Here is a 72,089-nt window from a genome sequence, read left to right on the forward strand (position 1 = left end):
TTTATTTTTCACCCATGAGACTTTTTCCAAAAGACTTCAAAGTACTGTTTTTGCATTACATCACACTTTTTGCTTTATGATCACTGCAAGGTGTGAAGAGGCAGAAAATAACACTCCATACTAATTTTCAGACACTTTGTTCTGCTGTTCCTTTCTGGGCTGTACAGCAAGTGTTGGAGCACTGCTGCTACCTACAGGTCTGCTCTGCACAGCACTCAAAGCCAGGTGCTTGGGAAAAGATCTACACCCTGACAGTAGTGCCTGTTGGCTTTTGTGAAATGTGAGCTGGCAATGTGTAGCCTTCCTGCCTTGTGGCTAAAGCATGTAAGAAAAACCAAACCTACATGGACCCAATTAAACAGAAGGCAGATCCATGCTGCATAACAGTTCAGTTTCTACTTTCATTTCTTTCTGTGAGCAAAGAGGAAATGTTGCATTCCCAGATGTAATGTAAGAGGAAGCATCTGCATGGAGAGGGGAACCCACTCCCACCACAGCCACCAATGCACAAAATATGCAGGAGGACTGGAAAATACCTTATGGTCTGCACTGCTGAAATTCTAAGATAATTTGTGATATAATTAGAACTTGCTAAAATTTAGTTGTGGCTTGTCACTCTTCAGAATTTATGTCATCTCTTTTTTGTCTTTTTCATTTTCTTCCTCTCTTAGTAACATGGGCAACCAAGATAACCTGAAGTGGACTCAGCAGAAGCATTGCTGAAAATAAAACAAGCAGCTTTCAGAACATAAGAACAAAAACAAATATAAGTAAGCTATGGAGACGTCAAATGCTTCTATTTAACTGAAAGTCATAGATTTCAGGATCAAATTACCAGAGAAAATATCAGATCACAGGCTTCAATAAGAGATGGAGGAAAGGAAAAATGCAGGCAGAGCCAGTAAAGAAAGAAAAAAATTATGAAGTTGTCTATAGCCAAATGCTTCACTGACAATATGAATGGTCAAGCAAAGGAAAAGAACATTCTGCAGCCAGGGAGAGCATGATTAGACTAAACTCCAAGTCCAACAGCAGGATAGGCTGATCTGAGATACAGAAAATCCATGTAGCTTTTCCCAATCAGGAGGCTAGAAAAGCTCTTGTAAAGCCAATTCACTGAGAGAATGAGGAGCAGGAGGCTTTTATTGAGCCCGTTCTGAACTAATCTTAGTTCAAATGATTATTTATGAGAAAATAAGTCACGCTTCTGACCTCTTTGAATATCAGTTCTTCTAGAAACAACTTATTTTCAGTGCTGGGTATGCAGTGAAAACTGTAGTGGGTCTGGAAAATAAATAGCACTGTACCTCCCCTTAATTCCCCAAGATGGCCTTCCCCTCCCCCCCAAAGAAGTTTAATGAAAATAAGAATTTGACAGAGCTACAGTAAGTACTGCCACGAAGCATTAGGTAACACTGGCACACAGCACATCTTGTAACCTTCTGGAATATAAGAAAAGGAGCTGACAGTAAGACACTTCTTTCCACAGAGCTCATCCATCATCTAACAACACTTCGTTCCTGGTTACACACGATCTTTTTGGCAAACTTCCACATAACTTTCCTACTGCTGTTTCTAAGAGATTGTCAGCAGGATCTCTCTAAAATTTACGTGGAGAAGAATGGAAATCGCCACAGAAATCAGTTATCACCAACCACGCAGCTACGAGCGTGAAAGAGCTCAGGAAACTGAGCGCGAACCCCTCGCAGCGCGGTAGGATCCCGCACCGAGCTGCCCCCGCCCCGCGGCGAGGCGGCCGCCGAGGGGCCGGCATCCACCCAGAGGCACCGCCCGCGCACTTACCAGCGCCCCGCGGAGGCGGCCGCGGGCAGCCGGTGTCACCCGGCGGGACGATGACCCAGCGCCGGGAGCCGAGCGCCCATCTGGACGAGGAGCTGCGGGCGCTGGGGTAAGAGGCGGCGGCGGCGCGGGGGTCCGCACGCGAGATGGCGGCCCTCTTCCCCTCGACCTGCGCCGGGGGCGGCTGAGGGGCGCGGGGATTCCCGCGCAAAATGGCGGCCGCGGGGTGCGGCGCGGGGCAGCTGGCGCTTAGTTCTGGCTGCGGTCGGAACTCCCGGGGATAAACGAACGGCGGCGAGTTCTAACGAGCGCCCCTCGGGGCGCAGCCGGCTCCCGGTCCTGGGGCGGGACGGGATGCCAAGGATGCTGGCAGATGGCAGATGAGTGTGATGTATCAAGAATTAGAAAAACCAAGAGGGCAGGTAGGTGCTTCAAACATAACCAGGAGGTTATGGCTAGTTCAGGATATGACAGATGTCCCTCTATCAGGGAGACCTTGTGTTTTGTGCTGTTCTCCCTATGCAGGACCAGGGAAAGGAATTCTGGGGGGCTTTAGCCACCTGTTCATCCAGCATCCAAGGGAGCACCTCCAGAGCTGGACCACTTTCTCAGGGTGCCCTCGGCCCTAGCAGGCAGGCTGGCCACCCAGCACCATGCCCCAGGGGCACAGGGCTGCTCCGTGCACCTGTGCTTCAGCTGTAGGCAGTGCCAGATGCCCACCCTCACTACAAAACAAAGCCCAGCAGCAAAAGGAAGGCCACAGGTTGCTGCAGGTCCTGCTCCTTTCCCACCACTGACCAGGTTTGCCCACCTGCCAACTCCACACCAAGAAGGCTAGCAGGAGTTTTCCACAGACAGCATTGCACAGAGGGGAAGGAGTGTGGGGAACAGCACTGCACAGCCAGGGAGGAAAGGGTTTGTGGTAGCAGAGCTCTTCACCTAGTGAAGAGCTTGGGCTGCAAAAAGTTGGAATTGCCATGTCCACACAGCTAATCATTTCCATATTTGGAAGCACCTGTTATTGAAGTGGCTGTTACTGAAGCATCTAACGTACTGACTGAGGTAAAGTCACTTTCATAATGGTAGCCAGAGTGTGCGTTGTTTGCATTCCCTGCATAGCTCATTACTCTCATGAAGATTCATTACTCTCATGAAAAACAAAAATACAGAAAAACTTGACTTGCATCTTCTATGGAAAACAAGGTTCCAGATTGCTAAACTTCTATTCATTTAAATGGCTTGAGTTGATCTAAACCAGCAACCTATGCTCATAGGTTGCTTTGCTTGTTTCAAAGTTCATCCTAACAGATGGACACTTAGGACTGCAGCCCTATATGGTACAAGGAAGAAAAGACAACTCAGTGAGAAAGCTACCCAGATCCATCTTTAAGCTGAAGCTTATTTATTTTATTTCTGTTTCAGGGGAAAATATAAAGTTTTCACCCTACTACAAAGTACCAAACATCCCCTTAACACAGTGCATTTAATTAAATGAACTAAACCTGAATAAGCAATTCCAAGCAAGGACTCTCTTCGGATGACTAAATAAAGCCTTTTTTTCTACTATGAAGTTGATTTTTATTTTCATTTTTTGTTTCCTTCCAACATAGTATCTAGCATAACTGAGTCCTGGTTCCAGTGAGGAATATATATTATTGCCATAGTAAAGACCAACAGAGAAAGGATTCATTCAAACAGGGAGCAGATTTGACATTCATGAATCTTTTGGGGTAAACTGGAGTGGGTTATTTTAGACCTTCTACTTTGCTGTGCAAAATTCAAAGTTGGAGGAGGTTTGAAGAAGTGTGATATGGGAAGCATTTTAAGGGGAAAGATACGGGTGACAGAATAACCTCAGTTTACCAGATCAGCTGGTTATCAGAATGGACAGTTGACAGCCATGCAGATAGGTTTTGTACTGCATACTCATCTGACACTCTGCTAGGCTTAGAGGATCTGGTATTTGCTGGGCTTATCGAGATTAATGCTCCTGTAATTACATTGTAGTTACTACATTGTTGAGCGCAAGGCAGGAAGGAGAAGACAAAGTCGATATATTCAAATCCCCATCTTATTTTGTCTCTGCCAGGAGTATATTATCCATCACAAAAAACTAATCAATGAAAAAAATTAACAATCCAAGTTATCTTCATGAATAATCATAGCCACTGAGAGATCTAGGCATATCTACAGCTGTTTATCAAGTTGTATCACTGCTCTCAAGAGCCTTGGTATTTACAAACATGAACTTTTGGGGCCTTTCCATCATGGCTTTTTTTTTTTTTTTTTTCTCTCTTGTTTTAAACTGTTTCATTCAGTCAGCCAGTCTGAGGGAAGATGGTGGCTTGTTTATTTGGAGCCCTCTACACAATTTGAGAGGTTTAGCGGTCAGATAGTCAAGCTCAAAAGAGAAATCTGGAATACTGTCAGCATCATTGTAAAGGTGTTTATAGGTGGAACCACCACCGAAAAGAAGACCAGAATCAGAACATTTGTTGTTAAAAAACACATTACCTCATTCATTTCTTCCCTAACTGTATGAACACTAAATGGGAGCTTTGAAGCTTTTCAAGAGACACACACACTGATTTAAAGGAAAAAGGAACTGACATGATTCTCTTTATGAGGTCTGCATGGATGACTGGAATCAGCCTTTTTTCCAGTTGCATTTATTGCTAAATATTTTATATTCCACCGTGAACCTCATGTATCTGATCACACATAATGTGAGTTCGGAGAAATCCTCTTTGCATTTCTTGTATTTGTGCAAGAGATGAGAATGTGGACTGTCTGGGCATCTGAGTAATTAGTCTGGTTTGGTAACATACCTTCAGTCTCAACATGGTTGTACTAGTATATTTTTTGTCTTTCAGGAATGAAAAGAAGGAGAGGAAAAGTTTTTGTAGCATTCTTCTCTTTGTAATTTCACTGTTCTTTCTCATCTATTGTAGCACAGCTTTTATGCTTCTCCTGCTCCAGGTTTGACAATACTGCAACAGATGGTATTTATGTGACTGAACAGTACTCTTCGTACTTAGCTTTAGTAAGAAAATAAATTATATCACAGGCCTAAATCAGATTATGTTAAGATTTAGTCCTGTGTTGAGGAACTGATATGAGCAGGACAGGGCAAGTGGTCAGAAGATTTCTTTTTTTTTTTTTTTTTTTTTAAATCTGTATCTCTAATGTAAACAAGAGCAAAATTAAAACAGAAAGTTGGCAAAAGAAGTGGGCAGAACAAAGTCAGTTGAGAGAGTGGAGAGAGAAAATAGAAGTGAAAAGCAGAAGCTGAACTAGAAAAAGCCTGCAAATAGAAGACATGAACGTGAAGGTTGGATGCACTGAAGTCACTTCCTCGTATTTCTATTTTTTAATTATTGTTCCTATGACATGGTGAGAAGTCAGTCCAACAAAGTACTTCACATGGGTGTGTGATTAGGTGTGTCACGTTGAAACATTGAGTTTCAGTGTGACACATGGAAAGGTTCTGTAATATACACCATTTTTGGTTGCCTGCCACCTATAACTCTTCTTGGCATTCCCACCTTTTCTAGTTTTTTGAACTACCATAGAATTATTCGGTTGGAAAAGACCACTAAGACCATGCAGTCCAACTGTCAACCCATCACTAACGTGCCCACTAAACCACGTCACTCAGTGCGATGTATATTGACTTATGTACCATTAAAAACATTGACAAATCATCATTTTTACTGATGTGACATAAAAAGAGCCCTTCCCAATTTTAAGATGATAGGTAATATTTCTAGGGGGGGAAAAAAAAAGAACAAACTTGACACATTTGATATTGGAGTTTCTGAGATTCAGCATGCAGAGACTAGAAAAGCCAGTGAGGCCATTATATGGAGTCATTTTTTGAGTAAAGGCACGTGAAGAGCATCATGTACAGTCAAATGAGATAAAACAAGCAGTACAGCATGCTACTCCTTAAACTAAGAATGGGAATACTTCTTTAAGAATATCATATGGTATATAATTTTGTAAGAAAATTCATCTTGTTATAATAGGGGATACTTTCTATACCTCAAAATGTGCAAAACCTGCCAGTATCTACCATCACCAAAGGAAAAAAAAAAGACTAAATAGCTGTCCTGAAAAACATAGGAATGAAGTCCTATTGAGAACACTTTTAGATCACCTCCACTTGCGGAAGAATGTAACGAAGATCTTTGTTCCCTTTTAGAGGTAAATGAGAAGTGACATATTTTGCTGTGTTTCTGCTTGGCACCTGCAGCCTAGACAGCCACATTGCTATCCACAGGATAACCCAGCTGAACACCAAGAATCTCCTTCCCGTTTCCAAGAAGGAACTTTGAAATCACCTGACTTTTACAGGAGTGTCTAACTCCATCCAGGTTATAAGTCAAATATGTGCCTACTGCTCTTACCTGATAGCGAGGCATACATCAGTTAAGCATTGCTTCAGACATGAAAACAAACAGCAGTCAAAACTTCTTGCTGTGCATACTACTGCTGTTAGATATCTATAGTTCTTATGATGAGGAAAAGGGAGTGCTCCACTGGACGTTCAGCTGTTTGCATACAGAAATGACCAAGAAGAGGGTCAGCCAAGTCCCTCAACGCTTACCTGTAGGTCAGCCATAGGTGAGTTTTTTCTTGTGTACTCCAATACTGTTAAAAAGTTCACCCTCCCGATGCTGGCTATAGTGTCATTCACCAGCCCCTATTTACAGGGGCTGAAAATAAGTGTTTTAGAGGAAATATCTATACATTTCATAGAATCACCAAGATTGGAAAAGACCTCCAAAATCATCCATCCCAACCGTCCACCTATGACCAGTACTTCCCACTAAACCATGTCCCTCAGTACAACATCTGAACACTTCTTGAACATCTCCATGGACAGTGACTCCACCACATCCCAGGACAGTTGCTTTGCCAACAGCTTTACTGAAAAAAGCAGATACCATGCATAAAAACTGATCTGCAGGTGACATAGGAATGAAATTTCTGTAACTTTTTCTTCAATATATTTTGAGTTATTAAAGAATAAATGAACATTTTGAAGAGGGTGTTCTTATCTGAAGAGGAAATTCCCCACTAAAAACACTGCTACAGTGTGCTTCTGATTACCACCACCACATAGAAAGCTCTAGTTACTATGTTAGCTGTAACAGATCTTAAAAAAAAAAAAAAAAAAAAAAAAAAAAGTTGTCATGTCAGCACACCCTTTTCTGGCATTGCAATGAGTGTCATAGCTGCAGTGACACAGACACAGCTTGTGCTGTGGCCACCAGTTTCCCCCTGGTGGGAGTCACACTGGTGCTTAGGTGGGCAAATACTTAGGACCACACTGGGATGTCTTTTGATTCTCTGGGGTACCATCTCTGTTCTCATTCCTCCTCGTCTTGACAGTGGAGCCCTTCCTACACTGTCACTGATACAATCTAATCTGAAAAGTAGTCTGATGTATAGAAATGTGATAGTTTCCAAAGAGAAGCAAAGCTAATCCCAGTAGTGTGACAGGCTTGCCTTAAGATATGCTGTCCATAGGCCTGGAAAATGCTTCCACTCTGAAAAGCAGTAGGAATAGTACAGTTCTTCAGCAGCACACAGTGATTAAAAAATAAGTGCTTTTGAGCATAGGATAGTGAGACTAACATGATTTTGGACAAAGTTAAAGGAACAAGAACTGACACATGACTCTGGCAGCAATTGTATACCCAATCTGAAATCATTTGTCAAACTGACAACAAGGAAACTAAAACAAGGAGTGGTGCATACAGGACTTTTGATCAGAGAAATGAAGTAACTGGAAAAAACCTTCCAGGTACGTATGAGTTTGAGAGAGGACATGCAAAGCCAAGGGCAGCCAGCTGTGAGCTGTGTTATTGCTTCATGTTCACCTTTTAAAGCTGAGAAAGATGACCATAGTAATATCTGAGGGATTTTTGTCTGCAATAGCATATTTGTATAAGAAGAGCAATTTCTTCTCTTTTTCAGCAACTTTTTCAGCAGATTTAAGTATCTGCTTTAAGCCAATGTTATTTTCCCAGGTAGATGGTATGACTTTCTCCTCTCTGCAATGGCAGGATGTCATTAAATCACTCTTGCATGTAAGAGAGCACATGCAAATAGTCCATTTTATGAACCTAACTGACCTCTAGTTCCAATTCTTCATAGAAGACTTGTTGGAAATAAAATAATAGCACACTTATAAGTGACCTTTTTTATGAAAATGACCACTCGCAGATTTTCTGAATGTTTCTTTGTCACAGCAGTAAGAGAAAACACATTATGAGATTGCACTCAAAACACAATGTCATCTTCTCAGCTGTAGAGCCTGCCTAGCCTACGTGCCAATACGATCCTCATCGCATCAGAACAGATCTGACCTTTGACTGTTACTTACTTGGGCAGTTAATCCCAAAGCAGATTTTGGCTGACAGGTGTTTCTGAGAATGACAGTTTGATCTTTAAATACTTATTATTTTATTCTACTTTGTAGATGGTCCACAGAGCACGTTCCAAAGTCAAAGCAGCAACTCTGCCTGTATTGAGTTTCACATGGATCTTGTCTTCCACAGAGTGGAAACAGTCCGAAATCTCTTATAAAGCCATTTATCAACCAGCTGGCCTTTCAGATAGGCAGCCATCTAAATTCAGAGGTAAACATTTGTGAGAGACACCGAGATAAGTGGCAGGTTCTGATGAACAGAAAAGGAAAAAAAGAGTGTATAGTTACATATCATTTCAGTTTGAAGACTGTTGCAATATGAACACCAGAAAGTGCTGTGATCCAATGTCTGCTGTCAGTCAATCTATATTTCAAGAGCTGAAGTAGTAATGAGCTCACCCCAACAGATACAGGCACAAAGTTTTAAAGAAAGGGGATAGGGAAGCAGCACCACTCCCATATGGATGAGGGGAGGGGTATTAGAGGTACTGCATTCTCTCCTTCTCGACCAGAAACTCTGGTGTAAGTATAGTCATCTTTAATTTTTGCCTACAGCTTCTTACAGAGTTAGGGCTTTAGCTTTCTATAGCCACATCCCTTTTTCTGTGACCAGTTTCAAGAATGGTTCTAATGAGATCCTTTTCTACTGAAAGAAATAAGACATTTCTGTTCCAAGTCAGTCTGGACAGAAACAAGGCTGTAAGAAGCATTGTGCAGTCTTCATCACTTTTTTTTTTTTTATTTTCCCCAGAACATTCCATGTGGATTCCTCATGGGATTTCTCATACATAAAAATGTATGAAGTGAATTTTCATTGAAGTTAAATGAAGCAAATGTTCAGTACTTTGTTGCATTGCTCAGATCACATGCAGCCGAGTGACAGTGATGGCGAGTTTCCCAAATTCTCACTTCAGATTCTGCTGGTTTACCTTTTCCTCCCCTTCATTCCCTCCTCCAAAAAGGTTATGCTTCATATGAAAGTATCAGTTTAGGCAAATCTGCTTAATTGCAGATATTAGCAACGCAGATGAACTGAGCTGAGGGAATTAGAGATTGGAAGACGTTTTTCTGTTTTTATACCCAAATGCTCCCTGTTTGCCCCAAAAGAGGAAACGTACTGAAGTGTGTAGATTTATCAGGAAGTAGAGATTCTGAAATTAGACAAAGTGTTCTGCATACCCCCAGAACTGCTTTCACCTTATTAGAGAACGTCTGGGTAATTTCTTGGTACTTATACAGTCAGCTCTTTGTAAATATGGAAGAGCATAATTTCATAGTTACAACAAAGATCATTTTGTAAGCTTGTCAAAAGGAGGCTGCTGAGAAGGGCACAGTTCTTTTCAACCTGTATTTGCCTGTTAGAAGAATAACTCAGTTGTAGCAGAGTTAGTTCCAGTTCTGCTTCTTTCTCTGACTCAGCTCCAAAACTCAGCAGAAACTGTCAGCTAAGAACAGAGCGAATGATGCTTTAAACCCCTTGTGTCTCCCCAGGTGGTATCATTATAACCTTACTCGACATGCAGCAGAAGCCCTGCTTCTTTCCAATGGGAAGGATGGAAGCTATCTCTTGAGGAAGAGTAACGAAAGGGAAGATTTGTATTCCCTCTCTGTAAGGTAGGGTATGAACAGAAACATCTTTCTTATGGTACCTATCTGATGCTACACAGCTGACAATTTAAAGATTTTTCACTTAACTCCCATGTATGTTTGCATCTCACATACTGATACGACCTTCAGATTTCATTCTGGGGCCCAAACTATTGGAAAATACATTCCTAATGATCTAGTCCTGTTGAGCGACTTTAGAATAAGATATGCACTGAATTTGAAAAAGGCTCTTTTTTTTTTTTTCCAAAATATGAGCTAACATTACTGGGAAAAATGTCATTTTGTGATTGGTATAGATATTCTGTCTGTATGGTAAAAATCTGCATGACAGTAATGACAGCTTAAATGCCTGATAGATGTCAAAAATGTTTACAGTGAAGAAATAGTCATAAATAGAAAGAAAATGTAACAGTTAATTGATTGTAACTTTACAGTTTCTGGATCTCTGAAACTGTCATCCAGATAATCCAGTGATTTGCTGGATAGTTTTACTCCTCCAGTGTGAGCTAAGACTTGATTTGTAACCAGTAGTGTACTACTGATTCAGGTAGTATTAGTATTTCCCCAGTTACAGAAATAAGGCTGTTGAAATCATCAGAATTTCAGCAATTTACGTCAGTTCAGGACACAGCCAGTAAAAAGCACACTTAGCCTACCCTGGGTAATTCACTACTGAATCATTTTGAAGGAATCCTTAAAAAGCCAAGAAGCAGAGTAGCCACAATATTTTTGGCAGGCAAAATGAGAGACACATGCATTAGACATACAAAGTAGTTGCGTGTCAGCTGCATTGAGGTAACCAGCCTTAAATACATCCATAACCTTTGGCAATCCATAACTTCTGGCAACTATATGAAATATTAAGTCTCTAGTGAATGTTCAAGCTATTGCATTCATGCTCATTTCTGCCTCATATTGGGTCTCTGAACTACAGCTCTGGTGAATCCTTGCCCAAGGAGGTTGTGGATGCCCCATCCCTGGAGGCATTCAAGGCCAGGCTGGATGTGGCTCTGGGCAGCCTGGTCTGGTTGTTGGCGACCCTGCACACAGCAAGGGGGTTGAAACAAGATGACCATTGTGGTCTTTTTCAACTTATTCTATGAATCACGGCAACTTTTTAAATTAAATTGCTTGGATATACACAGTGATGCTGGTTATTCACAACCCTTGCAGGTAGGAACACAGCATAAGTTGTTCTAATAGGAGATGAAAGCTGAAGTGATAATGAAAATATACTTGCCATTTTACCAAATTCTAGTCTTATGATACCGAGAGAAGTCTACTTGGGCCAATTCCAATCTGCTATTCAGCTCTTGCAGTAAGGATCAAGAGTTGCTCACTGCATCACTGCATGCAGAGCATTCCAGATCTGAGTCTGGAGGTTGGTCTCTTACTGTTACACTGGTTTCATAGTGGTACAGCTCCCTAGAAATACTAATCTTTATTTGAAGATGTTTCATTTATTTATTTTCTGCTGTAAATATAATTCGCTTTTCAAATTTTTTCTATTAAAACTTCATTTTGGAATAAGCAATTCGGTTTCGTTCTGATGCCTTGCAGGAAGAGCCATTTTAGAAATTACAGCTTTCATTTTCTTATCTCCTAAAATTCCTTTACTTCCCTTTTTACCTCTCAAGAAACTTCACCAGTCATCATCATTTGTAAGAGAAAGCCCTTGGGGTTTTAACTCCAGCTGTAAGAAGACAAGCAGAGAGATCATACACTGCCTGAAACCCTATCTCCCAGCTGTATTAGCCAACTTTAAGAAGGAACTGGCATAGAAGGAAATAGAGTAGAAATTGCTCTAATTGCAACATTGTATTTCCTGTGAAATTAAATGAAAAGGTGAAGACCCTGTAATTGCAACAAACCATTGCAGCAGATATTTGTTAGCCAGATAGCCGCACTGGACAGCAGACACTGTCTGAGCTGATGGTAGGGCAAAGCGCAAGAGAGATTATGAGGCATGTTCTACAGTGTCATGTTCTAACTATTGTTCAGAGAGAAATACCAGTTGGAAATTAGAAGCTCCTGTAGAACTGTCAATAAACATCACCAAAAAAAACATTGTGAGACCCCCTTCTCAGCAAAATTTGTTAGTATTTTTGCTACAGGCATGTTTTCTGAGCCAGACTTCTCTCTGGACCACTTTGGATGCTAGTAATATTAACAGAAGTCACTTTTTCACGGAAAAGATGCTTGCTCTAAGCGCTTCACTGACTTCTGAAGTAAAAATAAGTACCCTTCCAGGAAGTGAAGCCTTGCATACTTCTCTAAATATCACCGGCTTGCATAAACAAATTATGTTACTTCTCTGACAGTAAAAGGACCCTGATTCTTGTTTGACAGCACCCAATACAGTGCAACCATGAGGACAGAGACAGAGCAGACAAATTGTAAAGCCTTCATTGTTCAATCAAAGCAGAGAGTGAGACTGCGGTGACACCTGAAGAATAAAGCAAGTACTTCAAATAGTAGAGGCAGACCATCAGAACTGGGGCTGGGTAAAAGATAATCATCAACCTGCTTAGACAGAAACCTAAAGATCATGTTTATAAGTCTTATTGATTTGTGACAAGATTGACTATCTTGATCTTTTGTGGCTTTTGCTATCCTCATCTGTAAAGCAGCAAGTATGTTTTCTTCATGAATACGATTTTCAGATGTATTGACTATAAGTGAGGGACGGTAACAGCAACAGTATTACTGCTAAGATTGATTTTGTGCTAGATTTCCTGTGGTAGTAGCTACTGTTTAAGGATTTTACATGCCAAGTGTCCTTTACCAGTCCTCTACAAGATTTCCTTTTCTGTTGCAGGGGAAAGGATTCTGTGAAACATTTTCATGTTGAATATACAGGAACCTCACTCAAATTCGGATTTAATGAATTTTCCAGCTTGAAGGAATTAGTCATGCATTTTGCAAATCAACCTTTAATTGGAAGTGAAACAGGTAAGTAGAGCTCTGCATTTTCACAAACATGCCTGTAGTCACGCTTCATACAGATCTGAGTAAAAGGAGTTTTTGATGTGTTATACGGTAGAAATGTTGTTAAAGTGTTCCTCTTCAAAAATCCCTGAGTTATTAAGATATCCCTCTTCAAAAAAACTTTCAAGTACGCTGTAGACATAGTACATGCAGCCTGAGTTTTTGCTAGCTATGGACATAGTGTGCTTTCTCTCTGAGAACCCAAAGAAGCTCTTGAAAATATGCGTTAATGGATGGAGCAGAACCTTCTTAACAAGGACAAAACCAAAGCAGAATGCTTACCTAGTGAGAAAAATACATATTTGTGTATAAAATTGAAATCTTCCAAAAAGAATTGGTAGAAAAGGACCTGAAAATTTTGCTCTACTCTTCTTCAGTCAAGCAAGTGATATCCTCCACTTTCCTGTAGGAAACATCCCCTGTGTTATCTCTTCCTCTTTCTGTTCACAGCAGGTCAGCCTGCTGATCCCATCCCACCATCACATGGATTTGTGTTGCTTTAAAAAAAAACGAATAGAAAAGCGCAGGTTTCATGGGCAGCCAGCATGCTACCTGAGTTAAGTGTCAAAACATTAAACTCCATTCCTACAAGTGACTTGAACATGACACTATCAGACTGGGATCCCACAAGTAGATGCGTATTAGCCCAGAAGTGCCAGATTTACATTTAGCTTCAAAGGTAAAAGCTGACAATAAGTCAATACAAGTTAGTGCCAAAAACTTTAGTATCCCATGGAAAAAGCATGTGCAAATAAGTCATACATTATGAGCAGCACTGTGAAAGTGGCCAGCTAAATGCTGGTTGTCACATGCAATAGCTGGGGTATGTCACACAGTGAATAAGCACCAGCACCCTTCTAACACAGTGGATCAGAAGCATTAAATTTGAAGGTTGCTTTATAAAATATTTCACAAACATAATGCAGTGCTACACTCAATATTGTGCTTGTGTCTTCCAGAGCATTCTCTTAAGTTGTTTTTAAGTATGCTTAGAACAGTTTGTATTTGTACCCTTTGCACCAATTAGAAATGCTTCCTGCAAAATCAGACATGCACCTGCAGGCCTAACTCTGCAGAGATTCCAGATGACGAGGCTGTACTTCCCCATTCTATCACTGCATGTATTACAGAGACTAGTAAATGAGGCTTGGGTGTTACACAGTCTCTATGGACAGGATCAATACTGCTGAATGAAGGGCTCACTTGCCACTTTAAAGCTCCTAACTGGATTCTGCTAGCTCTGTGAAATCTCTAAGGTATTTAAGTTGAACATACTATATAGCAGGAAAAGGGCATTTGAAGATCACATCAAGAACTCCTCTACCTTCACTTGTTAGGGATAACAGTAGAGAGGAAGGAAATGACAACACAGTGTGGGGTGATAACTGATGTGTGCTAAGAAGGGGGCAGGGGCTCATTAGAGCCCATTCTCAGCCAAGCATCATCATGGCTGACTGACCAGTACAACACAGAGACATACAGCAGGCTTGCCAAAGAGCCAGCAGAAGCCTAATTTCTTAGGCCACGCTTCCTTTCAGCGAAAGGAAGCTTTCACTGTGCAAGTCAGCTTTATCTCAAGCAAGAGCAGAAAGTAGTTGGACCAGTTTTTCTTAACCATTGTTATCCTTACAAACAATTTTATAGAGAAGGGACTGAGCAAGATAACATGAATACTTTTCATTCCCACCTTTCTTATGGACAGGATTTGATAAGACAGCAACAGTGAGGTAGAATATGTAAGAATTTTCACTATCTTCAATTCACCTTTTGTCTCACTGCAGCTAATTGTGTATCTGAAGGCATACACCAGGCTCTTTGGTCAGCTCTTAAACTTTAAACTGGCTCATGGAGCACAGCAGTTCTTTTGTACTGGGACAGCTGCAGGATTGTGCTTCCAGGCCCACAAACTTCATTTTACTACAGCTTTGTTTGCTACTCCAGATTGCTACACTGACTAACATTCTTTTCTGCATGTACTTCCTCCTGAACTACAGATAATTAAAAGGAAATTGAGACTGCTATGTTTTATTTCTTGGACTGACAAGCTGAATCTGTTCACTAACAATCTTAAAACAATTTGGTGTTGTGTTTCTGTGTTTCAGTTTTTATTCAGAGCGAAAGGTCAGAAGGCTGTTTGCTTTGTTTACCCATTCTCCTCAAGTTATTTTCAAAACATAGAAGCTTTGACTTGTAACTCAGAAGAAAAAACAAAAGTCTTGCTAACATGTGGTTAGTAACTTTCTTCTTAGAAATAGATACATGCACAAACAGCAAGAATCTGTTACTATTGTTATACCATCACCAAATGATTCTGTACAAGTATCTTTCATGGAGAGCTTAATAGAAAGCACATACAGTATAAGATGTTGAACTAGTCCAGCCAGTTTAGCAGCATGGATCTTTGCCTACAATGTATGTACAATAACAGTCTGTGCAACAGATGAAGAGTAGTTTTTATAGACTGGTGTTGGGATGTGTCTCTGTTTTCTTCCTGATGCTAAAGCATTTTTTTCCCTACAAGGCCAGAGAGAATTAAACCAGTTTTCACTTTTGACCTATTGCAAGCTGAACATAGGTGCATATACATGTGCCTGTGAACAAGGTATCAGTTGGTTAGTAAAAGAGAAAAATCATGCTTTCATTTCCCTTTGTTGTCCTTATTACAAAATATGATTAAGACTTTATTTCATATTTAAGTTACTCAAATCACCTACAAGTTTTCAAATCCAAAGGGTAGATAACAGCAGGACAAGGGGAAATGGTTTTAAGCCGAAGGAGGGAAGATTTAGGTTGGACGTCAGGGGAGGTTCTTTACTTTGAGAGTGGTGAGGTGCTGGAACAGGCTGCCCAGGGAGGTTGTGGATGCCCTGTGCCTAGAGGTCAAGGCCAGATTGGATGGGGCCCTGGGCAGCCTGGTCTAGTATTAAATGATGGCCCTACATGTGGCAGGGGGGGTTGGAGCTTCATGATCCTTCAGGTCCCTTCCAACCTGAGGCATTCTGTGATTCTGTGAAACTAATTCATTCTACAAGCAAGCAGCTACTTCCAATTACTTTCTAAGACTGTCTTGACATATTACTCACTCCTGCTCTTTTTCTCTCCAGGAACCTTAATTGTACTGAAGCATCCCTACCCACATGAGGTGGAGGAGCCATCTATTTATGAGTCTGTCAGAGTTCACACAGCAATGCAGACAGGAAGGACAGAAAATGATCTTGTTCCAAATGCTCCCTCAGTAAGTTGCTCTTTGGCAAGAAAGGTGTTTGAGTTGGCTTGAGTTTAATGTGATTGCTAGAGTGAGCTATGGAATAATGCTGATAATTCACTACTGTACGTGTTCTGAAATACAAGACGACTTCACCAAATAAGGCAAAGCAGACTTGCTAAAAACAGACAAATAAAGCCTCTCATAGCCATTGCCTCTGAGACTGCCAGTGCTGTCTACAGCAGGCCAAGGAGAGTCTGACCATCAAACAAAGTATATATAAAAGGTTTTAGATCTCCTGTGTTATCTTCCCTTTAAGATGCAGTCTTACCAGTAATATTATCAGGAATTAAAAAACAAATTCTAAAGACCAGATTGAGAAGTATTATGCTTTTCTGACAGCACTGGTCAGGCTGCATGCAACAATACCTATGTCAGGTTGCACAGCAAACCCTTGTTTTGGCAAGCTTCTAGCAGTATACAGGCTGGAATGAAGGAGATAGCACCTCTGAATCCCTACATCAGTTAAAAATTGAGCTTTTGAAAAAAAAAAAAAAAAATATTCAAAAATATTCAGAGACAAATAGGGACATATTTGGAAAGGGAAACCCCAAACCAAGTGTGCTACAACTGAGTAAGTGTATCTGTATTCTGGTAGGCACATTACATTTGATTTTTTGTTGTTGTTTTTAGCATTTTCTTATTTGGACTTATTACCTTATAATCATCTCATCTTAAAGCTGAAAGATGGCTTGCTATATTCTAACACAGACTTGCACCCAAAATAGACTTAAGAGCCTCTCAGCCCTAGTAAAAAGCAGTGTCATGTTAGAAGCTATGGCTTCCTGGTGTGAGAAACAAGAGAACATCTTCATATCCATTTGAGCCATCTGTTCTGATATCTGTGACTCACTTGGACAGTAATTAGAGACTTTAAATCCCTAACTCCTATTTAAGTGAAACAGGTGGTTTGTACAGAACAGTATGGCTCAGAGCACAGAGGAGAGTATTCTAATAACTTACTAACTTTTTGAAGTTAAAGAGGAAGAGTTACATTAATACAGGCTAACAAAGTCCATACAAGACACACTTTGTATCCCACATCCACCCATTCACAGCTGAGTTCCACTTAAACCGCTAAAGGAACTTAACTTTCCTATGCAGCCACTAAAAGGCTTTCCATCCTCCACCCCACGCTCCCTCCAGTAGTGGCAGTAATTCACTGAAAAACTCCAGGTACTTCTGGCTATAGCATGCAGAGGCAGACAACCAACTTTTCTAAATAAAGATCAACCATAATTGCATATATTTTACTTCATTTAATGGACAAGATGCAGGCCAGAAGCTTGAATAGAGAGGTGGAAGAGTTTGTCTCTGGAGTCAGCAAAAGTTGGTGTTTATCCAAGTGGTGAGGAGCAGGGACTCAACAACAAGGACAAGAGCAAGTGGTTACAGGAAGCTGCCTGAGAACAGATTGCTCTTCCATCTATGGTTACAGGCAGAAGGGGATGTGGGAAACAGAAACAGAGCTGATTCTCTAACCCCAGTTCTTTTCCTTATTATTTCACAGCTTGGTACTAAAGAAGGATATTTGATAAAACAAGGCAAAATTGTCAAGGTAAGAAAACCTCTTATTCCTTGCTTTTACTCTGTAATTGCCCACAGAAGCTAGGGAGAATGCTGAACTTGGCCTGAATTTCCCTTTGGGGAGGAATAATTTGTCTTCTAAACAACAGCAAAGCGTGACTGTAAAGCAGAGCAAGTCAATACATTTAAAGGTTTTTCTTTCCCAAGAAGTGCTACATTAAAATTCTCACAAGACAATTACCATCTGTTCTTGATCTTTCAGAACTGGAAGACAAGGTGGTTTACACTGCATAGGAATGAACTTAAATATTTCAAAGACCAGACAGTAAGTAGCAAGCACCAGTTCTATTCTCTAAACACGTACAGGGGCAGCCACAACATTCTCCTATTTCTGGCTTCTTGCATACGTATCACAGCTTACCAAGTTACAGCTTCCCATGCTGTCAGAAGGACTTCCAGGTATCATACTTTCAGAAGGACTTTCAAAGTCAGAGTCTTGCTGATGACCTTAACAAGTAAGTCAATAAGTTCTGCAGCTAGAAACCATCTCCTGTGCTCCTACAGGTCAAAATTGCTCTTTAAAAATGCATTCTTTTTGTTTGTTCAGTGGATTTCAAGCTATCAGCACAGCTTTCGCTGGTAGCTTTAACAGACAGAGAACAGTACTATTGAAGTATTTCTGCAAGTACTAGAAGTGTATTTTGCATTCCTTGATTTCATCCTTTTAGTTCAAGTGGTTGTGTAGTTTACACAAACAACTGCAATTAAAGGAAATTCTTATCAATCTGCCTAGCACAAAGACTTACCTATTGCATCTGGGAAAGAGTTTGTCTTTACAGTTGTGTTCCACTTTTAACTTAAATGGAATAACAGTAAGAGTAAGAAATACCTTTAGGGTCCCTCCACCCTTACAGTACCTCCACAGCAAGTTCCTGCACAAATGCAGCCAAACCATTGGCCACTGCCCGAGCCTCTTTCAAGCATCTTGCAGATTTTAACGCAACAGCATACACCTGCCCTCTCATCCCAAACATTCCCATCAGCTATGTAGTACTTACAGAGCTTGCCATTAGTGCTCATTTCAGTTAAAACTACCTGGAATTAAACTTCCAGTGTAACATTTTTAAGGGCAGCACTCATGAATTGAAAAAGTCTGAATTGCCTTTGTGACTTACCAGGCAAGAACACATCTTGGTCAGAAATGCAGATTCCTCCCACAGCTCCAGTAGCCATTGATGCCTCTGTTGTTGCTGTACAGTTCACTGCTAGCTGCAGGCTGGCACTTATCAGTTCATCTCAGCACGTGCGGCTTTCTCATAACATAGTGCACAACTATCAGCTATTGAAACAGAGAAAGATGTAGGGAAAGGTGAGAAAATGCTCCATATGCCTCATGAAGGAGCATAGGAATTAGTGAGAGTGTTTAGATAGAGCAAGCAGCTCTTTCATTTCAGGCACCTCTTCTGAGGTACTCAACATGGTGAGAAAAATAAATCAAAAGGACTCTCACACCTGAATAGAATGAAACTCCCAAGGGAAGTACATACCTGCTCCCAAATGCTTCTAGACCTGTCCCCAAAAAGCCACACGCACACTACTTCAGCTCTCCTGTTGCCTTTTTCCTTACTTAGCTTCAACCTTTTAAAGCTTTTAGGAATTAATTAAATCTCCAGCAGCTGGTTAGAACTGATAAGATGTGTAACTATCTTTTTTTTTGTCTCTGTGAGCCTTAGCTGGATACTAGTTATGTTATAATGAATGACCCAAACCTTTAGCAGTTTGTATCTAGCTCTGGCTTCCTGCAGTAGTGGTGTCCTCTATTGTTTGTCCAGAGCTGAACCTACTGTACTTTCTTACATTTTCTTACATTAGGCTCAATTCCTCCCACTACAGCGCTGATGTTGTTTAGCTGGTTTAGGTTCACAGTGCTTGTAGCTTTCATACCTATACTCAGAGAGACCCAGAGCACCCATAAAGGTCCAAGTGCACTGGAGATGAACAAAAGTAGCCTTATTTTCATGTGTTCCCATTATAAAATTCTTTTATTTTAAAGGCCACAGAACCAATTCGGGCACTCGACTTAACTGAATGCTCGGCAGTGCAGTTTGACTATTCCCAAGAAAGAGTCAACTGTTTCTGGTAAGTTGCATTCTACACTGTGCTGGGAAGGTCAGAGTAGCCAGGAGTTTCAAATGGAGCCACTGGGTGCTTTTGAAAGCTCCCTATATTCTGAAGCCAGCCCTGATCTTAACAAATCTTAACAGCCTCTGTCAGTTCTGCGTGGCTTTGCCAGACTACTGCAGGTAGAAGATTTTATTTCATGATGGTGAGCAAGAGGGCAGGCTCATATTTTGTGGGCACTTCTTTTTCTAATCCTGAAAATGCATATATATAATCATTATTGAGGCATATGGTACTTAGTGAGGTGATCCAGCTGGCACTTGGATCCCAATGGGCTCCCTAGGAACATGTCCCTGAGCTGTAGACTGTGAATGCTGCCTGTCAACCTTTCCCGTACAGAAGAAAAGCCTTGCTGCCCTGCTCTCTCTGCCAGTGGTGGTGCAACCAGTTGGCTTCAGTTTTAGGAGGAACTACTGCTTTGCTCTAGCAACTTAAGAAACAGCTCTAATTGTTTATTTACAGCTTAGTGTTCCCACTAAGAACATACTACCTGTGTGCAAAAACTGGAATAGAAGCAGATGAGTGGATTAAAATACTGCGATGGAAACTGGTAAGATGGTGTGTGTTGTTAAAAGGCAGTATGCCTTGTGATATGATAAACTCCCAGTGCTAGAGCACACCAATGCTGCAGGTCTCACTATCTGCATGGAGAGAGTGCTGCTCTGGCTTCCAGGCCAACTAGACTAGAATGTGGAGTTTTCATGAAATGCATGAGCCTGGCAGCCCACTTTACTACTTTTGGGATGCCTTTTTGATATTTAGGCTTGTTATGAAGAAGCAATGAATTAACATCATTAAAGTCATTGCCCTGTAGATGGTGAACAGTATTGAACTGCACAGATTGCACACGTTGGTCCTGAAGGAAACAGGAAGACTTAAAAACGTTACTTCCTTAAAAAAAATGAGTATTTAGCTTGGTTTTACTCATCCACATCCACATGCAGGTAGACAAATGATAACGGCTTGTTTCTCTGTTCTAGTCACAAATACGGAAACAAGTGGAGCAGCGCAATGCCCCCAGTTCCCAGTTGCACCCCTAATCCTTCCATTCCACGGGCAGGAATTGCCTCTCAACCACAGGGAAGGCATCTGACCACAGGAAGATGGTTCCACATCTCCACTACTTGCCCACACGCAGACATTTGCATCCAGCTCTGCATACAGAGGATCTATACAGCTTTCAGGACTGCTTTCAGGCTGCTGAGTCATGTGTGGAGACCATTGCAAAATCACAGCGTCAGTTTGATGTGTGTGGTTTATGTCTTCAAGGCTCAATCATTCAGGCACCCATTAACTAAACACAGAAGCAGTCACTTCAGAACTTCTGTGGTTATCCAGAGCCATCTTGAGAACTTACTGCACGCTCCATCACAGCTACTGTTAGCAGCCACAGACTGTAACACTCAGCCTGTTATTTAAAATTAGGCCTTTCTGGAAACATTAAATATTACTTTTGTGTGGCCTGTCTGGATCTAGGCCAAAAGAGGAATGACATTTGGCCAAAAGAGCCAATTACATTTTTGTAAGTACTATCTACATTAACACCCGCAGAATTAAACCTAGTATTTCAAGATTTTTGAAGGTAATGGATGAGTAATACTTCTGGTCAAGTATATTTTTGTACATTTTAGATTTATACCACAGTTATGGCTTTGAATGAACATTTATTTTAAATGGCACGTACAGGATATGGTAAGCAGCGACAGAAACGCATTTGTTTACAAACCTAGGCTATGAAAAACAGGCAGCTAGTTCTCAGCACGTGTGTGCTGCTACAGGACCCTGAGGATGGATGACAGAGCTCTGCAGAAAGCTTTGCTGGTGGCAACCACCAACGTTTTAGCAGCATTGATTGCATCACATGCTCCCCTTTGAAAATGAGCTGGATTTTGTATTTTTTTTCCCCTCAAGCAGACAACTTGGTTTATAAAACGAGATTTCATCCACAACTGCATTCAAGAATTAAGCACTGCTTGCTTTACACTGAACAAGAAGAGCAACAGGAAAGCACAATATACACTAAAAAACATACACGTGTGCACGTGTGTTTGAAAGAGTATATCTTCTACATAATGGATGAAAATTTCCATATGCATTTTGGAAGACTCAAGCACACCTAAGTGTTGTGGCTCACCAGAGTTCGGAAGCAGAAGCCTTGTGCTTTGGTGCTACAATGAAAAAAAAGAGGTGTTAAGTTTTGAAAGCAGGTTTTGACACTGGAGGGTCTCAAGGCCAGCCTGGTCTGATCTCCCATCTGACTGCTCCTCTGGGAGACGTGGGGTGAGCAGGGAGATCCCTCTCTCTGTAATGGTCACATTTCTGACGAACCGCTGCATGCATGCAAACCTTTTCCCTGGACAATGTGCAGCTCAGTGTTCAGTAGATGCCTTTACTGTGAGAAAGTTGAAGAGAAAAAGGAGCAGAAACGTACTAGAAGAACATACGAGAAGGAAAATCCAGCTTTGGACAGGAATAGCATTTTATTTCAACTTATACATTCAAAACATTTGTAAATATGTTTATATACTGTTTTCTGAATAAAAAGTCATTATAAAACTACCAAAGGTCTTCTGTCATTCTGCACTGTATCATTAAAGCTTTGCAAAATAAATTAGTCCTTCTTTCTGCCTTAAGAGTCAATATAACAACTTGCACCTCCAACTTAGTTAAAAAGCACTGATGATTTGGCACACAATAAAGGTGGTGTCAGGAGAAGAAAGATCAGATGTTCTCCCATACCATTGCTCTCCTGTGCAAACAGCTTGGGAACGAAGCTCCAAGTGCAACCACAGAAGCAACCTTCCTCTTCACATGTTACAAAACATCTGAAGCAAGCTCAGTACAGGATGCCACAGACAGAAGCCAGCAAATCAGCACTCGGTTGGCTGGGGAAGCATTTAGGGCAAGGGCACCAGATGGGTTGAGCAGGGAACAACAGCAAGAGATTCTCCCTGGATGGAACAGGAATGATTTTTGCCACAAGCACCCACACAGATGCCTTGGGGCCCAGTTACCCAGAGCCGTCTCTATGATTAGAGCTACAGAAAGCTTGAGCTAGGAGCTCAGTTTAAATGGGAAAGGGTTGACTGACAATTTTTAATCTGTGAGAGCTGAGCAAAGAACTGCCAGCCCTCACTCCTGGCATAGAGATGGGCAAGGTGTAAGCATGATGTCAGAGACTTGCTAAGAAAGCTCAGTTACACCAACAGTTTTAGATTTGACTGTGTGCACTAGTGTCACAGAGAGACTGAGGGAGAAAAGAGGTGAGGCAGAGGGCATGGGCTGGAACCCTTGTGATCTTATAAATAGGAAGCCAGTCAGCTACTAATTTCTCCATCTACATATTGGATGTATTGGATGGATCATACAGGATGCAACATCCACTCAGCCCCATTGAGATGCACACTGGTTAGCTGCCAGCTTGTAAGCTCCTGGCTTTTGTAAGCTTACAAGTGATTAAAAAACCCATTCTCTGCACAGAAATGGTACTATATTGCGGTACAACAGAAGAGTGGACCAGGGTCTGTCATTTAAAAATACATTTTATTTATATTTATTTACTTAGGAAAACCTAGGGGTAAATGAGCTGAGTGTCACCCATGATGAAATCCACACAAAAACTACAAGGCATGAGAACTTCACAACTGTGTTACACAAAAACCCCACAAAGTGAAACATGGTCCATGTGCTTTCCTGTGGGCGTTAGGAAAACCCCTAAAGCAACAGCCTTCATAGAAAAAGCATTCTCAGTGAAAGCAGGATGCAGCCAACACCCAGATTAGTCAGATTCTTTGACCAAAGCATCACCAACAGGATGGGATACTGATTGATTGTACTGATACATCACTGCTAGCAAACAGGCTCTCACAACACTCCTTCAGCCACATCTTTGGTAACACCAATCCATCTGTTACCCAGTAAGCTGTGGTAGCTAATCTGAGGATAAACTCCACTGAATGCCTGGTGCCCCATAAAGCAAAAGGTCTGTGGGTTGCTCAACTGAGCCAAGAGCACTGTGCTCATGTGGCTAAGTTGGCTGAGCTAAACTCCATGGGAGCTATTTGGTGGTCTCCAGCACTGCACAATACAAGAAGCGTGGTCTAAAGTAACATCTGCCTACAACACACCCGTAGATCATTTCAGATTCAGTACTATGTACAATTTGCTTAGTGTACAAAGGAGCTGTGAAATCTTCTGAGACATGTTACTGGACTGAGGATTATTGAGTCTTCCTGTCCATTGGGCTGAGATGGACGCTGCACTCCGACTGTAGCATGAGGTTAAGAAACTTCAACAACCTGCCTTAGTTCTTCGAACAGGGGCGTGAGCTCCTTCTCTAAACTTACGATCAGCCCTAGGAAGAGACAAGAGATGGAACATTCATTGAACAACATACCGGAGAACCACTTTTCCAAAACCTGCAGCTTCCAGTCACAAGAATGGTTTTCTATAGCACTCACTCATTCTCACCAGGCAGCGCTCTAAGGCACAAAGCATACAGACCCAGGCCCTGACTGTACAGCACAACTCACTTGCTGCACAGCCAAGTGGCTGCACAAGAATTAAATCCCTTTGGCTCACAGCAACCACCACCAAAACCCTCACGCACCAGCCCAGGTGCCTTGCTGGAGGACTGCCCAGTTCTGCAGAACTGAGGAGATGACACCACACATCTTACTGCAGAACGTAACTTGGAGCAGATGGAGAGACCAGACAGCTGGTTTGTGCTGTGCAGTCATTGCCTGTGCAGTAAACACTCTTCACATAGTAAAGATAAGGTTAAACACAATAGAAATGAGGTGTTTCTAATGTAATCATAACCTCAGCAGGTCACCTAGAATCTATGGGTCTTTACCCATGCATCTCCCTTCTCTTCACAGTATTCTGACACAATTCACAGCAGGAGAAAAAAGAAAAAAGTTAATACACCTTGAAGAAAACTGGTAATTTACTTTCAAATATTTAAGACATCTGAGGCTTAAAATACTGTAAACATTTAAAATCATCTGAAGACGTACCAGTATTAGCATTGCTGCTAGCAATGAAGCTCACTACCAAAGGTAAGCGATTGAACTGCACCACCTGCAAGACAGAGAACACTGTTTACCTGGCAGCTAACGCACACTGGATGTCACAGATAAATGTGCTAAGCAAGCTGGTAGCACAGTGCAGGAAGCTGTATTTGGAAAGCCTGCCATCTTCCCTCTAGTGTTCTGTTGCGTTATTCACCCAACATCCAACTCAGCATAAAGAGCTGCAGTGTACTCTGTGGAAGCTCCTTTCTAAGAGGGCAGGCAGGCTTATTATTCTAAGATATGCTTCAGCATATAGCAGTATTTCTTCCTCTAACAGGATGCTTCAGCTTTAAGCACGTAAACCAGTAACATCAAGACTCAAAGCAACCTACTCCTGTATGTAAATTAATTCACCCATGTATTTTAGAAACAAAACAAAAGTACTGCAGGCTAAGCAGTATGCTGGTTTAATGCAGCTAAAATGAAAAGCTCTTAAGACCATGTGAGCTTGAGAAGGAGCAGACATTTGGTAGGTAACAAAAGATTTCAGGACAAAAATATCCAGTTTGTAAGAACTGTAAGTAGATATTTCAGTGTTTTCTTACCTTGAAATCCTTCTTACAGCAATATTAACTTCTAAATGAGCTGCACGTGCTTGTGTAACTGTATTTGTTTATTACTGACACTCTTTGCAAAAAGAACATAAACCTTTCACAGCGCTCTGAAGACCACATCAACAGCACCACCTACTGGTGCTTGTTGGCTAGCTGCTCAGAAAACTCGACCATCTTCAACCCGTCAGTCTTCTCAGTTTTGAGAAACATTTAAGAGTTTAATAAATTGCAAGAGTGTAGCTTAGCCAGCTTTAATTGAGAAATAAAGCACAAAGAAGAGCCAAGTGGAAATCTAGCAGAGTTTACACCATGTTCTCTCCCCCATTATGCTCAGGGTAACACACAAGGAGCTCCAGCCCCAGGCTGCATTCACTCACCTGGTATGTGTTGTAGTAACAGATGATACTTTTGTTCTTGGAGAGTCCCAACTTACTGCCCTGATCAGTTGCAAGGGCAAACGTGGACAGAAAGCCAGGTCGCAGGGCATGTTCTGGGGCGTTATCATTGGCAACTGGAATAGAACAAGAAAGTTTTTTCTTTAACGCGGTATCTGTGACTGCATCATAAGCCCTTGTGTTTCTCACTCAGTGCTGTGCAAAAAGCAGACGTGGTGCCAGGAACACATAAGACATCACCTACACTGTCACAAGTACAGGAACACATAATACATCACCTACACTGTCACAAGTACAGTCTTCAAGGACAGCAGATTGTTTAATGCCTTGCAAGTGACCTGTAACCATGGCACAGCACGCTTCCAGATCCCTAGCAGCTGGTACTGGTGGCACTTCAGTTCACGTCCCACATACAGTATTGTGGAACCACTTCAGGAACTGACTGCTGGCAAACAGCCACCAGAAGGGAGGCGGATGGAGATGTGCATGTTCAGCTAGCTGCTTAAGTACTCTGGGACACTAAGAAACCCCACCGAATAGCAACACTGAATCTTTCTATTCTTAAACCACCTCACCTGCGCTGCAAAAGTATCCTAAAGGAGGACTGCTGAGATAGGGTAAAAATCACAGTACCCAAACACAGGAAGAATCAGACAGTACACGTGGAAGCTGGATGCAGTCAGTTCTGAGCACAGCCTGGCCAGGGCCCCCCAGTGTGAGGAACTGTCGCTGCTGCCCTGCAACAACTGAGGGCACAGGACCCCACACCCTTCCTACCCTGCACAGCCATGGTGCAAAAGAGGAAAGTTCCTGCAGCCTGTGATTGCTGGGGACAGATTTCTCAATTTAGTGAGAAGCTACTGAAGTGAGAGCCTCCTCTAATCCCTCGGTCACGGCACTGGGCACAGGAGGCTGCCGCACACTCCCCACTTGCCACAGGGTCAGGGCTGCAGCACGGCTGCCATTACCTTTGATGACAGGCACTCCATCTCTGTCTGACACCACAATAGCGTGGAGACCTTCGACGCTGCAGAAGATAAGGAAAAAATATTTTCAAACGGAACAGTTGCTAGCATACTTATTTATCGCTTTTCCCCTCCCCCAGAACAGACGCGCAAGGGGCAGGCACAGGAGAGAAAGCAGTGCGGTGTTACTGGAGGGCGGCCTCAGGGCAGGGAGGGAGAGCGGCGCGCACAACGCGGAGGGGGAGGCGCGGATGGAGCTCCTCGTTACCTCGGCAGCTTCTTGTAGAGGAACCTCTTCAGATCCTGCGGGGACAGACAACGCCGTGACGCGACCTGCTCCCCGCCCGACGGAGCACGGCCGCAGCGCCTCGCGGCCCCCGCAGCCCCCGGTCCCGCCCAACCGCCCCGCCCGGCTGAGCCGCGCTTACGTCGGCCATGGCTGGAGGCCTCGCGGCGCTGCTGCCCCTTCGGCGGCCCTGCGGGACAAGAATGTGTCCTGTCAGCGGCGGCGGCCCACGGAGGGCAGGGCAGGGGAGGGGAGGGCAGCGGAGGGAGAGCTCCCGCCCGGCCGTCTCCTCCCGCCCCGCCACGGGAAGGGAGCGGAGCCGGGGCGAGACCTCCGCACCCCGAAGGACGCGCGCCGCAGCCGCCCTCCCGCTACCTGTCCGCGCCCCGTGCTGCGCTCCCGTCCGCGCGGCCCGCACTTCCCTTTAAGCCCCCGTCAGCTGACGGGACTCGGAAACTCCTCCTCACCCGCGGAGCGGCAGATCGGTCCCGGCGGCGGCCGTCGAGCATGCGCGGCTAGGGGGCGGTGGCGGCGGGGCCGGAAGGGCGGCGGGCCGATGCGGCTCCGCTCGGGGCCGGGAGAGAGCGCCGCCGGCGGGCGGGAGGTCCGCTGCTTCCCGTAGCGCAGCCGGCCCGGCCCGTGCTCCGGCGGCCGGTTCGCAGAGCAGCGACGGGAGGGCGCTGAGCAGCACGGAGGCGCGCGCAGTTACGGCACGCTCCTGCACGAGGGACGCGGCGGCAGCACGGCTGGGCCCGCCGGCAGGAGCGGCCGCTGCGCCGAGCGTCACCGGGCGGCGGTGGCTGAGTGCGCCCGGCTGAGGCTGTTTCACTTACGGCGTCCGGATTCGGCGCGTTAAATGCGGTTGGTATGCCGAAATGTTCGGCTTTGCCACTGCGCTTCCCCTCCGCTCAATTTGACAGAAGATGGAAACTGTTGAGGGGGTGACACCGAATGCATGGAGCAAACAACCTTTAAAAACACAATCTTGCCCTCCTTTTACAGCACTCACTATAAAATTACATTAAAAACATATATAATAGCCGCCTTTAAAATACATCTGTTAGATATTAGTGAAGATAATTTTCTATTTTAAAAGCTTCCAAGAAAAGGTAGAGACTGCTTTAAAAAAAAAACCAAAAAAACAAAAAAACTGCTCCCGCTGTAAGTGCTTCAGTGAGGGGAGAGCTTGCAGGGAAGCGCTGGTGGGATGGGAGCACAGAATGCAACCGCTGGTCAGAAGGGCACACAGAACTCGCTGGTGCCTCAGGTGCACAGATCCCGCTGCTGATCTCAGCAGGTGCAGATTACCGCCCCTCTGCGTTATGGCACGCCGGTGTCACAGTCAAACATTTCTGCTTTTTGTGGGGCTTTCCTGCTGGCTCTTTCAAAGGAGAAATCAACTCACGCTGTCTTATATCTGGGATGAAACACGGGTCAGAACTGAATAAGAAAGGAGTTAACCCTAAGCAGCCGAAGTTGAGGGATTTTTTAGTCAGGCCACTCAAAAGCACATTTTTATTTTCTCCCTTTCTTTCCAATCTCTTCTATAATTTAATGAGAACGTTACCTTCTGAGAAAAGGTCAGCTGAAAGATTCCAGGACTACACATTCTTCAATTAGCATCTTACTCTTAGGAAAATATGCTCTGAACTTTCCAGCACATTTCATTTAACAAAACCAGGGAAGATAATGACATTTCTGAGGAGAAGGACCTTCAGGCTTCAGAGAAAAAAGGAACAATCACAAGGAGAGATACACCCACTGGAAATATTAAAGGAATGTTTGCAGACCACGTTTAGAGCAGATTCATCTTTATGCTACTGAAAATAATAGCACCGTTCCGCATATTTCAGTGTGTGCAAGTTTTCAACCTGTTAAATCTGCTAAAGTATAAACACATGAAGTTTCCTTTTCTTCTTTCAAATGGCAATTACAAACAGATTATCTGATGAAATGTAGCGAGCGACTCAGGTCTCACTTCCAAACCAGTGGGACGCTGGCACTGCCATGGGACACAGGCACTGCATGATCCCAGTTTGCTGAGATACCAACAGCAACCTAACCAAGGTACCATGCAGCTCAGCCGCCATGCACTTCCCTGCTGCAGGGCAGACGTAACCCATCAGAATATTACAAGAAGTCCTGCGAGGAACATCTATCAACTCTGACTTACTTCACTGTTCAAATATTTAACAAATGCGCTATGCATCCCTTTTCCTCTGTGAACTGAAAGATCACCTGCGTGCTCAGACATTTCTTAATCAGAAGGTCTAAGTAGTTACTAAAGTCTATGCAACTATTTTCTGCTGTTAAGATGACACAGGAGTACCAGCGCGTACTTTGAAAGGGTTTTTTTTTTTCACTAGTACAATTATAATACATTCTGAGCAGTTGCACAATCAGGGAATTTGTTTTCTCCATACATTTTTATTGCAAACTTCAAAGATTCTGGTGTCCTTCTATTTCTTCTCCTTTTCACATCATCTTGTTAAGGACATCCAGTACAGCATTTATTTCTGCGTTGCACCTCCAGCTTTGATGCCTCCCCTGAATGATGGTTTAGCTGCTTAGTTACACGTCTGCAGCTCACATTCTGTCTGTTCCACCCAACTAATCCAACAGAATTCCAGTGGGACAGTTTAGAAAAGGTACACATGCAAACTGATTTTTGGATCACGAAGAGCGATGGCATGTAGTGAAGTTGAATACTGCTCTCAACTGACAAGCCTTGATATGAAGGAGTTCCAGTGTGGTCAGGCAAGTATTTCAGCTTTCAATTCAGGAGGTGAATTTGGCTCCACATAAACCAAGTACATTGTTCAAAGATGGCAGTTTTCTTCAGCAAAAAATAATGCCCTTACAACGAGCCATCTCGCATTCTCAAACACAGGAAAACATTCTCCTGCATAGCACTTTTAAAATGTAAAACCAAAAACACACCAACATTTTCAACTCACTTTCAACAGGCTTTAAGTACACTGTACATAACTGCTTCAACAGACCTCTGTTTGCATTATGAGGTCTGGCTACACATATCTTCCATGCAGCAGGCACTGAGTTACGTGATGCTGGATGTAGGAGCCAGACAGTATGTTTGCTCATTTCTAGGAAATCAATCCAGCCACATTAAGGTCCAAAGAAACGCATACCTACCTCCTCTACTTCCAGGTCTGAACAAGTGATATGGCTCTGACCACAGGAGCACACCACAGGCCAGTAAGCAATTAAATGACTGGCCAAAGAGTTGAAAGACACAAAGCTTGTCCTTAGCAGTATTTCTCTGCTCCGCTTGTGGTGCCCATTCACAAATCACTGTTAGGATCTAGCTTGAAATAAAAACATAGTAAGAAAATGGAAGTTTCCCAGGAAAAAAAAAAAAAAAAAGATTGCTTTTTTTTTTTTCCCTTCATGTTTTCTTCTGTCTTTCCAGTGAAAGTTAAGGAAGCTATATGCATGTTAGCCATATGTATGGATTTACTACTATTGGAATACCAAATGATGGAGCTGCTGTAAACTGCTGCAAGTGCTAAAAGCAATGCTTACAATGGTCGGTACAGAATTTGCAAATTATAGAATATTTACTTGGAAAAGAGATTAGTGTAGTTCTTAGGTTTTCTCAGCATTGCTTAGAAACACTAAAAAAACTACAACAACTGACTGCTACTCTACACCAGGTCAATGCACCCCAACAGATAATTAGGAATATATGCCATTATATTTAAAAATACCAAGTTCCTCTAAGCTGGCAGGCCCAGAAGATTTCACACAGAGTTAGAGATAAAATATTAAAAATTCTCGTTTCAACTCCACACACTTGACATCTGGATAGGAGTGATGTAATCATACTATTTATTCCATTAGTGAGACAAAATGTTGTATGGAACTAAATTTCTGAGATTTTAAATAGAAAGTCATTTAACTCGTATATACACAAAATGTTCTTTCCACAGATATTTACATGGCAAATATGTTAGAGGAGAACCACTATGACTAAGTTTCTACAAGTATAGCATCCTTTCTAAGCTATTCTCTCTGCTGAAAGAATTCACAGAAGCTTCGAAGTAAAATCTAGACAATTAAAGTTACCTATATTTCACAGTAGGTAAAGAAGCCATTACATGATATTTCAGCTTAAGGTTTCTGGAAACAGCTACACAGTAGAGTTTTACATCCACCCCTCTTTTCCAGCATTCATGGTGAAACTAAATCTCTTCTTAATTTACAAGAGAGATAATGGCATACGAAAGATGTATAACTGTAGGTCATCCTCCTCGATAGAGGCTGGTCAAACGTTCTAGTTCTTTGCAGTTTTCCATGGACATGGAGTCTGCTTTCTTTCGGAGACGATCATCTCGATAAACTTTTGATGCATGAAGTAAATCTGTTTCTTCATGAAAAAAAAAAAGAGAAAACATTTTTCAGGTTTAAAACTGAATGCTTTGCACGTGCTTTGCACTCCTTCTCAGAGAGTTCAGAACAACACAGGTTTAATCCTCACCCTTTTCTCTTTCTCTCTATTCTAACTACCCACAGAAACCATCTAAACAGCAGTGCTACAGGTTTCCCTTCACCGTGTCTTCACAAGCATTTCATCTTTCCTAGCAGTCACAGTAGTAACAACCTCCCAGCACCCTCATATTTCATACAGCAGTACCTGATTACAAAACAAAAAATGACCACCTGCATCATGCTGCATGTTACCGAAAGCTCTAGCATCTTGTCTGTGCCTCACAATTCATTCTGAATGCTAAGCCTATTACTTCAATAGATGCTGCTTCAGATTGCCAGCATTCATAGGTATTGTTAAGAGCTCTCTGTATTATACTCATGTTCAACAGCTTGACACTGCAAGCATTTTAATTCACTCTGGAGCACCAGTCAACACTGGAAAGAAGATTATAACTGTCAAAAAAATTCAAAACACAGTAAGTATTTTAAATCTGTAAAAACATGTCAGTTGTTTCTACAAATAGAGAAAATCTATTGGGGTCACTTTCTTATACATCAGTTTGGGTAATTATCCCAGTCTGATAAATTGCAAATGGCAAACAATGTGACAGTCACCACTTTCAGGCAGTTGTTCTTTACAAAGAAGTCAGATGCTTCTCCAGTCATTAAATCTCCCATTATGTATTTACATATGGAAAGATAGGGTTCTTTGCATTGACAAGGACTTTACTCATAGTCAAAGTAAGCAACTCAAGACCAAATGATGAAAAATGGGAAAGGTATTTTTCCCTCCTCAGTGGAAATGGCATATCAGCTAAACATTTACCTTTTCAAAGATATCTGGACAGAAAATATAGGAGACATAAGAGAGGAAACACAAATAACATATACCAGTAAAATCTCTGTATAATAACTAGGTCACTAAACGTAAACTTTCCTTCTTTGTCCACACTGTGCTGAAAAAAATACACAAAGAATATGTCCTCCTCCTTTTATCGTGCTGGTTTGTGTCTTGTGTTCCATTTTTTTTGTTAGTAAACACCTCTCATTTTTGAAAAACCTTTCATTACATATGGCTATCAATCATTCATTTAGCAACCACCTGTAGATGAAAAATGAGGCATTCATTTTTTGAAGAGTGACAATATTCAAACATTTCAAGATGATCAAAAGACGATCTAGTTGGAAATATCTTATGCATAAGCAGCATGTACTCATGAGTAAGAGCATAATGCCTGTGGGAAGCAGTGGGTCTGCTGTGCATGGGCAAAGTTCATATTTGTATCTAGGCAGGTCAATTGTAATGAATGAACGCAGCCCTGTCCAGGCATGTGACTAGCTCTAAGTATCTGTCTTTCACAACTGGGAGAAGCTAAGGTGGTGCTCCCTGAGCTGACAGGTTTGGCATTTCTGGTTGCAAAAATTAAAGTTATGCAGCTTTAATTTCATATAAAGCCATACACACAATTTCACTCAGAGAATGAGTGAAATTTGCAGTCGGTCAGCGACCGACAGTTCATGAATCATTTTTTTCCCAGTAAGGTAATACTGAAATAATACATAATAGTTCAGACCACTTGGTCACAGACGATAGAGTAACAGGTTAAAATTGCTGATAATTTAGAGATGGTGGATGCTATTCAGTATTCTTATGCTTTAATATCAAATTCCAGGCTGCCTCTCCTGCAAGAAAATAGCCACTCATATATTAAACTAGAATGGCACCACAGCTGATAAGCTAAAAGACTGTTTTCAAAGATGATACAGCTAAGGACCCATGCAGCGCTGTCAAAAGATAAAGCACTGATTTTTAGGTTGCAATGTTTTACATATTGGGTGTCCTTGGTTGCTTGGAAAAATAACTGTTTATTTGTACCGCTGTCCAAGGCAGATTATCTTCTCCCTCTCTGGAAGTATCTGTGTGAGCTTTCATTTTATTTATCTTAAAGCACCCAGGGATGTACACAATACTAAAGATACCAGTGTGATAAAATAATGTGAAAGAATTCTAAACTCTCATCCTTAACTTAAAGCAATTTATTTCTCATTATCATTTCACTGCAGTTGTTAGTTTTCTAAGAAACCATCACAGATAACAGGTTAAAATAGCTGATGACTTGCAGATGGTTGTTTGATCACTGAATAAATGACAGCAAAATTAGGTGACACTAGCTGGGACATCTCAAGAAGTGAGAAACAGTAGGGAACCTTTCCCTTGTTTTCTTGTCCAGATATATGAATAATACAAGTACTCCACTCTTGCCTGAGACAATCTTTTTGTTCTTTTTAAATGTGTAATTATGCATTATTTCATGAAATTACCAGACTTACTTTGCTGCCTCTCCTTCCAGCAGTTATTACGAATGTTGGACACATAATCCTCTTCCACACTCTTTTCCACCTTCTGTAATGATGCTCCTTTATATTCATTTCGAAAGTCCTTGTTGACATAATAAACAACACCCAGATTTTCTGTCTGCATTTTAATAGTCTGCCTTGTACTTCTGCCAAGAAAGGAGGTAGGGAGAGACTAGATATTTGATTTTTTATACCACATATTCACTTTTAAAACATATTGCTATTACAGAAGAACACCAGCACATTGCTGAATTCGCCATTGCGAGATAAATACTGAAATGAATGGCTGTATAATCTTCCAGAGAAGAAAACTACTTCCCTTACTAGAACATTAAAATTTTGGTGCTTTCATCCTTGATCTTGAAAAAAACAATTTAGTAAGATTCCATACCCCTTTAGCCACATGTAAGCTTTGATAACAGAAAATTTCATTCCAACTCAACAGAAAAAGAAGCCAACAAAAAACACATGACAACCCAATATAGGTTGTCTGTCAATATAGGTGTCTCCATTTCAATGTGTCTACTGCAATCCATGACAAATCCATTTTCCTGCTGGCATTCTGAGAATTAGAAATCAAGGACTGCCCATAAACATTCTGGCAGGTAAGTGTTAATATGCATCATAATAGCTTAGATGCAGAAGAGAGAACATCATATTCTGGAAATAAAGAACTACGAAAAATAACAAAGGCGAAAAGCAGCCTTTTATTGTGGGGATGAGAACTCTAGAAGGAACTGAGGACCATTAAAACAGTTGTGTGTGGACTGAGTCTGCTAGCTAACTGCGTTCTTCTTATCTTCACAAGTTACTTTCTTTAAGATAAAAACACACATATCCTTCTGTACAAAAGAGTTAAATTTCACTATCAGAATCCTTTGAGAGAAAACAGAGATGTACTATTTTATCATCATCTGGAACAGACAGTTTCCCTAGCCCTTATCTAGTTCAAAACTTGAACAAGAATGCGAAAGTTTTCTTCAAGCACTTTGCTTGCTACAAGCCTAGATGACTCCTAAAAGAATAATGAGCCTTAGCAGTTTTTAGGATTTGATTAAGTACACAGGAAATGCAAACACCTTTGCCTCATACTAAAAGATGTGCTAAACTCAGGCACTGCTGACCTCTTTTCTCTGCTACATTTGCACAGCATGTTCTTACCACTAACCTCAAAAGTTTAGTTTTGCTTCAGCTCAGCTTCATCTACACTTTCTCTTTGTTCCCTCACTGTAGGAAACAGAGGACCAACTACTGGAAGACTCCCTAAAATGCTTCTAACTGGGAAAGCATGGTTACAATGTCCTTCCCTGTTTAAAATGAAGGTAATTGAACATTACTTACGATCTTGGGTATAAGGCATAAGGAGGGTTAGATACCATCAGCTGGCTCAACAAGGAGACAAGGATCAGCACTATAACAGGCATCAATTGAATGAACATAGAAAAACCTCCCTGAGGAAAAAAAACCAACAGATTCAGATATCTCATAAACCAGTATCAAGCAAACAGGTACGTTTGATAAAAATTAATTCTAAGCATGACTTTCTGCTTTCAGTATCAAGGGCTGTTATAAAACATCAACTAAAAAGCTGCAAACAGTTAAGTGCTATCTTAATTTCCAGTGCATACAGAATATCCATAGGGTGTGATGCTGCCAGAATTCATTGATTAACATGTAGCCACAAGCAAGTACTAAATTAATATCTTAATTCAGTCACAAGTACTTGATGTTTTGGTCTCACTGATACAGTTCTATAATAACTATACAAGTCTCTATACAATTCATAAGCACCATTCTTACTTCAGCCCAAATCAACTTTTAAATGCAAGCAAAGATTACTGGCCGGTCTCTAGCCCAATAGTGGTACACGACAGATTTACAAAAATATGCTACTATCTTCTCAAAGCTGTGTCTATTTACCACATCAGCTGACTGCCAACTTGCCAACACTTTCAAATATGTAACTGTAATTTTCCTCTATAGTACAGAGCTGCTACACAATCTCATTACTAAACGTGACTACAAGCAAATATCACAACACACAGTTTAGAGTCAATGGTGCTTAAACATACATCACCCCTCTCTTCCTCCCTCTCGTGTCCACTCTGACGGTGCTGATTAGGATGACTGTAGCCAGCACGGCCATTGGAAAATGAGTGCACACTACCTATGGAAAGAAATATCCATATTTGAAATGTAAAAGAAACTATTTAAGAGGTCAATATAGGAGCGACAACATAGTTTAATGTCACTGCATGATGATACATAAAATAAACCAGCTTTAAGACATCTTATAATTCCAAAGTAGTTTAAGTATTTCAAGCTCTAAAATAAGTGATTTACTATTTCACTACAGAAACTCTAAAGAGCTCAACTGCATTCTGGGAATTTATCAATACCTTGGGGAAAAACAAACTGATGCAGATAAGAGTTGGAGATGCAAGGGGGTGTGGAGTAATTGTACTGTTTTGGAATGTCTAAAACTCCAGTGCCACTGAGCAATACCACTATATCTCCATTATTATGCTGATGAACAGAAATACCTGTTGGAAATGCCCCTCCAAAAAACATGTTGAACAAATCTTCTGGAGTAATATCAGCCTCACAGCCTCTGTGAAAGTTGAATCTACCATTGCTAGGGTGACTGCACGTTTGCTCTTCATTGCCTGTAAGGTCGTACTGCTTTCGTTTTTCTGGATTACTCAGCACAGCATATGCATTTCCTATTTCTGAAGCAAAGAAGAAATACAGTTTCAAAGTCAAGAACAGGTGGAGCCTGATGTCCCTTACTGTATGTTACTAATCACCTATAATACAAGAGCATTCAGAGACATCTCTTGCTTTCTGTAGCATAGCTTCTACTGGGTTTCCCACCAACACTATTCAAAAGACCTTTCATGCTGCTGAACTAGGCAGAAGGTAGGGCAGTTTTGTTCCTTTTTCTAGAGGAATACCTACTTCTGCGGAAATTTTCTCTCTCACTGCAACTGAGAAAAAAAAAATCAAGCTTTATAAGGAAACTTTTGAAATCAGGTAACTGCAAAGTTCCATTTCCTATAGCAACTTCAAAGCATCATAGACTCAACGGGTTTCTCTGGTTTCATTTGTAAGTGGCAACTTCTTTGAATATGTCAGCCTTACATTCGCACACTACTACAGATATTTTATGGAGTACATTAATAACAGAAAGTTTTGCATGATGGAACATGAAGAGTACAATATGAATGCATTACAAGAACCTGTACATTTCTGAGATTGTTGATACAGCCTTAATGGTTTGAGAGTCTGGCCAGAATGTTTGTCTCCAATCATTCTACATTATCACAAACAACCAACCTCAATTTTGATAGCAGAAAGGGACAAACTCAGTCAGTGTGAAAAGACCACAAAGGTCTGTTGTCCTTCCAAGCTTTGACCCCAACTCCTGTCCGCAGGCATAAAGCTCTTGCAGATTTAAGGAAATCTTCTGTTGACACTCAATGAATAATCTTCAATTGGATGTATGTTCACTAAGACCTTTCTGCTTTCCTCCAGATCTCTCCAAAAAAAAGAGACTTTGCACCCCATCAACACAAGGCAGAGGGACAATGTTTTCTGCTTGAAAAACCTTCAGTCATTAAAAGTCTGTTAAAGGTGCAGCATTATCACCTCAACACAGGCAAATAAAACTATGGCTTTGCATAATTAATGCTTTCAACATTATTCAATCTAAAAAAAATAATAATTAATGAGTCCTAGCCTTGTGCCTTTTAAGATGCCCTTAGAAAGGGTCATTAATAATTTTGTAAAATAGAGAAGAAAACCCAAAGAAATGAAACCTGAGAGCACGTAAGATGTACTAACAACACCAAGTATTGCTGCAAGGTTGATGTGCTAATGAGTAAAGGATACAATTGGCAATAAAAAACCAAGATTTTTTCAACAGTTAAAAATTTTTGAAATGTTTATCGGGTGAGAAATAAAGTGAAGAGACCATACTGTCACAGTACAGTCAGCACACTTTTCTATTTGCTTTTGATTATTTGATGCTAACTCCAAACTTCCAAAATTCCAAGATTTGATTTCAATATAAAGGACTTCAAGACAAAAGAGATTGAAAAAGATTAAAAGTGATTATTTCCACACAAATTTCTTAATCCAAAATAAGACCTCAAAGAAGATTCTGTAATACAACAGTAATTCTGGACAGCATCACACAAAGTACTTACTTAGGCCTTAACACTAAACTCAATTCTATTTTCTAATGTGATCTTTCCTTACAATAATAACATTTGAGGAAAAAACACGTTATGAAACCTCTTCTTAGGCTGGATGTTAGAAACTCATCTGGCACCTTCAAAGGCAAACTAAATGACACATTTATACAGCCATACAATAAGATGACAGTAATATCAATGCAAGAGAAGTGCTAGCATTTATTAATTTTTAATCAGCAAACTCTTCTGTTCAGGCACTCATCCAGTTAAGAACCAAAAAGTGAAACCAAGTCCAAGAAAACAAATGTGACCAAAGTACTGATGTTAAATAAAAGCTAAAACAGTAAGATACCAACTTCTAAGATTTCAATTATTTAAAACGATACTAATAAGGGAGAACTATTTAATTTCTAATGCTGGAGACAGTCTTATAAGAATAACATATCCTTTAAACTAAAGTAATCACACAGCATATAAAAATCATCATTACTGAGAAACTTCCCTAATATAACATACCTGGAACTGTTAACATGCTACTATAGTAATTACCCTTTACGTCTGTATCAGAAGTTTTGCTTGGGATTTTTCTTTTCCTTTTTTTTTTTTCTTTTTTTTACCCTCATACCCCTCCCTCCCAATGTAGGAGTTTTACTCCATTGAGTTTTTCAAATGTCTGTATATAGACTTCACAAAGGAAAAATATACAGAAGTACCACTGTCAGATTGTCTCTTTAGGCAAGACCTTTTCCCACAGATATTTTTCTTCACCTGTATTTGACTTGAAGCCTGTTTTCTTCAAAAGGCTTTTCTTGCACAATTCTCCTTGCACAGGGCAGAGCTTGGCAACCTTATGGTCTGACTATCGGATTGTAAATCTCGACCAAAGAAACAGTTAAGGGGAGCTACTCATGGGCATGTCTGAATAAGTGTTTCTGTGTGGAAGATGAAAGAAAGCTACTCACAAGGAATTCTACACAAAAGGAATTCTAAGGAAAAGAAGGTAACTTAGAATGGCACACGATTCAGTAAAAACTGCCTTTTGCAAGCGAACGTTACCTCGGTGTTTTCTTTGTGCTCAAATATCAATGTCATAGATTTAACTGTGTACCTAGTAAAATTATATTCATTTCAGCAATATTAAACTAAATATGTCCATGGCCATTTTGTATATTCAGTCAGGATATTTTGACAGGCTATCATCAATGCTTACACTAGAAATCAGTTTCACAACACAAAATGATTTACTACAAGCTCCATATCCAGTTAAAGCAACACAGCAACCACTTACTTTGAAGTGTACTACTATCTCTCTGAAAAATAACAATGCATTGTCAATGACTGACATTTACTCCACATAACTACTACTCTTCACCCAAACAGCCATTCTTGATGCAAGTACTGCAGAAGCCAAAGTAATGGCAAATGCTATAATCCCCCAAATCACCTCAATAAATATACCATATGTACTGATATTGAACCAACTTAAACTGACAGTAAAAATCAACTGATTACATTTAGTGCAAATGAATGACAGCAAAAAAACGCAACGGGGTTTCACAAATCAAGTTTTAGTATCCTTTCCCTGTACCTGAAAATCACAGTCAATCCTCCGAAACCAAACTCAACTCCATTTCAAATCCTATGCATGTACTAAGATAATAGAGGTCAAACATTTCCTTGGATAAAACGTCTGTTTAATATTAGCTACAAAACACTACACGGGCAGTTTTATATAGAAGGACAATCTACCAGTGCAGATGAATTCCTTTTAAATTGACAGAGTTCAATCGTAAAACAAAGTTTAAGTAAACATGATATTTTACTTTTAAATGCCTCTGTAGCTCCAGGTGCATGGTTTTTGTCTGGGTGAAATTTCAAAGCAAGTTTGCGATAAGCTTTCTTCAGGTCTTCTTCACCTGCATCCTTTGATACCCCAAGGACTTCGTAATAATTTTTATACTTCTTCATACTGCAAAGGAAAATGAAATAAAAGAGAGTAACCAAAAAGATGCAAAAGGAGTATGTTAGAACACTCACAAATGAGGCAATACATTGCACTGATGCAGTACTGTAAAATTCTCACTCACAATATAAAATACACAAAAAATTCCCGTAAGTAATAAAGATGAATGCCATTTTTCACAATAAGCTCAACCCTGAAGACAATTAAGTATTGTACTCAAAATTTCTTAATGCATACACTTAATTTATTGTACTGTGCAGCTACCAAAGTTGTAAGAAAAGGCTTCTGTCTGCAATTACTGTAGAAGTTCTTTATCTTCAATTACATGAATACTGCTGTTAATAATGCATAAAATGAAGATTCTAAGTTTATTTTGCAAAACTAGCAGATAGGAAGGCCGTTTTCAGTCTCAACAGTAAATGCACAATACAAATAGAACCAAACAACATCACCTCTTCTCCAAACAAATGTCAAGTGATAGCATCATTCAGTCACTTTTGAGGGAAATAAGGCATGTGAGAACACACCTAAGAAGGCACCTGAATCTTAGCAAGCTGCTTACAGATTAAAGCAACAAGAAAAAAGCAAGACCAGATCCTGTATTTAGGTTTAATTCATCTTAAATATTCAACGCAGCACTTTTTTAAACTCTTAAAAACCTACCATTGATATGCTTTACAATACTCAGAAGAGAGCAACTGCAGCTACTGGGGAAGAGAGGGCATTAACAGTATGTAGGTAGGAAGAACTGACCGAAGAATAAATACATCTTAAAATCAACCTTGTTAAGTTTTGATTTAAAGAAAAAAAAAAAAAAAAAGATATAATCTGGGGAGAAGTTCAGAAACTCAGGAAAAAAAGGCTGTACCACAGTACTGCACTACAGAAATGAGGCACATGCTAACATTTGGCAAAGAACAAAAGAAAAGAGCTGGTCTGAGCAAGAAATTATTTTCAGAACTACCTAAAAAGCTGGCATGAGCCTCTTTACGTGGCTGTAAGTGTGTCCACATTCTTTTAAATGCATACATTTCTACATAAATATGAGTTTAGTGTTACAGAGACTATACACATAGAAGCCAAGTGGAAAAAAAGGGGGTAAGCAAGCATTTGGCAGCTTCATGAAAGAATGAAGACTGTAATTAAGGGAATGCATCAGAAGTACAACCACACCATCGTGTGTGGTCCTTTAAAGTTCATGGACTGAGCACATCAAGCTTCATTTGAGGGATCCCTTTTTCAAGCAAACAACATGAGCTTTTACAGCAATCTCCATGTAATGCTCACAAGCGCTCTGAAGAAAACATATGCAGGCAGCTGCCAACATGAACATCCTGTGAAATAAATACAGCTCATTATCTTCAAGTAACATTTAATAAGCTCCTGTTAGGATGCTGATAATGCTAATTAAAAATAACACAGCAAATCCATCATCAAGAAGGAGTGGAAAGGAAAGCAAATATATTAAATTACACTCTGAGTACTGGAAACCTTTGTTTATTAATTTGTACAGTAAGCAAAAACTTTGGTACTATCCACAAATCCATTCATCTTTAGCTTCAAGAGCTGGGTTACTTATGAAACTTACCAAGAACAAAGAACTTTATTTAGAAGTCAAATCAAGCTTTTATTTCATGAAATTGCTGCATCAGCATCTGATCTAAATTCTTCTCTTCAGTAATTCAGAATCTGAACTATCAACAGCTCCTTTCCCCCAGAGAGAGGTCATTTCACATGGAAGCAACTAACATGGAAAAAATAATACCATGAAAGTTTACTTCTGAACAGACTTGGTATTCACTTCTTTTACAGCTGTCTGAGAAGCAGCCAGCAGAAAAAACAGGAGGGGAAAAAAACTTGAACAACCCAAGAAATGTCAAGCAGTTCTTCTAATCCTCAAAAACTTCCCCCATTCACGGTCAGTGGAAGTCCCACGGTGAACAATCCTCATGAGGAAAGCTGGAACAGTTACTATTGACCAGAAGATGCACAGGTCAGGATCTGCCCGTGTTCTTCTTAGAGCCAGTGTGTCAAACCAGAGCTGTGGCTTCAGGAGAAAGTGCAGGCACGAACCTGCTTTGGGGTCACACAGCACTCGCCCTCAGAAGAGAATATAACCACAGTCCACGCAACAGCTAGCCTGGCCCATAAATGAACTGTTATTTAACAATAAACAAACGTTTGTCAAGCAAAAAAACATCTGCACATACACAAACATCTCCATTCCAACATTCCCAATTCTGTATGAAGCTAGGATTTAACATTTCAAGCACATCTTCTATCTGCTCGCCCTCCTAACTTAAACAACCAGACTAACCTAACCTAAACAACCAGACGCCTTGGTGAATTTGTGCTGACTTCTGACTTTTACTGTCCCTTGCATATTCCCCTCAGGACAGTCATGTTTACAGCAACAGTGCCTGCAGCACTACCCTCCTTTTTATTGCAAAGGAGAGTTTTGTATGATACCTTTGACACGACAACGAAAAACACCTGGACCCCAAGTAGCTGGTACCTAGTCTTATCAACACAGTTTCCTACAGGGAGAGAGTTAGCAACAGCCGCCAGCACTTCTCTTGCTGAGCAGAACTCAGGGCAATCATTTCATGCTAATGGCTCAGTTCTTACCCAGGCTTACTCCAGCACGGCTGGAGCATTCAGCCCAGCCCACTGAGGCCTGTCTTCATCTCCTTTCATTTTAAAGAGATGGAGACCATGGATGTGGCAAAGACTCTCCAAGGCTTCAGTCCTCTTCCCACACACTGCCACCATCCTCATGAAAAATTTCTCTCCAGCTGCTTGGAGCTGATGGAAAACCATGCCCAATTTCTGAGCCTTGATCTTTACTGGACACATCCCTCACCACTATCTCTAAGCTAACTGATGCTATAGACTGAAGTATGATTCTCCATTCTGCCAGAATCCCCCTGCAATTCTTCCCCCTCCCACTTGTATCCTACTCCCAGCCACACATCATAGGCCTGCAGAAGCTGGGAGAACTTAAAGGAAAATCAGTAAATGTTTTGGAAAAGGCTGATAACTGATGTCACTTGTGTTTTTTATCTGCATCTAAAACCTCTCTCCTGCAGCACGAACGACTTGCTTTCCAAAGGTACATTTCAAACTACTGTTTCTATTTGGTCTCACTATTCTTAAGGCTATTCTCACTGCTTATTTTCTTGCATATGTAAACCCCACACAGATGTTTCATTTTAAAACTGTAATTTACACATCACTTGACAGGAACCGCCGCCCCCTTTTGTATTGAACTGTTGTTGTCGTCGTTGTTTATTTCTGGACTATTTTGAGGTTGCTGCTTTGTGTTAATTTGTTTTATTATGGGGAATTGTGTTTCTTCTGATTTTGATTTCTGGTTGGATTACTTCTGTTCCAAATCACTCTCAGATTACTTACGTTGTTTAGCTGATTTCCATCCTTGCTGAATTGCTACCCCCCTGGTAATGTTCTCCTGATTAATGGATTTTCTGGCTGTTTTAGGAGAGCACAGTGCTTGATGTTCCTGAAAAACGACCTGACTTTTTCAAAGTGGACTTCTCAGAACACAGCACAAGTGATGGCCTACTTTCATCCATAGCCTGTTGACAGAGATGTCTCAGCACAACCTCCACCATTCCATTTTGCAGTTGACAAGCCACCTGTGACCAGCCCACTTCCAAGTGTTGGAACAGCCATCTCTGTCTGCACCTGCACTCCTCTCCAAGCTCTGAACGCAGAGAAAATCCCAAAATGTTTGTTTTCACCTACAGAAATTCTGGGTCTACCAGCACCGGTTCTCCTGTGCCTACAAAACGATGTGATCCGATTGCTCTGCTTCTTGTTTCGCTTTTCAAATCTACAATTCAGATTAGGTCAGAATCAGCAGCTTTTATCAGGTTAACCAAACCTGCTTACATTTCCATATCAAATAGCCGCAACGATCAGGAACTACAAAATTTTGTCTACCAGAATTACTATGTATTTCAAAGGGCCTTTTGAAACTTCTGTGCACGTGCATAGGGATAGCTCAAATGACAGATATTTTTACTACAATCTCCAAAAACTCCTGATTGGAGTCAGTTATTTATCCTAATAATCCTCATCTAAACTCAGCAGCAGTGAGCAGCAGTGTGAATACTAGCAATGAGGAAAGGTACAAAAGGAAACTACACTGACTGACTTCTGATCCCACCAGTAAGCAGAAAAAGACAGTAAAACACAAAACAATTTCTGCATAGGCTCAAGTTTCCAGCAAGCCTGATGCAAATAGCATCCTGCAGCTGAACTGGAAATGTGCCAATCATAGTTTGGATGGCAGAAATGTAGTCTGAAAATGATGCTTCTAAACTGCAAAGAGAAGGGTCATCACAGAGTTGATGAGGAACTCAAGCTGGTACCAACATACCCCTACTATGCCCCAGCAGTTTAAGATCTCTATTTTACACACAGATTCAACAATACATGAAGGTAATAGTCTTGGCACTTTCTTCTTGAGATACCCAACCACACTGTTTCTCCTGTGTTTATTACATGAAATATCCAGGTCTGTGTTTACATCAGCATACTTTTCACTACATTTAAAATTCTTAGCTGTAAAAGGTGCAGCTTAACTATTAAAAGTGCAAATTGAGGCATTCTGTATCTTCTGTGCATTCCATGACAGACCTTGTGACAGTGATTTATATCATGACTTTCTTAACCATTCAGCTGGATACATCATTAATTCCAAGTAGTTCTAGCAGCCCAACTAAAGGTGTGTCCTGATTCCTCTGCTTTGTGTGGTGTGTTTTTTGATGTTGTTTTCATTTCAAGAACAGCTGATTGAACCTATTATTTCATTTTAATTACCTTCTTGACTTCATGTTAAAAAGGTAACAATATATTTATTTGTGATGAACTTGCAGAAGTCTGCAGAAGGTCTGCATTGTTTTCTTGTCAGTCACACAGCCTGCATTCCTTACAGTTTGATCCATGAAACGTGTGGAGGGATGTTTTTGTTTTGTTTACGCAAGGAATTCCTATCAAGTTGCTCATTATTCTTGACCATTACAGGATGAAATTTAACCCTGCCTTGCAAGGTTCGTACAGAACCTATTCCTATATTAGTTTGTTTTCATTCTAGCTCAAAGATCCAAATACAAGCGTCTCATTCCTGCGCTGTTCCAAGGGGCAGGCATCAGCAATGCAGGAAAAGCAATATTCCAGCTTTCACAAGAAAACAGTTCAACTATAACATATTACTAGTAATGGCAGTTATTTTACATCCATCAAAAAATAATATGGAAGTATGTGCTATAGTTCATTTTCTAAAAAGCAGCACTGGACATCACATGATCTTTCAGATCATTTAAAGGGACGTGTATAAAGCACACAACCTATCTACAGCTCCAAAACTTTTTTTTCCCCCTCAAACCATGCAGATAACAGATAACACAAATTTGAAAGCATAAAAATACATGATAAAGATTAAAAAAAAAAAAAAATCAATTGCCTGCTGTTTATTATTTTTTATTTTTAATTTCATGCTAGTCCACAAAGCCTTTCCAAAGTCTCTGCATGGTTGGTATGAGAAGGCAGATACTATAAATAAGAACTCCTTGACAACTGTAATCCTAATCAGCACTTCTGCAGTTAACCAGAAGAAAAAAGTTTACATTTTCTTTCTTACACAGAGGTTTCATTTCTTTATCTCAGCAAAAAATGCCATCAACCCATATTGAATATTTAAGGAAGTACTTTAAGTAAGAGACTACAGAAGCCAAAAGCAAGTTTTCTGGTTTTTGTCATGCCTGTGATTCTCATGCACTTAAGCCAACATTGCTCAGACAGGATTTGTTTAGAGACTAGAGCGCTTGCTCTAAAAAGACATTAAGTCTACTGCCGCTCCTAACATATTTCTGCATATCTCTGATCTGCAGCTCACCTAAAGTGTTTAGGCTACTTGATCCAGCTTTTGGAGAAAAAATGCATTTAAGAAAAAGATACATACATGTAGATGGTATTTTCAAAGCATTTCATTAAGAGACAAAAAAAAAGTGCTTTTGAATAACTCAACCTTTAAACTGTCAGACCGAAATAGTGAGCTCATTTCCTACAAGGCTCTTATGCAACCAGTAGAAAGGTATTGCATCTCACACTTCTCCCTGCCGAGTAACTTGTTTGCAAGCTCATGCAATGCCCAATGTGTTGCAGCAGCTTGCTAGTGATCAGTGTCCCCTGTGTATGTGGAAAAGAAGTAAGAACAGCACTCGGGTGCTTGTTTGTACTCATACTTATCTGCATTACTAGAGTAACCCTGAAAAGTAAGGCAGATTAATTAGTTACATCACTCCAAGCGTGTCTTCACTACACTTCTTAAATCTCCTTTGACAAGCAAACATAAGATTGCTGGCCAACTCCAGGTAACCAAACCAAGCCAGAGAGCTCCCAGGCTGTTTCGCTGTCCTAGAGCTCACAAGTGTTTGTAAAAAAGGGTTGTGTATAACGTGTAGTTACATCTCCAGTGCTTTCTCTCAGTCTATACTCAATTACTAACGAAACAAAAAATTTCTAGAGAGACATCTGAGGTTAATGACCGTCTTTCAAATTCTAAGCATACAAAACAACAGTTTAACAGGGTCACATTAATGTCTTTCGACTAAGAACTAATAAACAATTTAAGACTTCTTAACTTGCTAACAGGCACAAAACCCAATTTAAATCTACCTTTCTCACACTGCAGTTCTGTAACCAATTCAAAAGTCTGAAAATTTTTCATCTATGGTACAGCAGAAGCAAACAGTGGTGACAAGCTTGGCACTGAAGAATATCCTCCCCAAAGGGACATGTTTCATTTAATTGGAAAAGCCTGGGGTCTGATGAAGCAAAAACATATGCAGACTGTCATGTTTCCAACTAAAAAGCCCATTCTCACTGCAGTTTAAATATGAGCTTCCCTTAGCCATCATTACTGAATGCGTTACATTTCTCTATGGAGATTTAGCCCACTGGTTCTGCTTAATCCTGTTCTCCTTGGCAAGGAACACACATTCTTTATCTTCTTCAGCACCAATTCATTAAGTGGCATGTTGATGTTGCTGACAGAAATCAAGACAAACTCTTCAAGACTTCCAACAAGACTAGCGACTTTCTCTGCTCATTACTGCACATCTGCACCGCAAGTCTGCCTCTCTCCAAACATTCATGAACTGCTATACTACAGAACAGCTAGTATCTGGCTAAGGTCAAGACAATGTTTTAATAACCGATTTCATAAGTTGTATATAAAATACAATCATGGGTTGCTCTGCAAACTATTGCAATTACTTCTTCGCAAAAATCTGCACAGATTTTAAAAACACAGATTTTATATTCACAAAATATATTGTTGCAATAACCACTAAGAACCAACACTGCATGAACATTACCCTCAATATATAACTTCCAAGAATATCTCTGGTTTTGATCTCCTTAAGGTAGGTTGATTTTATCTGGTATATTGTAAGCCCCTTACAGGAACCAATATCATGGAAGGAAATAACGTGGAGGAAAGCTGGCTCTGTAGCATTGTTTTAGACAAGGCATAATGGAGAACATTTCTGGTTTCTGGTAAAATAAACAAACAAGCAAACAAAATCCAGAACTTGCAGGGAGCCTGATGTCAAAGCAGACTGTAGCTCAGAATGGCATGTCATGGGTGAATGAATACTGGCAGTAATACAGCAGCCATAATTGTAGCAGCTTTCTGAAAACGTGCCTACATGTCTTAATTTACACAAAGCCTCATTTTACAGAAGGACTTCTTGCTGGATATTCCACCCCACATGTCCACATGCACATCTGCATGCACACAGATTGCAGCCAATATTTCAGTGGTCAAAAATTAACACTCTTACTCAGGTTTTACTTAAATATACCATGAAGGTCAACAATATCAATGAAGCAAAGATAAGACAGTAAATGAAAATTTTACTAAACAGCCACACAAACAACTGTAATCATTCCAGACACTGTTCTCTTTCTGACCGAATGCACTGCTGCTTTGTCAACAAAGAAAGGCAACTTTTTCCTTACTCACTGAACATCAGGAAAAGATCCCAAGATAGTAACAACAGCAACATACATGTCACTTCAAAAAATTACCACACAAATGTCCGTTCTGCACAATAGGTCATCCAATCTACACATAGTAGGAAACAGCAACCTTTGGATTTCTCTCCTTTGAACTCTTTTGAAAATATTTAGGCTGTGTTCATCTGAAAGTAGCGGTAAGTTTTGAGGTGTGCAGTTCGAAAGTGGCTAGATCAATATTTCATTAGCAAAAACCAAAGCACACCCCAAAACAATGTTTTTCTCACTCCTATGGAGAAGTGTGGAATTTTAACACGACTTAAGAGCTATTTGCCTCAAAAGGACATTTCTACTGACCTTTACTTCTTTTCTTGCATCCTTCTTTTCTGCTGTTGTCCCTTCTTAATACCGTAATGCTGCATGAAGTCCAGACAGTTTATAAATGCACCTCAGACTATGTGCTTCAGTGCTTCTCAGAAGAAGCACTGTACTTCCAGAACAAAACAGTTTTAACACTGGTCTAAGATCAGCCTGAACAGCAAGATTAGCTTTGCAAGTGAGCACACCGTGCAAAATTAAATAGCTGAGTATAAAAATAATTAATAGTAACACTGTTCCACAAGTTTTACTATAGACTTCTCATCACAACATCTATTTACCATGAAATCTACTTAATTATTTTCAGTACGTTTTATAAATCATCCACATTACTTCACATAGCTAAGTATCATCTTGTTTTTATTGTGTCTGAACACAGTAACACTTTCTTGTAACTACAGTTCCAAACAAGTAACCACTCCCCGCTAAGCTTCTATTTTCTGTTGCTTCTTCAGATGCATAGGTACGTAACACACAGAATGAAAAGCAGTGATGTATTAAGCGAGGCCATACCTGAATACTCCTTCCATTTGGTCTTTGGTGTAGCCTTTTCCACTTTCACCTGCAGCAGATGCATTGCCCTCCTTCGTGCCACTGGGCTTACTTTGATCATTGCTACTGGCTGGTTTTCGGCAGTAAGCGCCTCCCCCAGCAGTACTTCCATTCTTCGTAATAGCTTCCAACAAAACTATAAAACAACAGTATATCATAGCATCATTATAGGCATTAGTGATTAAGTCAGGGCTCTCACATATCTTAAATGTGAGCACCTCATTGTAAGACACTAGCTGCTGCATTCTCCACTCTTGTTGACCATCACTTTGTATCACCATACACCAATCTGCAGTCTGCCAGTCGGCATCCTTTGCAAAACTATGGAAAAAGTTTCAAAATTCATGACTGGACTTCTCTCCACCTCTGACAAGGTAACACTGGAGAGATCATGTCCAGGTTCTTCAGCTCCACATGCTTTTAAAAGGGATACCAAACCCATTATTTGCAGCGAAAACATCTAAGTATCTGAGTAAACAGTTGTAAGCTGAACCTGAGAGTTGCTTCACACTGAGACCTAAACTAGCACTACAGAATCTGAGAATTACTGCACACAGAGACCAATGTGTCCCCTGGTACATAGGCAAACACATCCTTGCAACAAATTTACTGATATTTATGACACAGTAAGATTTAGTGAGATTTGTCTGGTTAACAGATCAGGAAAACAAGAGTTACGAACTTCCCAACAGAACTGATAATCCATTCTCAGTGTTACTTTAAAAAAAAAAAAAAAAAAAAAAAGATTTGGACCATTTCACCAATGGGTTTCTATGCCTTGCTAATACCAAATAAGAAGATGACACTAGAGAAATGTTTCTCCAATAGCAGACTAGAACTCAGTGCTGTATCTCAGTGTTGTAACAAACACTCTTTGGCCCATAACTTACTCTGGTAACCTTAAAAAGGGTGACAGAAGAAAACAGCATGCTCTTTTGCAGCTCATCACCCTCCCAAGCCTTCGTAATGAATAGACAAGCAACATATGCTGTTCCAGGAAAAAGGCTGCAGCATCTAATCAAAACTCAGGGAATCATTTGCATGAGTTATATGCTTCCATAGGCAGCTGCTAAGAACAGGAGTATTCAACTCCTTATCTTTCCCAACAAGCAGCCTTGGGGTTGCCTCAGTATCCATAGCTAAGGTAATAAACAAAAGATGTCTTGATTAAATTCAAACATGACAAAACATGTATATGCTTATAGGAAATGGAACATAGATAACAAGACTGCGGCATCACCCTGCCTGTGGAACAACAGTAGACATTATGGGAACAGCAGTGATCCTGGATTAAAAAAAAAACGACAGCCTGCTTTTTTATATTACTGTTAAAGCTTTCAAACAGTGCAAAGACAGCATCCCATTTTCCAACCCATGAAGAACAGCCTAGATCATGGGCTCAGTCCCTGAGCTGCAGAATGAACCGCTTGACTCATGTCACAACCTATCCCATGCTCATCTGGGAAACAGAATGAGTACCACTATGTCTCAGAAAAGCATTGATAATGTAGTCACGATTGGAATGATAAGAATCAGAAAGATGAAGACACACATTTGTCAGACTGGAAAATTGCAATGCACCCTACCAGAGGTTTCTTCGAAGCAGCACGTCAGTTGCTACATTATACAGATATTTGCAACTTGAGCTATTGGTGGCCATGAACTGATGCTCTATATCCTTTTCAGGCAGCACTAAGCTGAAATTCAAGCTATTGCTTGCCCCAGGAAACCCAGATGAGACAACTATACCCAGTTTTTGACTCCTGAATTTTTAAAGTCAGCATGCTTTGCTAGATCTTTAAATCTTCTTCCCTTCTGTGATCCAAGAGATCTCAGACAGAGCATCTTTAATAAACCATCAGACAGGAGTTGTCTTTTTATTTATGTTACGTGGATATAAACCTGCGTTCTGGAGGCATCCACCTCACCAATACATTTCAATCTATACCATTCTAACCTAACGGACTGCACAAGAAACATAATATAGGATAAAAGATTAATAAATATGGAAGAGAGAGCCTTTTGGAACAAGATGGCAAACAACAGCAAACTAGGCTGTACTTCATAACCAACTAAGAGTTAGTCCTTAAAACCCTCACTGTTTGCTTCTATTTAATACCTTCCTTACTACTCACTGGCCACAGCAGCCTGATGACAAACAAATAGCTACACATGGCCTGAACAGGGAAGTTGGCTGATTTCAATGTTGTTCTTGAGTTCATGCCTGCCTCAGCAAGATGCATCCATTGATCAGATCAGACTTTTTACTGCTAAAATAGAGAACAGGTGGGCATTTAGATGCTGGATTGTACACTGAGAGGAAGTCTGCACTACAAAGAAAAGATGCTTCTTGAAAACAGGAAAGCCGTAGTTACCTTACTTCAGTTTAAACTGAAGCACAGAGCAAAATATTTGCAAGTTCCTTCTGCTACCACCTGAGGTCAATAAAGTAATAACAAATCAAGACCAAAGATATGGACAGCGCCCTCAAAGTGAAGCATTTTCAGTCCAGATTTGCCCCAGATAAGCAATAATTGAAAACACTCAGCCTACACCATGCTTTCAACACTACTACTACCCCGCAAACTTCTCAGACCTCCCACCCCCATAATGGAGCCACACTGCTTAGATGACAATTTAGGACACTCACAGAAAGGATGAGATCTCTAGGAGTTCACTTCCTAAGTTAGCCAGACACAGCACATACAAACATGTTACTGCTCTGTGTTTGAAAAGAAAATCCCATAAAGGGTCTACGTATGTTGTTTTCAAGATTCACTTCGTATACACAGAAACAGTTCTGCCTCTTCCACAGACTGCTGGTGGTAAAATCAGTCGTTAGAACAGCAGTATCAGCAGTCTTGGAGAAAACATTCAGTGTGCAAATAAGTATTTTAGAACAGGACATACAAGGAATCAATGATTTATTTTTTAGCGAGTAAGACGATGAATCTCACATCCCAGTGTACAAAGGCTCTCTCATGTCTTCTGTTACTCACTTCTGAATGAAAGGTGCTTGAATCATCTGATTCCACGACTCCTTCTGTCACTAACAAAAAGAATTCTATTGAATTCTGAACTCATACTAATGCAACACCCTAAAAAATGAAGCCTGCATACTCACGAAAACAAAAGTTTGCACCTAAAGGCATCATCAGAAGTGGTGCAAGCAATCCTGAGAAGTGCTGAAAAAATCAAATTGTCCTTAATGTCACCTGCTGCCTGCAGCTCCAAGCAGAACAGAGCACATCTTTGAAAAGGAGAACATCTTTGTTATATTTAAATCCACTCTCAAAACTTTTCCAGACAAGTAATTAGTTTCCATGCAGTTGCAGGATGAATCGCTAACAGAAATCATAATTAAACTTCGTATTTTGACTGTACATCTGAATTTCAAATCCATTTTCTACCAAAGAGTGACGTCACCATCACCACTGCTCCTGTGAAGTCATTAGCTAAGTATTACTGAACAAGCACTCATCTTACATTTCACACTAGTAAAGCCTTAAAATAGCATTGCTGCAGTCAGTGGATTTCAGGCTTTGTTTAGCAAAACTGAACTTCATTGATGACCAAACTATAGTGCTGAATGCACTTTAAATGCAGATGTTGCTAAAACCAAACTGCGTGTAGTGCCAGTTTAGAGACAGTGGTTAAAGCCGCCCTTCTGTAATCAACTCTAGTGTGTGAAGAAGAAAGCTCCCATCAGTAAAAAACCTCAGCACTACTATTCTAATTGCTTTTTATCGTGGACAGAACATCGTTTGTGAAAAGGTGGGCAACTGTTCCCAAAATTATAAGAAAAGTAACCCTGTAGTGAACTTGTGACTTGAGTGAGAAACTGGAAAAGAGTCCTTTCTAATACATGGGAGTGCACAATGACAACTGGAGCTGCTCCATATTGTCCTCTCTCCATTAAAATCAACCTATTAGGACAGCAAAGTAAGAAATTGTGCTAGAATTAAGACTGCTCACAAAGTCTTCACTGTTTGTTTCTTCCGGGTATGCTCTCTGACAATTTTTAATTATCTAATAAAGCAATGTGTTGTGTTCTTTTTTCCAAGTGGACCCCTGACTTCAATTTGAAAGATGACAATAAGATAATGAAGTGGTCATTTCATTTATTCTTTGTCACCATAAAATTCCCATTTGAATTTAATGCACAACTTCCAGTTCCTGTCCAGATAACACAATACTCTGTATGCTTGCAGCTTACTGCACTCATAACAGGTCTGTTTAAGGGCTTCACAAACTTAACTAAATTAAATGAGTTGGTGTTATTTTGGAAGGAAATTTAATAAACCGAAAAGAATTACCAATCTCCACAGCTAGAAAGCTGAAGCACAGTGACACTGCACGTTTACAGAGTCCCCTAACTCCTAAGCACCTAGATCAAATGAGGCCTGGGGCCTGATTCCTGCAGGGGTACTAGGGCAGCTGCAACTCTCAGTAGCTTCAGACAGAGTTTGAAGTGCCACTAGTTCCACAAGCCAGGCCCTTGTTTCAAGCAGAATACTTGAAAAACGAAGCACAATTAGCCATCACTGATGGAAACTGAGTGAAGTGACTTATCTAAGATCACAGAAAAATCCAGTGAAGAATTTTGCATCAGTGCACAACTGCCCAGGTTACAGTCTGCTACTGTAACCACAAGACCATCTTTTTTTCACCAGATCCGTACCTTATTTGTGACATACTTTGCTCATTTCCACAGTGAATAAAGCAAGTGTCCTACAGACAATAGCCTAATTAGCCATCTATTTCCTGCACTGCATACTTTACAATGATGGTTACATAGTAGGAGCCCTGCTTTAAATAAAATTTTAAAAAAAAAATGAACAAACACAAACATTGACAACAAACAACAAGAACTCAAAATTAATCACTTGGAGACACTTTATTTTACTTTCCCAAGAATAACTGTAATTCTTACTTTGGAGGAGAAAAATGGCAAATAAAATGTGTGAAGCAGATAAATTAGTTACCCTCTTAACTGGAAGAAGCAGAATTGAAATCTTCAGCCTTTCAGCCTCCTGATCAGCACAGCTTCCAAAAAGCTAAACGTGTTTTCATGTGTCATATTCTAAAACTATAGAAATTGAAGGGATACAATAAGTTCTTGCTAGCTTCTTTTTTCAGCAAAGCATGATGCCACGTGACTCGAAAAATAAATGTGCCACATGCTTGATATAAGCAAAGTAGCAGTTTCTTTCAAGTGATGAACCAGCAACATCCATCCTGTCTTTCAGGGAAAACAAAATAACCCTCTATGTTACTTAGCTTATTGCCTGTATTTGAAAAGGAGTTGGAAGACAAGAGAGGATGGAAAACATTCAGCGAATCTCTTCATCTGACATCAAATGAAGAAACAGGCCTCATAGTTCTGGAACACTGCTTCACTGGAAACTGCAACTGGAAGTTTTCCAAGCTGTATGTTATCCTGTAGGAAAGCCCTCAGGTCAGTACAGAGCACCAAAGTGTTCCCTGTTCCTTTGGTGGCACAGACAACCCACAGAGGGAATGAAAGGAAGGCAACAAGTCACCGCGCCCAGAGGTTCTGACAACACAGAGACACCAGGACAAGGGAGCACTCTGCATGGCGTGCACCGAAATCTCAGCACTGCTCCTTCTAAGAACCATTTCTCATCTAGAAATAGCCAGAAAGATGGTAACTTTTTGGAATCGTGGCAAAGAAGTGTCTGAAAGGCCCGTTATATTGTGAAGGAACAAGGTATCCCGTTTTCCCGAGAAAGGCTGAACGTGTGCCTACCTCCTACTTAGCTAGAGCACAGCCAAACGGGAAACGCCAAGAAAACCCCAAGCAACGTATGGAAGGGAAGCGCCGCCTGCCTGGAGCAGCAGCTCTCACCGCAAGCCGTTAGTGCAGGGCTCGCTGGCGGCGGCAGCACTCAGCCCGGCCCAGAGCCGAGGCGCGCCGCCGCTAACCGGGGCCGCGCAGATTCGAGCTCCGCTATAACGGCTCGGCACGGGCTCAGACCGACCAGGAACGCACGCCCACCCCACTCCTCCCGCCTGCCGGGCACCAGCCCCCAACGGGCCGAGCGCACGCGGCAGGCATCGGGCGGAGCAGGCCGCGCCGGGGCCCCCCTCGCATCGGCACCGCCGCGCGCCGCCCGACGGCCGGCCCCCGACGTGGCCCCGCGACCCCCCGGGACAGCCCCCGCCCCCCACAGGGAGCTTCACCTCGGGCTGTCTCGGTGGGATAGAGCTTCTGGGCCTTGCCGAGGAAGCGGAGGGCGCGGTCGCGATTGCCGGCCTCCAGCGCCTCGCGCGCGATGCCGATGCACTTCTCCGCCTCGTCCCGGTTCCCCTCCATCAGCTTCTCCTTCCGCCGCCTCCGCCCGCCGCAGCGCAGAGAGAAGGGACCCGAAGCCAGAGCGGAGCCGGGCGGGGCGGAGCGAGGAGCGGAGCGGGCGGGAGGGCGGCCCGGGGCTCCCGTCACTCCGCCAGGCTCATCCCGCCGCCTCGCCCCGCGCCGCCGGACCCGCAGCCCCAACGCGGCTCGGCCCAGCAGCCGGCCCGGCCCACTGCCTCCTTCCGGGGCGCCGCCGCGCATGCGCCGCCAGCCGGCCCGGGGGCGGCCTGCGGCGGCTCCGGCATCGGCCCGAGGGACCCCGCCGCGCACAGCGCCGCCGTCCGGCCGGCCCCTGAGCGAGCCGCCGTGGAAAAGTACCGCTGCACTGCGGGCCCGGAGCGCCGCATCAACCTCCGCGGGCCCGTTCCTGGGATGAAGCGCAAGATCTAGGTCAACACCTTCCCGCGGCCCCGCTGCAGAAGACGTCGGGAGTAAAGGAGCCTTCTCCACACGGCAGTGCTGGTAGAAGCAATCCACTGCTGGTGTAGGCATGGAACTTACTCCCCTTGCTGCTGAAATGAGACCACTGCAAAGGAGGAGCATCTTCATGACAGTGATGTGGGCCTTCTCTAAGTAATGAGCTTTAAGAGAGCTAAAGGAGGTGCAATAAAAATCCCTTTAATCCACTTCTCTTGAGGATGTACCACTGTACAATATACAAGCCCTCATTTTTAAAAAAAAGCAGATGTTGCTCAGCACCCAAACACCAGGCTAAAGAAAGCAAGTGCTTTGCAACTTTGAAGAAAAACAGTAGGCTGAAGTAGCCCATTTCCCAGTATCCAGTCAGCATACCCCCTTCTTCCTTGACAGATAGCCCCTCCTCTCTCCACAAGAGCTGCCACCAAGCTGCGCTATCCTCCAACAGGAGAGGCCTTACAGCCAAAGAATGGACACACTGAGTCCCAGGCTTTTTTCTGATAACTTTAACTAAAGCAATTTTTGCTCAAAAGATGCACTTTTGACATTTACCAAGGGCAGTATTTGTCTAGGAGCATATTTCCAGATATTTCAAATACAACTTTCAGGACTGCACAGTCCTAAGTTCTTGGAACTGCTCTTTAAGAGCTGCATAACTGAGATGAACTACTTTTCAGTTAGTGGGCAAGACACAATCAGTATTCATATACCATTTATTGAATATTTCCACTCTAGTGGATGAAAAGTCTGTACAAAACCAAACATTTCATTTACTTAGTCAAATTCCATTTACTTACTTAGTCAAACCAATCTAAAAACAGTCATCTCAATCAAAACCCACTGCAAATACAATAGCTTCTTTGAAGCCATGGTAACACTTAAATATGGTTAAGACTTCAATGCAGAAATTTGGTTTCTTGAGAAAGCTCAAGTGAGCCTCAGCTTCTTAAAGTTACAAAAAGGCAAAACTGTGTTTCACAGATACAGTCCACTGGAATCACCAACACTGGACAATAAGTACTTAGAGTCCTGAGATAACAAGGGAACCTGGTATCCTTTAGACTGTTTTTTGTTGTCCTTTCTTTCCAATGAGAGATTTGTGGATATGTGGTATTACACCTAAGAAAAAAATAATTAAAACAATGTTATTTCTGTTCAGTTTTGCTAACTTCCACACTTCAAAAGTCATAGATTAAGCTACCTACATATCTGTCAGACTTACTGCCACAAACAAGCATTTTACGTACCACCACCAGCAATTGTTGCCTTAATGAGAGAGTCCAATTCTTCATCTCCTCTAATCGCAAGCTGCAAGTGACGGGGAGTGATACGCTTCACCTTCAAGTCTTTGGATGCATTTCCAGCCAACTCAAGAACCTGAAGACAAAGATATTTTTGAAGCAAGTTACACATATCAAATGAGATTGTGTGCACAGCCTTAGTCATTCCCTACCCAAATGCTCTTGATTTAGTTCTAAGAACTGTGCTTTACAGCAGATATGTAGTGCTGCAACTGCACATTAAATACTTCACACCTCCATGCGTGTTTTAAATTGCTGAATTTTTTACCCTGTATTTCATGCAGGTAAAATGTACTTCATTGTCTTCTGAGGAAGTGCACACAGACCTGCTCAAAATGTGTGAAGAGCTCACAGTTCAGCCACAGCCTGTGAATAGTGAACTCTCGTCATTGTGCCATTCTGGAATTATTATCCTGCACGCATCCCTCCCAGGGGCTTTACCTCAGCCGTCAAGTACTCCAGGATGGCAGCACTGTACACAGCAGCTGTTGCTCCAACACGTCCATGGCTGGTAGTCCTGGACTTCAGGTGCCTGTGGATTCGGCCTACAGGGAACTGCAAAAATAACATGAGAAGAGCAGGTTTGACCAAGTGGAAAGAAATCCAGTGCTCCAAAGCATGTGCCAGAAACGCCCCACTACAGAACGCTATTTCAGTACTTGGCACCTCACCCTTACAGCTGGATCCCAACTTCACCACCCTGCCCCCGTGCAAGGGGACAAAAGCATAGAGACCATTCTCTTACCCCAGCCACACAAGTACACAATAGATCTAAAAGAACGGGATCAAGCTGCACAGTTCCTTATGCTCCTTCAGATAACAGCAACACTGCAGGATTCACACAGCACACCCAGAGACACAAGGCTAACCCGAATTCCCTCTGCTCACCTGCAAACCAGCTCGTTGAGAACGGGACACCGCTTTTGTCTTGGTCTTTCCGGAATCCTTCCCAGCCTTGCCACCAGCCTGATGAGAACAGACGCGTGAGGCCCGGCGCTTTACCCGCCACCCCCCCTCCCCAGCGGCGCAGAGTCCGGGCGCAGCAGCAGTACCGCCGTACTCCGCATGCGCTAAACCCCATCCCAACTCCCCCCCCCCCCCGCCTTGCGAGACGGCGGGGCATGCGCACTGCCCGCTATACTTAGTAGCACGGCCGCTCCCTGTGCGCATGCGCGGCCACCACTCCCTTTCCCCGGCGGCGCCAGTGCGCTTGCGGCTCGCCGCCCCGCCACCCTCCTTCCCCCTCCCCCCCAGCTCCCGCCAACCCCCCTTTCCGCCGCCTACCGGCAAGTAACACACCCGCGGCGCGCGCTGCCCGCCCGCCCGTGCTCCCCTCCCCCTTCACCTAACGGTCACTGTCCCTCAGCCTCCGCCATCGCGGCCTCCACCCGGCCCAGCAACTTCCCCACCCCGCAACTCCTCACCATCGCGAACCGGACAGCCGCGCAGAGATAGATAGGAAGAAGACAACGTCCCGCAAGCACCGAGCCCGGACGACGACACCGACCAGCCCCGACCCGCCGCGATTCAAACTGCACCCGCTCCCGCCTTCCCCCGGCGCTTTATAACCGCCGAGCCGCCTGCATCCGGGAACCCCGGCCTCGCCGCCAGCCAATGGCTGCGGGCGGAGGCATGGCGCTCTGCCCCAGCGACAACCAATGGCGGCACGGGGCGGTGCCGGCCGCGCGCAGTGGCGCAGAGAGGGAGGCCCCGCCCCTATTTAAAGGGGCAGGCTCCGCGGGCGCGGAAAGGGGTGCCGCAGTGGCGGGACAGGGAGCCATCCCGGGTGCGGGGGACCCGGCTGTGGTGGCCGTAGCCTGCTTAGGACTCAGCGTCAGCTGGCACGGACGTGCAGTTGCTTCTTCAGGCACGTGTGATGTCACACTCTCGCGGCTGGCAGCCACCCTTTGTGTGTCAAATCCAGTTGCTGTAGGGGCCGAGGGGTGAGGGGGGGAAGACGTGCCGTCATGACAACGACACGCACATGCTCTGGGTTTTAATTTTACCTCTGTCTTACGTAAGAGGCACGTGTTATCGAGGGCAACCCTGCCTCAGACCTCCTCTCCTGTTCCATTAACCAAAGTTAGGCCAAATTCAGGTCTCTTCTTGACTGTAACAATGCAGTGCATCAACAGGGCACTCATGTCATGTTTCCCTGACAAGATGTCTCGTCCCCATTTTATTTCAGATACCATTTACACTACACTGTCATCATTTTTCACTTCAGAAAAAGGCGACCTGTCCATTCAGCCACAGAGCTCATTCACAGGGGCTCTAGGTTGATCTGTCTCCTGCAGCTCTGCAGTACTGACCATTATCTGTGCCATCCCACTATACCACAGATCTTAGGGATACACAATTCACCTGCAAGCATCTCAGAGAAATCCTTGTATTTTCTCTCAGAGAAAGCCAGTTGTCTCCTTGGAGGTTCACTCTGCCATGACCTTACCAATCTATTCACAAAACCACCACTCTACCTCAGTATTCATAGAATCATATTATAGAAACGTAGAATGGCTTGAGTTGGAAGGCTCCTCAAAGATGACATAGTTCCAACCCCTGCCACGGGCAGGATTCCCAGCCACTAAATCAGACACTAGATCACTCTGCCCTGGGACACACTGAACCTGGCCTTGAACACCTTCAGAGATGGGACATACACAGCTTCTGTGGTCAGCCTGTTCCAGCACCCCACCACCCTCTCATTGAAAAATTTCCCTGATGCCTGATTTAAATCTCCCATCTCTTAGTTTAAAACCATTCCCCCTTGTCCTTTCACTATCTACCCATGTAAAAAGTTGACTTCTCTCCTGCTTATAAGCTCCTTTTAAGTATTGGAAGGCTGCATGAAGTCTCCCCTGAGCCCTCTCTAGGATGAACAAGCCCCTCATCCTCAACCTGCCTTCATAGGAGAAGTGTTGCAGTCCTCTGATCATCTTTGTGACCTCCTCTGGGCCTATTCCAACAGCTCTACAAGGAAGATTCGCAAACACAAGGATCTCTCCAGCAGACAGACATTTATGGGAAATGATAGAGCTGACAACACAAACTGGGGCTACTCTTCCTGACACAACTTTCTATTTTCTTTCAGTCATGTTTGAGCTCTGTGCAGCCTGAGGCCTCAGCTGTGTCTTCACCATCTGTTGTGGCTCAGGCATTTTGTGATAACTAATGCTGCTGCAGGTATTAGGTAGAGACCTAAGTCCAGGCAGAGCAGCAGAGCACAAAGAGGCAGAGCCAAACTGAGAGATGGCACTCCTACATACATACAGGATCTGACATTTTATTTTTATGTAACTGTCTGGTGACTCTATTTGAAGCGTTAGTTGTTTATGCTGTCCTTCAGCAAGCAAGAAGAGAAGAGGTTTTTGGTTTTTTGAAATGTACAAATAAAAAATATGATTTTACAGAAGCCTGCAGAAGTTAAGATTCCTTTCCACTTGCTGTTTTACAAATGGATTCTGTCCCAAACCCTTTAGCAAGGATTGATTTACCCTTTTCCTTAAGGGGAAGGGAGGCTAAGTTCATAGCCATACAACCCTCTGGTAACAGATGTAGGAGGAAAGGACTGATTTTCTCCATGGTTACTGTCAGCAATTTGCTAGAAAGGAGAAAGAGGACACTGTCTCCTACCAGGTGGAGGTGATCCTGACCACAGACCTCCATCCCTAAAAGCTTGCTGTGGTTACACACTGTCAGCCACTCCAGGCAGCTTGGACTGCATGGGAAAGGAAGCAAAACAACAGAGGGGTTGCTCTGCCTGAGTTTGCTGATAGTAAATGTGACTCATTTTAGCACGCACCTAAGATCAGGGAAGGTATTATTAAGCTAACATAATGGTACTGAATGCAGTTTATAGCAATTTATAGGGTTAGGGAACTGTCAAGTACTTGAAACTCACCTCAGATAACTTCACTCCAGCCCCACAGTCTAATCTCACTCTTTATATTTAAAAAGAGAGAAATTAAAACTAACTCAGATACCCCAGCATAATCCCAAAGCAACTTAGGTGCAGTTATGAATGCAAATAACTCCCACTTCGATTCCACATGCACGAAGGAAGCTCTTATCACCTCCACCTTCCTAGTGAAGACACTGCCCCACACGTTATCCAGCTTTCATAACGTAACCTTCTGGTGGTGGGAAGATGTACGTCTCGAGTGGATTAGAGTCTGGTCTTTATTGGTCCTATTCATTTTGCTAGGTTTCTCAGATCAGCTTGGACCACTTGCAGGATTAATTTTCCTCTATTTGCAAAGTACACGGTAGACATAGTTTTTGCTTATCACATGAATTTACAGTTCTGTTTTCTGGCATTTCTAGTTGGTAGCATCTGGCTAGAGCACACCAGGAAGTGTTTCTTTATTTTGGCATTGTCTGAATACTTCATAAGGCTGTGACCTCCAGGCAAAACTAGTTGCCAGTTTTAAATGGATGAACAATCAGCACCAGTACCCATGGCTGTATTTCAAAGGACAGTTTCCCTTAGGTCTCCCCACTGGCAGGCCACTGTCTGCATGCTGGTAGCACTGTCATGCTGTTCATGATGATCAATGGGGGCAGTTGTTTGTTTTAACAGATACATTTATTAATCTGGTATCTGGAAATGGCTTCATATGACTCTATAACAGATCTGCAGACAACATGTGCATGCTGATTACTGGAGAGATGTGAGCTCCTGCTTGTGCTCATTGTACACTCTTGTATATGCTATTAATAGTACTGTGATGACTGGTCTGAATAAATTTTTATCTTGTTCATACTTAGCTAACTGTGAAAGGAAGCTCCAGAGATTTAGAGCCTGCCAGAGACAGTGCCAGCTACAAGTCCTTGCCCGTTCCTCCTATTGCCCTGTGCAGAAGGCCTCATTGCTGTGTGCTTCACACCTCCCTGCAGTGGGAGGACTGATCCTCCCCACTTCCTGCATTTGAGCTCCATCCAGCAGGATAACAGAGATAAGTAATATTTATACTGTATTTTGCTATAAAGCCATATGTGAGCGCAGCTCTAAGTGTTCTAGTTGGTGAACTCTCAGGGTGAATCCAATTTGTCCTGTGCTACTGATGCCCAAAGGACACTTCAGTTAGTCCCGTGCCAATTATATCAGCATAGCTATAGCAATTTCTTTTCCCAATAGAGAAGCCTGGAAAACTTCCCTGAGGCAAATTGGCGAACAAGACTCCAAGGCAGAGGCTCTGTGTGCTGTGGTAAAGTCTGGGTGTTTGGTCTGAACATGGCAACATGCTATGATTGTGGCCTATTTTGATATAATTACCTTCCTCCATCATTCTTTCAATGATTACATGTTTCTTCAGTCAGATAGATCACTGAAAAGTTTACAGTTCATCCTGGAAAATGAGCAGCAAACTTCAAAAACCAAATGGGAAAAGATGAATGGTATTCTGCATCTGGGTTTCAGTGCAGTCAGTTATTCTTCCCTCCCCTCCTCTTTCCTTCTCCCTTCTCCCTTCTCCCTTCTCCCTTCTCCCTTCTCTCTTCTCCCTTCTCCCTTCTCCCTTCTCCCTTCTCCCTTCTCCCTTCTCCCTTCTCCCTTCTCCCTTCTCCCTTCTCTCTTCTCCCTTCTCCCTTCTCCCTTATTTTCTTCAGTCTAGGTACCCACGTAGTTTTCCTCTTAACTCTTTACAGCCACAGCCACACATTCGTCTTACAGCATTCGACATCCATCTTTCAACTGAAGGGAAGCATCAAAGTGCTTCCAGCCCTGAGCACGCCAGTGCAGAAAAGAGGAAAATAGAAACAATGTGACTAGAAAAACTTTTCATGTGAAAAATAAATGAAAGGGAAGTAGTGTTTTCCTGAGCATGGCTGGCTTTTAGTTTTCAATCAAAATGCTAATCTGTTGGAGCTCGAAATGGCTCTTCAAAAATTATTATGTGAAAGAGAAAAAGAGATGCCATCTGCCCCTTGTTCTCTCTGTGCCAAAGTCACAACAGGGAGGAGTGATTAACTGCTCTATGTTGGTCAGAGGCAGATACTACAGCCATCACTGATTTTTCACTGACATCCCAATTCACTTTTTCCTTGTGGTGCAAGCTGATTTTTGTAGATAAGCAGCTCAAGCTTACTGCTGAAATGAGAACCTGGAGTGCACCTGGGTTACAATATAATAGCATGGTTTTCACAGATAATGTGCAATTAATTAGTAATAACGTTTTCCAATTTACAGTCACCTGCATTGAGGAACTGCAAGCTCCAGGACCTGTTCTGTACAGATAAAAGCACATTGTGATGGAGCTGGGTCAGGAGTCAGGATAAATCCATTACAGACACTCCTTTACAAGCAATGATAATAGTGACTCAGGGGTTTGCTTTTGCCAGATTTTGGCTCTGCAGCTAGAGATCAGTTCTCATTCTCAAGCAGAAGCACTCCCTGAGATTTTTGTTTGTTTGTTTGTTTGTTTTCTCCCTTTCTTATAAAATTCTAAGAATTGTAGCTAAAAACTCAAAATGTGTAAGAGAACATAAGGGCACTGCAGCCTTAAGTTCTTCTCATGGCTTGTTTTAGAAGCATTTGGCCATGCAGTACATGTATTAACATCCTATTCAATCTATATTCTGTGAAAATGCCTTGCACTTTGATCAAGAGGATGAGGGGCATAGAGATGGATCTCTGTAATGTGACTGCATCTGAGCAATTGAGATTGGCCCCACGATGGCAGCACAACACAAGAAATAAGAATGTTACCTCAAATGCAGAGGGGTGAATGGCTTCCTCTTCAGTAAGAATTTTAAGCTGACTCATCTTGCTGTAAATTTGGAGAGAAAAAAAAAAACAACTTTTTGTTTTTTACTGTTAGGCAACCAGGCAAGGTCAGCCTCTTGCAGGAGATGGGTCTCATCTACCTGCTGCCTGATGACGATCCTTGACTAGAGCTTTAGAGTGAGAAGGGTAACTACACAGGAGGTAGTGCTTAGTGTTAAAAACAGGCATTTTTTAGCTGTGAAGGCAAAACACAGTTTGTTGTCAGAAGGTCACAGAATCACAGATTCATAGGTTTTGGAAGGAATCCCTGCAGATCATCTAGTCCAACCCCTCTGCTAAAGCATGTTCCTTTGAGTAGGTTACATAGGAAAGCGTCCAGTCAGGTTTTGAATATCTCCAGAGGAGACTTTACATTCTCACATTAGAAGAAAATTTTTCACTCAGTGCTGACACACTGGAACAGTTAGCCCAAGAAGATTGTGGATGCTCCATCTCTGGAAGCATTCAAGGCCAGGCTGGATGAGGCTCTGGGAGCCTGGTCTGGTGGTTGGTGACCCTGCACATAGCAGGGTGGTTGAAACTAGATGATCATTGTGGTCCTTTTCAACCCAGGCCATTCTGTGATTCTATGATTCTGTGCTCATACAGAACTTTCTATATTCCAGTTTTTTGCCACTGCCCCTTTCTCTTTTGTTGAGCACTACTGGAAAGAGCCTGACCCCATCCACTTGACTCCCACCCATTAGATAGTTATAAGCAGTGATAAGATCCCCTCAGTCTTTTCCAGGCTGAACGCTCCCTGGCCTCTCAGCCTTTCCTCATAAAGGAGGTGCTCCGGGCTCCTCATCATCTTTGCAGACTGTCAATGGATTCTTTCTAGGAGATCCCTGCCTTTCTTGAACTGAGGAGCCCAGAACTGGACACAGTATTCCAGATGTGGCATCACCAGGGCAGAGTACAGAGGGAGAATAACCTCCTTCGTCCTGCTGCTGGCCAGACTCCTTTTAATGACTCCCAGGAGAGCATCGGTTTTCTTGGACACAAGTGCACACTGCTGGCTCACTGTCAACCTGCTGGCTACCAGGACAACTATGTCCTTCTCTGCAGAGCTCTTTCCCAGCACGTCAGCCCCTAACCTGTACTGATGCAAGCAGTTATTCCTCTCCAGGTGTAGGACACTTGCCCTTGCTGAACTTCATTGGGTTCCTCTTCATCCAACTCTCCAGCCTGTCCAGATCTTGTGGAATTGCAGCATAGACTTTTGGTGTGTCAGCCATTCCTCCTAGCTTTGTATCATCCATCAGGAAACCTGCTGAGGGTACATCTATCCCTCCATCTAAGTCACTGATGAAGATGTTGAACAAAACTGGGCCTAGTACCAACCCCTGGGAAATACCACTAGCTACAGGCCTCCAACTTAGACGCTGTGCTGCTGATCACAGCTCTCTGAGCTCTGTTAGCATAATAACATCCACTGTTCTCCTCTCTTCTACCCAGCTGGTCATGACAGTCATATGAAGGCACTGCACGTGAATAAAGGTAAAATCATACAGCTATAAAATGACTGTATTTAACATGCAAACTTTCCAGCTTAACAAAAAGCAGCATGAGTAATCCCATCCTGTCAAACTTTGTGGTGGTGATGGTGGAAGTTGTATGTTCTGATAATTCCCTGGTTACATGTCATTGCGTCTTGACTGATTTCCTTATCTGAGGCTGCATCTTCTCATGTTCACCTGACACAACCAGAGGAGATCATGCAACTGATATAACAAGGTGTCCAACATTTGCAGTGCTGAACAACATCATTAATGTTCATGAAATGCTCTTCTTTTCATCGGAAAAGCAGAAAAAAAAACATATTATTTTTCTTTTCCTCATCAACTTTTATCAAATACAGTGATTAGCCATCCTGTTTGTTGCAGAGTTAAATATCGGTGGTTTCAATAGGTGTCAGTGGGAGAACAGTCTCTGCTTTGATGCTGCAAGGTCAGTATGTCCATCCCTCTTATCTCAGCCGAGCAGCTGGGCCATAAATCAGGAGTGAAGCCGGGTGAGGGGACCTGTGACAGAGCTGTGAGGGAGGACAGAGAGCTGGCAGTGCTCAGGCCCTGGCAACAGGGAGCTATGGTAGACATCAGGCCCCTGATGCGGCGTCACTGGGTAGGAAGGGGCAGTGCCAGCACCCATGGAGAACATCCCTCCCCACAGTGCAGGCAGCACCCTGGTTTGGCATGGAGCACCTGGGAGGTAAGTGTGGGGCTTGGGATGGCAGCAAGCAATTTGGATGGGAAGCTGGGGGCTTCTCACTGCTTTTGCTCTCTGAGACAGTTATGTGCTCATACCGGGGCTCACTCTGCCTTGTGCAGTGTGTTTTTCCTCTGTTTGGGAAAGGCGTGTAAGGGGGGCTGGACTGCTGAGGTCTGTCTGGACTCCAGGGATAGGCATAATCAGTGGCTGTTGGCTCACACACTTTCCTCGTGGATTCCTTTCAGGCACGTTTCCACTGAAACTTTGAATAGTTCTTCCCTAACGCTGTTAGGCTGGCACCTTGAGCCCAGCTTATAATTACTTTTCTTCAAGAGGACAGCTGGAAAATGAGGTGATATTAACTTGGGACTCAACCAGGGTTTCCTGCCAGTTTAAATGGATGCTGGAAGCGGCTCTGAATCAAAGGTTGCTTTGACTTTCTGTGGTTGCGTGAGGCCTTCTGCATTTCTTTTTGGGGAACAGGCTCAGGAGGCTCTATAGCTCATATGAGTATTTGCTGTAGCCAGTCCCTGGCTCCTTTCTCTCCTCACGTTTCCTGTTTTGCAGCTGCTGGCTATGCTGGCAGCCTGCCTGCTGCTGCTCTGCATCCCGCTGTGCTACCAGGCCTTTCATTTCCACGTGGCACAGGCCTACGCACGCCTTGGGTACCCCCACGCCCAGCACACTGTGGGGCAGAGGTATCTGCAAGGTAACCTTTGCTGTTGGAGGATATCTATGCATGTGAATCTGAAATGTGGCTCTGCATGCTGGGTTTGGCCACTGTGTTTTACATCATCACTGTGACTTCACTGCTTTGCCTTTATCTCAGGTGCTGGAGTGGAAAAAAATGAGAAGCTGGCCATGCACTGGTTCAGGTGAGCCACTGAAATATAACTCCTGAGATGGCACGTTGCTTTCTGCTGGAAAAGGCTGCTAAGGCACAGGGACAAAACTGGCAATACTTTCTGAGGGCACTGGGTCATCCCCTGGGAAGTGCAGGCAGCATGGAGATGGCCAGCTCTCTGTACATCTGGCTTGGGATCACACCTTCCCTCACTTCTCTTGCTACTTTTTAACCAGTGGGAGAAAAATATCTCAACAGTGAGGCAGCATGCTGTATGGGGCAGTACAGCCTTGTTCAGGAAATGTTCAGATGTTGCTTTTCTTCTATATTTTCTGCTCCTTGCCTCCTCTCCTCTCTCAGGCAGGCAGCAGGACAGGGCCACCCACACTCCTCCTTCAACCTGGCACTGGGAGTTCTCAGCAACATGACGGCGGCACTGGAGGAAAGGTAATGCAGCTGCTCCTACCCCTTGCTGCTCCAGATGAGGATCTGGTTCCTCCTGGGGGAAAGTCCTGTGCTGTAGGCATCCCATGGATGTGGCTGCATAGGCATTTTTGAGGTTCCACTGTTATGTTGTCAGCTCTGCTTGTAGAAAGCAGACTGCACGCCCTTGTGTTGGCCACCAGTGTCCTGTTAGCTTCAAAGAGATTTGGACACTCTCTCCAGCATTCCTGTGCCCTGCAGTGTGCCCAAATGGAGGGAAAGCCAGAGCCTGCTGTCTGCACAATCATTGAGATGGCTAATCCAGGGGCCACTCCTAGTTGAAGCAAAAGTGACCAATGAGTTTCAATCACAGTGCTACTCAGTCTTAAAATTGTTTTGCTTTGAGTTTTTTTACTCCAAGCTCCAAAATACAAAAGCAAAAGCGAGCTGAAGCCATCATGTTTCATTTTGATCCCGTGTTGCATATTGATCAGATAGACTCACGTATTTGATTGTATAATAAGTATATATTTCAAGAGTTTCAGATCATACGGCTTCAGTTCAGTCAGGTCAGGAAAATCACCAATAATCAGACATACATGCTCAGATAACAGTGAAAAGCAAAATAAAAACCAGATAATTCTCTGAATATTAGACCACTGAACACCATAGAATCTTTCAGATCCAGTAGTAGTTGTCCTTTATTAGAAGCCTGGGTAAGTAAAAGTCAGATAGGAACAACCCAAAACTCCTAGTTTTTCTTGATGAAGATTTCATGTCCTTCAGGGAAGTGGAAAAACTCCTTGGTGTGGCTGCAGCCCATGGGCTCCGAGAAGCTCAGGAACTTCTGGAGAACATTCTCAAGAGCAGAAAGCTGCCCTGAATAACTGCACCAGCCTTGTCTTCTTCTGCACCTTTATTGAAATCTAATTACGAGTTGGAGATCACACCTCATACCAATTAGTCTCCTGATATTAAGTTAGATCCAGATACTGACCTGGGTTTGATGCTGTGGTTGTGCTGTATCTATTTCATGCTCTGCTTATTTTTTGCAACAGATGATTGTGATTAAAGCTTTGTTGTCATTAATCAGCATGACGTGTGTGAGTGATGTCACCTGTAATATAAATAACAGTGGTTTAATAGAAAGTATTATGGTTAAGATAAATAAAATCTTCATGTAACAGCTGCCATTCCTTAAAAACTTCACCATTACCATGCCAGTTTTTGGGAAATATAATTAGTATAATATAATTAATGGAAGCTGCCTTAATCCTCGAGGTGGCCTCAGTTTAAAATTACCATGGGAAGGCCTGCATTTGACAGAAACTGCATTCACTCTGCAGAGCCATACAACATTTTGCTGGCAATGGTGCTGCAGCTAGGGATGCCCAGGTCAGTCTGCAGTCACTGCCTTGCTGGATCCCGTGGCCTCATACAACCAGCCGGTGACTTGTCATCCAGTGCCTTCCAGTATTTTGGTAAGAGCTGGGAAATAAGGGCAAGCTTGATATCAACAGAAGCTGCAGATTGACTAAAGTGGAAGCAAGCTATCGCAACTCAGTGTTTCACCAGTTCTTCACCACATCCACAGGCTTCCCATGAAGCACGGAAACAGCATTCACATTATGAACCTTACACCACTTCCCAACAGGCACAAGTTTCTCCCACTCAAACTGCTTTCCAGTTTGATTTTCCCCTGATTTTCTTTCAGCATAACCACCCAAAACACAGATTTGTTTTGCTGCCAAAGCCAACTAACCACAGGGTCCTGATCTTGTCCTTGTTTGCTGAAACTGGTTCCCTTCTCATCTCCCAGGTGAGTACCAACTCATCTGTAGTTTTTGGCTGTAGGAAATCAGCCATGAGCATCAGCAGGTGCTTTGGGAATGTTCTGCCAGCCCCAGTACGGCTGAGCTAGTGAGGAAAGTCAAGGGGGAGGGGGTAATGCTCCTGGCTTCAGCACTTTCTGCACAGTTCAGGTGGAAAAGCCCAGAAAAAAAAAGAAGACAGAAAACAAACAAAAGTTTTGAAAAATACTAATAAAGAAAGGAAGGAGAAACAGAAAAGGAGAAGGAATGGAGGAGAGTAGAGAGGGGAACAGGAGAGGAAGAAAGGGAGAATAAGAGGGAAGTGAAAGAATCATAGAATCATTTAAGTTGGAAGAACCCTTAAGATCATTATGTCTAACTATCACTTAACAATACCAAGTCCTCGCCACTACACCATGACCCTTAATGCCATGTGTATGCATCTCTTAAATACCTCCAGGGATGGAAACTCCAACACTTCTCTGGGCAGCCTGTTCCAACGCCTGACCACCCTCTCCATGAAGTTCTACCTGACATAGGAAAAAAAGAAAAAGGAAGGGAAGGGAAGGGAAGGGAAGGGAAGGGAAGGGAAGGGAAGGGAAGGGAAGGGAAAGAAAAGGCCAACTACCCTGCCTTTGGAGCCACTCCTGCAGGCCCCATGCTGTGCCCCACACCTTGGCTGCTGCAGCCCTCTCCTCCTTGGCACTGTCTATACAGCAGTAATTAGGAGGATTTTCTTTCCCAAAACACAACTCTAATTATAATATAATTCAGCTTATTTGAAGTACATTTTGGTAGTGTTTCCATTATGCAAATATCAATTTATTATCCACACACTATGTTTTGACTACAGTTGTGTTGCTAATTAGAGGCAATTTGGCTGCTTTAAAAAAAATCCTTTCCTCTCCCTGCACATTTACTTGGGAACTGCACAGAACAGACATTCAGCATGGTGTCGGTGATGAAGACCTGTGGTTAGCAGCTCTGTTTTAATCGCTCTAATTGACTTTCAGTGCGTTAGAAGCCACTTAGAAAGTGCAGGTTTTGCTGATTTACTTGGGTTTGGGGCTGGATGTGGGAAGGAGAGAAGGGCAGCTCATTCCTGTTGCAAGCATCACATTCTGCAGGTTTTGACTGGGTTTGGTACCTGTCACCAAGTCAAAGATGCTGTGGAGCTGGGGAAGGGGCTAGCAGCCTTCTTGGAAGGAGTGAGGCTCAGAGATCTGGGATTGAGTTGATCTTGGGGCTAGAGGATATCCCTAAAACCTCTTAGAATTATTTCTCCCAATGCCTTTTATAAAACATTCTGTTGCCAAACTACCCACTTTATGAATCTATTTTTTCCTTTATATGATTGCTCACATGAATGGATAATACCCTGGTGCAGAACAGAGCATGAGGATTTTTGCACCCCAGAGTACTTTGGTACTTTTACCATCGAGTGACCAATGTGACCAAACCCACAGATGCCTGAAGTAGCATCTGCAGCTTCAGCTCTGAAGCGTGTGCTTCTGCAGCAGGCGAACATTAGGGGTCCCCAGTGACCTTTCAAAGGCTTTGTAAGGAAAAAAAAATGCCCTCGAGCTTTCCTGCTTTTCCTTACAACACAAACCCCATACCTACCCACCGGCTAGCAAGCTATGTTGATAAAAGGGGTGAAACAGCTCTGATGTAAAGCAGGACAGAAACCACCTTGTGAGGGCCCGGAGCAGGGCTGTTGCAGCGTGCAAATCCATGGGGTGCTGCCACCTGGGCTTTCCTTCTTGTGGGACTTTTCTCTGGGGCCTCCACCAGGTGCCTTCGTGAGGCTAAAAGCAATGGCTTGGTGCAGGTGTCCAGCAGCACACTTTAGAGGAATGCCCTCTCTGTGTTCTGCACCTTGCAGTACTATATTCTGCTCCCAGATCATCACACATGATCACTCACATCGCCTCCCTCAGCAGATTAAAAAGGGAAAATCACAATGATATGGTACCTTTAGTATTTAGGAAATGATTAATTAAGGACAGATGTGAAATGAGCATTGCACTTATGCTTTGCTGATGTTCTGCCTAGAACACTTATGGTAGCCACTCCAAGAGAGGATTTAGGACTTTTAGTGCAGGGGATAACCATAGCTCACAAGGGACTGCAGCACAGGGGATGCCCTGGCAACAAAATCCAAATTGTCTCACATCATTTCAGTTTCCCTGATGCAATCAAGATATTTCTGAGAGAAGGTGTCCCTTGTCTCCCTCCCCATTACAACAGTTTCACAGCTAATCCTTAGGATTGTTGATGCTTTCCCTATATGCTGATGCACAGTGCAGAGCCCACCAGCTCTGAGGCATAGCACCTTTACATTGCTATCCACCTGACACTGCAAGTCCATCACTACACCATATGCCTAAATGCTGCAGCTACCTGTCCCCTAAAAGCCCCCAGCACAGTGACTTCCCAAGGCAGAAAGCTTTCCCACTTGACAAGCATTCAAAGGCCAACTTTCTTTACCCTTTTTATTATCACTATTACAAAAACACAGACATCTGCATAATTACAGATGCCGTGTAATGATTCTGCAATTAAATACTATCTCAATTCAGGCACTGCTGGCTGTGTTTGTAGCCTAGTGGTCTCATGATGCCAACAGCTATTTAGGAGTGGATCTGGACCTAGGCACAGATCTTGCTGAAGGAGACAGGGTGATTCACAGACCCAAGAGAAGGCTCCTACAGGCCACAGAGTGAGAAAAAATCAATCTGCTGGGAGCAGGACCAAGTCAAAAGCCAAATGCAGAGGAGTGGGGAGAATTGCAGCCACACTGGAGACTTCCCAAGGACGATGGCAAAGTCTCTGCCATTGAGGTTTCCGTACAAATAGATGATCTTTGGCTACAAATCTCCAAGTGCTGCAATGGCTCAATTAGTGTGAAAGTGGTA

General features: G+C 42.5%; 4 protein-coding genes across 4 annotated transcripts; 1 reads left to right on the plus strand and 3 right to left on the minus strand.

Annotated features, from left to right (window-relative positions):
* Nucleotides 1-1,946: 1,946 nt before the first annotated feature.
* On the plus strand, nt 1,947-20,848 carry DAPP1 (dual adaptor of phosphotyrosine and 3-phosphoinositides 1; the record flags this gene model as incomplete). The annotated part of the gene is given in 10 exon segments (XM_079535147.1): nt 1,947-1,969; nt 1,971-2,180; nt 9,731-9,853; nt 12,666-12,799; nt 15,940-16,070; nt 17,611-17,658; nt 17,890-17,952; nt 19,681-19,766; nt 20,271-20,358; nt 20,789-20,848. Coding segments are annotated over 10 exon segments (966 nt in total).
* A 3,240-nt stretch (nt 20,849-24,088) lies between these two features.
* On the minus strand, nt 24,089-27,234 carry LAMTOR3 (late endosomal/lysosomal adaptor, MAPK and MTOR activator 3; the record flags this gene model as incomplete). Its single annotated transcript, XM_079534120.1, has 6 exons — nt 24,089-24,162; nt 24,827-24,890; nt 25,815-25,948; nt 26,801-26,859; nt 27,066-27,100; nt 27,226-27,234. The coding sequence occupies 6 exons, from the start codon at nt 27,232-27,234 to the stop codon at nt 24,089-24,091; spliced, it is 375 nt and encodes a 124-aa protein (XP_079390246.1).
* A 4,111-nt stretch (nt 27,235-31,345) lies between these two features.
* On the minus strand, nt 31,346-55,362 carry DNAJB14 (DnaJ heat shock protein family (Hsp40) member B14; the record flags this gene model as incomplete). The annotated part of the gene is made up of 8 exons (XM_079534981.1): nt 31,346-31,470; nt 33,864-34,036; nt 35,232-35,341; nt 35,963-36,057; nt 36,434-36,619; nt 39,910-40,055; nt 48,987-49,161; nt 55,230-55,362. The coding sequence occupies 8 exons, from the start codon at nt 55,360-55,362 to the stop codon at nt 31,346-31,348; spliced, it is 1,143 nt and encodes a 380-aa protein (XP_079391107.1).
* Nucleotides 55,363-56,846: 1,484 nt separating this feature from the next.
* Nucleotides 56,847-58,289, minus strand: H2AZ1 (H2A.Z variant histone 1; the record flags this gene model as incomplete). Its single annotated transcript, XM_079534121.1, has 4 exons — nt 56,847-56,937; nt 57,066-57,195; nt 57,561-57,674; nt 58,008-58,289. 4 exons carry the CDS (start codon nt 58,287-58,289, stop codon nt 56,876-56,878), a joined length of 588 nt encoding a protein of 195 aa, XP_079390247.1. The 3' UTR covers nt 56,847-56,875.
* Nucleotides 58,290-72,089: the final 13,800 nt, after the last annotated feature.

Source organism: Tetrao urogallus, assembly GCF_951394365.1.
Source record: "Tetrao urogallus genome assembly, chromosome: 4".
NCBI lineage: Eukaryota > Metazoa > Chordata > Aves > Galliformes > Phasianidae > Tetrao > Tetrao urogallus.